Here is a 72089-nt window from a genome sequence, read left to right as displayed (position 1 = left end):
AGAGGTCTTTAGACGTCGCATTATGAGCGAAGGTCTCATTATGTGAGGGTTTTAAACATCGTGTTCTGAGTGAGGGCCTCGTTATGAGAGGTTTTTAGGCATCGCATTAGCAAGTGAAGGTTGAAATAGATTATAATGTAACTGAAAGCATCTTAAGTACTAAAAATAAATTTCCTATAAAACAAAAATCATAAGCATTAAAAAATTTCCCTTTTTATGGGATCTTTCAAGGAATAACTCTGCTTGCGAAGTCCTCGCAAAATTTACTGCGTTTTGAGCAGTATAGATCGGGCTTCTTGCGCCGCGAGGGACTCCTACCGTGGCAGGGGCTTCGAGCTCTGTCTTTGCGACCTCCCTTTTGAATAAATGACCTTAAGTGGCCAGCTTGAATAAGCCTTTCAATGTCTACTTTTAGCGTCTTGCAATCCTCGGTGTTGTGGCCCCGAGCTTTAGGGTACCTGCAGTAACTATTTGGATCATTACCTATATCTCCCTTCTTCTTCACTTGTGGAGGTGTCCCAATACCAAGCCACTCAATCTCATTAAGAACAACCGCTTTTGGTGCGTTGAGAGGGTTAATTTCCCTATCCAGAATGACTGTTTTCGTCATGCGCATCTTCTTTCGAGTGATCTTTCCTTTTCTCACCTACGTGCTCTTTCTTCTTCCACACGGAGACGGACTCTTTGACAACCATTAATTTTCTTGCACGGGCAGATATATTAGCAAAGCTATTAGGAGGTGTAATGATCAGACTCTTCGTGAAGTCCTCATTTCTTGAGCCTCTTTGAAAGGCCTTCATCTCCTCACGTTGAATCAAGCCTACCACCTCAGTCAAAGCTTTGAAGAACCTGTTACCCAGTGGCGAAGGGACTCTCTTTCCCTTTGCTCTAGGGAAAATAACTCAATGACACTCCTCTTCACTTGGTGCATGCTTGCGAACCTCTCTAGAAATAGCTCATTCAACTACTTGAAACTCGTTATCGAGCTAGGTGGTAGAGAATGAAATTAGTCCACTGCATCACCAGTTAGAGTTCCAAGGAATTTGAGGCATTTTGCTTGTTTTGACACTCCTCTTTTCAAGAGAGAAGCCGCGTACCGGCGAACATGGTTCACTGGGTTTGTCTTCCCATCGTATAAGGCAATCTGAGGAAGAGTGAATTTACGGGATACTTTAACAAGAAGGATCTCCCCGTAGAAGGCGAATCAGAGTCTTCCTTGAAGGACGGGAACCCTTGTTGCTGTGGCTTTGTGGCTTGCATGACTTTAGCTACTTGCTTTGCTACCATGTGCTGGATATCTTTTAGAGAGAGAGCTGGAGCCGATCCAAGAAGGATTGTGACTAGCGAGGGCATATAACTGGGCAGCTTCTCGGAGTCCACTTCGAGGGGGGCTTTGGGCCTACGCTTAGAGGAGACAACATCCTCTTCTGCTTGTTTTAGCCTTTGGTTAGACGTTGCATGTCCTTCCAAGTTAGCCTGAGGGTCTTAAGAGGTTATGATGATTGCTTCCATCGTTGCTCGTACATCAAGTGCTAGTTGATCTAGTCGGACCACGTTTAGGTCATGTTGTGGCGGTGGTGGATCTTGATGAGTCGATTGCACTGGGTTACTTCTTGAAACCCGTCGTGAATAATTTGGAGCCCCCCGAGATCCGGCCGAGTGGTTTGTCACATCTTGCTGCGAAACCCCCCGAGCCTGTCGTTTCCGACTTGAGAATTTGCGGCACTTCTAATCAGAACCATTATTTCTTCTCAATGTAATGGAAAACAGTCGACATTATGACTTATCGTGTCGTTTCCCATGGACGACGCCAATGATAAGATCTTGATTCTTGGACTTTAATCATATGCAGACCACGAGTCTCGAGTGACCAGCAAAAATGGAAGAATGGGAGGGAATCCCGATTTTTCTCTCAAATGCTTAAATGAGAATGTATTGAAGAAATGTAAAAAAATTGAACCTAGGGTTTAGAAGTACCCGGAGAGGTATTTATAAGAGTCCTGAGATATCTGCATCGGGATATCGTAATCTGTGTAGAATATTTGATAACAAATAATAAGTAAATGTACTTATCATATATAACGTTAGAGATATGAAACAATATCTCGTAGATAAGATATATACATCAGTAGAATATTTAAGAGATAATATCAAAGATATTAGGAAATATATGAGAGATAATTATGGAAGAAATATATCCACAAGATATTATTACCGGTTCGGTGTATCAAGGTGGGCTCGTGATGGTAAGTCGAACCAGATGAGTTGGGCCAATTGTCTAGTCCATAACACTTCATATCATGATGATATTTTTGTATAGACACATATAATAAATTATGATATTATTGTATTGCGAGTAGGTATAACATGGTCAATTATATTAAAAGAAAATGGTTACTTTTAAGTTTTAATATGGAAACTCAAATAGTCGACGTTACATTTACTATACAAAGAGATTAGCATGAAAAATTAATCATATCTAGACAAGTTTTGTTTTTTTAACAAAAAATTGGCCTAAGTAATATATAAAAAACATACGCATTTCGATATGAAGAATTGCAAATTGCCAAGAGTACACCGGGGAAAAAAAAATGCCAAGTAGTGTGTGCGTAGAGGTTGTGGGCTTTGCTCAATGGGCTGACTCAATTGGACTACTGGGCCTGGTGGAAGTGTCTTTATGAGACTTAAACGAGCCGCTGCAAAGCCGAGCCAAGCCTTCACCGAGTTGGGCTCGAGCCGAATTTAGCCGGTACGGCCGAGGGACGGGAACGGAAGAAGAGAGGAGAGGTTTCAGTCAGCCCGTAGTCCATCTCTGCTGCTCTGCTTCCGCCTCACCTTCACCTTCCCCCTCATCTCCTCTCCTCTACCCAGCTGCTGTGATGTCCGATTGAAGTGAAGGTAGCGATTCTTCGTTTCCGAGTTCTGTAATTTGCAGATTTCTGCCCTTATTAGTGATTCCGCGAGAGGTGTTGAACATTGCCCTAATTTTCCATTGAGTTATTGCTGTTGGATTGGAGTGCAATTTCTGCTTTCAGCGGTAGTGAGCGCAATTGATTTGGATTTGTTGGTTGCTCCCAAGTCCTAGCTGAGGAAAACCTCTCAGGTGTCTCATCGTAGGCAGAGGAATGGCTTTCCTGTTTCAGAAATTTCAAGAGGTAATCTTCCTCTATTTGCGGTGGGAGTTCATTTGCTAAAAAATAGTCGTTCTCATGAAGATCTTGAAGAAACTAATATTTGCTGCATTTGTTCCTTCTCTGATTACTTGTGTGCTTGCAATTTGCAGGCGGTGAAGGTTCTTGCCAAAAGTCCAACTTTTGCGAGAGACCCGAGACAGTTCCAGTTCGAAGCCGACATTAACCGGCTCTTCCTGTACACCAGGTCACAATTTATTTGAAAGGCTTGCAGTTTACAATAAGCAATGCAGTTCTTTGATAAGTTTGCTTGTTGTGTTATTGAGTTGTCATTTCGTCATAGTTATGTAACCAGGGACTCATTTCCAGATATATCTTTGTGAATGTGTGCTTTGTTTTAGTTTCTGTTGACTATTAAAAAACTAGTGATAGAGCTCAGTTGCTTGTTCGTTAAAGTTTCTATCTTTCTTCAGCTACAACCGTTTGGGAAATGATGCCGAAGAGTCAGATGTGGAGCAGATCATAGAGATGGCTGGTAAAGCTTCGGTTGCTGATCAGCAGAAGCAAGTCCAGGAAAATGTTCATACTCAGATTAAAGCCTTTTGTAGGTTCATGGACGAGATTCTCCTTCCTGATGTTGATAAGAAAAACGAGGCTGCTCTGGATCCTCCTGCATCAAGTCCTGCTCAGCATCGCAGTGGCCTTAGCCTTGCTGTGGGGAAAAGTGGACCACTCAGTCGACATCCTGGTGAGCTTTGGCTGCAACATTTTTATCCCCTTTGGAAGGCTACAAACATTAAATTCTATATTCTCTGTGTATGAAAGTTCAAGAGTGATGCATGACTTGAGGTGGGACTGTTTTGATTATGATCCTGAAGTCGGCTTTAAAGTTAACAAGGAACTTTTACGTCATCTTAAGATTCTCTAATTTTGCATGAAGTAAAGCAGGGTTTTTGGTCTTTTTTGGGGACCATGCGCAAAATAAGTGCCGTTCAAATTTCTGTTCCTGCTTTCTCGGTCATCATGAAACAATTTCTATGTTTAGTTTATGATATGTCTGGTTATATATTTATTTTCAGCACAGACATACCGGAGACGAGGCCCTTGAAGCTTGCTGAAGTATCTCAGAAAATAAAGGATCTCATGGGCTACACTCTTGTGGTTAAACCATCCGAAATTCCTCATGAAGAAGCTGGTCGAGGTTTGTTTTTGGATGGCGAAGCTGAAGTTGGTTCTGTCATAGCCATGTACCCTGGCGTTGTATACTCCCCAGCCTATTACCGTTACATTCCGGGCTACCCTCGGGTTGATGCCCAGAATCCATATTTGATCACTAGGTATGACGGGACTGTAATAAATGCTCAGCCTTGGGGATTGGGCGGTGAAGGCCGAGAAGTTTGGATGGGCTCAAGTGTTAGAGATGCGGATAACAGGCCACCGATGCAGGGAAAAGAGGAAGGTTCCGATAAGTTCTGGAGACTCCTGAGCAAGCCTTTGCCAGGAGCACTCGGAGGGAACCTGGCTGATGTGCTGGAGAGGAGAAATCCATTAGCCTTGGCCCACTTTGCAAACCACCCGGCAAAGGATATGGAGCCTAATGTCATGATCTGTCCTAACGATTTCCCTTTGACTGAATCAGATATGAGGGCTTATATTCCGAATATACAGTTTGGAGGGCCGGAAGAGGTGAGAATGAAGAGGTTTGGGAACTTCTGGTTTAAGCTGGGAAGTGGTGGGTCCGATGTTCCTATTCTGAAGACTATAGTTCTGGTGGCTACTCGAGCACTCTGCAATGAGGAGCTGCTACTAAATTACAGGTTGAGCAATTCAAAGAGAAGGCCAGCATGGTATACGCCCGTGGACGAGGAGGAAGATCGAAGGAGGTGGAGCTAATTTGACAATAGAAGTAGGACATACGAAGGCATCTTCTTCTAGACCGGGAATTTTCTGGGCGTCCAGGTTTCATCCTGATGCAACTGAAACGCTATCCCTTTCAGCAATTCAAGATCATCGTAACTGCTTTAAGCAGTAGGAGTAGATTTTTTTGGTGTAGCAATTATCCCGGGGATTTAGGAAATGGCAATCTCTTGGAGTTTAATTTTTATTCTGCCTTCAGGCTAATAATAAGGCCAACTAATGGGAGAATTTTATTGTCCTTTTTTTTGCCTGGAGAGAACTGTTTTGCAGGTCTCTATATTGCTCGTTGGTGCTTATCTTTCTCATGTTTTGTTTGATTAATTCGAGGAGTCTGGTCATTAGTTTCATTTCCAGTTCGACGGGCATGCCCGGAATTCGAAACCTCTGTACTCCAGATTGAGAACGAGTGCCTTATAACTGAACTTCACGATTCTTGTGTATGCATGTATAAATGTTATAAGCCCTTCTTCTGTTGCAAATAAACAAACATATCTCCATTATCCACTGCTTGGGGCTTGATTTCGGAGGGCTCTCGTCCATTCCAAATGTCGGGGGGCTCACATGGATTCTGACACAGTCCCTGCTGGTGGGTAATGTGATGAATGGGGAAACTTCTTGCCCTGTCGTATTTGACCAGTTTCTTTGTCAGAAAATAATACTCCAACACCCCACGAGTCTTTTGATCACGGCACGCACCGTAGATAGGATATAGATAGTGGGCAACTCTTTTGCAGACAAATCACGTTCTTAGAGAATATTCTTCGGGAAATCCAATTATTAGAACCGAAAACGCACTCACTATCCAAATGCTCTCTCTCACAGACATGGTAGGATCGCTCAGAATTTCCTCATACATTATGCCTTTAGGAGAACCCATTTATTTATAGGAATCCAATGGACACGTATGAAAGACCACTATCTTTGTGGTCGTGACTAAACGATTAGAAGTGACTATTCTAAGAGTCACGCGTGCCCTTTTATGGTCGTATATATATCATCATTCTTGGATTTATTATCAGTTTGTTTGGGTCATATACTAGTTACTCTAATTTTGGTACTATCAAAATCTTTTCAACCATTAGGACCCGAGAGCCGGTGGATGCCGATTTCTCTTCTATTTTGACCTCAGTGATTATTACGTAAACACTCATATTAATATATATATCAAAATAGTAAATTTCGGAATGATAATTAAAATATTTGAAGTATCACCGAAAGCATACGAGGCAATGGAAAAAAGAGACGAAAAGAGTGGGCAAAATCCCGAGAGAAGATTGAGAAATTTTTTTACATATTTGACCCAAAGCTTCACTATTTTCACATATGAGAGAGAATGAATGAGGAAAGAAAGTAGTTTGAATTGTATCTGCAATACACTTATTTAGGTGTTTCAAGATAGTTTTCTTCTTCTTCTTCATCTTCTAGATTCGATCCTACGGTGAGTCCACTCAAAAAGACCCATTGAATATTTAGATTTGAAAGATATTAATGAAAACGGATAAAGAAAATGTTCCCTGAGAGCGGGGCCTGTTTGGTTTCAAGATTCTATTTTAGAATCACAATTCTAATTTAACTCTACCAATTACAAAACAAAATAACTCATACAAAGTCAAAGAGTGGGCCCCATTTATACCACTTTTTTTCCACAACAAAACAATATAATTCATACAAAGTCAAAGGGTGGGCCCCATTTATTTCACTCAAAATCAAAATCAAAATCTGATTTTAAAATCCTACTATGAAACTAATCGCAACTTTATTATCTATTACTTCAAATTGGAGAAAGAGATTAGTTTGTCTAACTTTCTTTTTCCAAAATACCCACAAAAGGGTAGCAGAGGTGGATTAACAACTATTAGATGAGTGGAAGTTTAATGGTAATTATGCAATTTTATCTTTTTTTTTTTTATAACTATCAACTCTTAAGTGGTCGCACAATTTTCTCTCTTCCCCTCTCTCTCCTTTCTTTCCTAAGGTATCTTCCCATTCCTTCTTATTTCTCTTTCCTCAACACAATAAACCCTTTATTTTTTTTATTAACTTTTCAAAATCAATAATTTTAACAATCTTAATATACGTAACATTTGATAATAAATTAGTATCTTTAACATATTTTGCATATACAAAAAATAATCTATAATATTTTACATGCGTGGGTTTAATTTTAAAATTAAAATTATTTTTGATTCCACCCATAGTGCGGGTCACGCTCTAGTATTAGTAAATTTAATTATAAAGATTTGAAACTAATGAATTCTTATTTTACTAATTGGCAACATCGGATAAGATTTTTATTCATCGTAAATATTGGATATTTTTACACAATTATCCCTAAACACTATGTACAGACATTATCCATTCCAGAGTCAATTAAAATATTCCAAAGTTAATTAAAATTTCATTAATATGCATATCAACACGTCCTTTCCGCCAAAATCTATATAATATATAAACTTATTGACTCCCAACCTAATAAATAGGGGGAAAATAGTAATGTCTTGCTAATTCACATGTTAATATATTATGATGAAATTAAATGATAATAATTTATTATTATGAATAATAATAATATAAGAGAAAAAATTTAAGGTTCATTAGATGAATTATTAAAACCAATGAAATTTGTTCAAATTCACAAACACTTAATATATGAAAAATGGAAAAGAGAATACACTAGTTTAAAAGTTTAAAGGTTTTATAATTACTATTCTTTTGTCGAATAAAATTAAGAATTTTACTTAACATAAATTCCTAATATTTTATTTGAAATTTCATTAATAATTAAAACGATAAATATTTACAAGAATCTTTACTTATAATTCTCGAATTAAAAATTTATCATTGTAATATAAAATTTACCATATTAAATTCGTAGGATAAAGAAGAAGAAGAAGAAGAAGAAGAAGAAGAAGAAGAAGAATTGTAATGTAACGCAATCTCTAATCCATATCAATTATTATATATATTTATATTTAATTTCTTATAATGAAATTTTCTGAAAAAAATTCGTGCAACGCAATGGTTCAACAACCTAGTGTCTCAATATTTTTACTACTCCACAACGAACTACAAGATTTCAAGTGTCGTGGTGCATGCCTGGGATGAGTTTTATTTTTCGACATTAGAAGGCATTTTATTTTTGTTTGTAAAAGGAAAAAGTCAGAAAAGACAATTTTTTTTCCATTTTACTCACACTAAATATATTCAAATTAATAAGAGTCATTCATTTTAAATTAAAATAGTAAAATGATTTAAAAAACTACCCATTTACTCTTATATTCCTACTTTTTCTCTCCGATATCTCTCTCCTCTCCCACGGGCTTATACATTACTTTTTTACAGCAAGTTACCTACTCAGTCTCATATATCTACTTTTTCTCTCCCTTATCTCTCTCCTCTTTTCCCCTCTCTCTGATGGGCTTCAACGTTACTTTTTTTTAACAAATAAATAATTGAGAAATTTATTTATTATTTACATGCAATCATAATTTCATCACTTTCATTATATGGTAATTAAAATTGTTTAATTAATTTTTTTGGTGAAAATTTATCTTCTAATTAATTAGAAGTAATGTATGACCATTTAATTTTTAAATACACAATTGAATATTAATTTCATATATGTATCATCATATAAACGAACAATAATATTTTCTTAAGTGCGGATTACCTCTAGTATACACTAAATTCTAAAACTACTTAAAATCAATCAAAGGAAATATAATACAGTAGCGCATGTCCTTGTCTGGTAGTTAAGAGATTCTAGATTTGATATCTAGTGGGACTGCTTGTACTCATTTATTAACTATTATGATTTTTATTTCATCGTACTAGCTTCAAGGGCCTCCCTCGTAATCGAAGACTACTTAAAATTGTCTCTAGAAAATATTGTAGTAAAAACCACCTAACTCATTAAAAATATTTACTATTTAATCACGAAATATTATACAGTTGACAAATTTCACTATCAGTAGATGTACTTATATATGCAGTGTAGAGATCTAAAACTCATTAAAGGCACATAATGCCTGAACGAAAATTAGTCTACGTTAATAGGCCATGACACCTTATATTAAAAAAACTTATTTTGCTTTCAAAAGCATATATATTAGTTGGAATGATTACTTGGAATGAGAGTGCAAAAGGGTAGGAGCGCTCATTGGCTGCTAGCCTCCAACCTAGACATTGAATCGTCGACTTTGGGCTAACTCTTTACATTTATTGTATTTTTCTTTATTGCAAAAGTTTTTTATTCACGCAAGTATTGGATATAGGCTTCTTTAGAGATCAAGGTTATCAAAAGTACCATAAGATATCGTTGAAAGCATCAGAAATTGTCGGGGAGTAACTTTTTTTAATATTCAAAAGTACATCATTCTCACAAGATCGCACATCAATAGATCAATTGCAAATTTAAACAATAAATCAACCTGGACAAACTGTATGTAATACTAAGAATCGAAATTTAACAAAAATAAGAATTAGCATGAAAGTGAAAAGCATTCAAACATTGAGATTAAAAAAGAATCTTCTTATTTTTCGATGTGAACCCTATTATCTCCAAACCCAACAGGCCCCAACTAATTCAGTTTAAACGGAGTTGGTTCTCGAAGAGAGTAAAGCTCTCCCCGCATAGATTTTCTTCATTAACATGATTGATGTTGTGAAGTGTTGATTTTTATTAAGAATAAGGTTGAGCATCATTGAGTAAAACTTCAAGGAAGAAGTGTATTTTACCTTCTTTTTTTTTGTTGGTATATTTAACTTTTTTTTTTCGGGGTAGTCCGATGGTGACGCGCAGCTCCATTACTTGCACGTCCCGGTGATTTCTGCTACATTTGGTTTCAAAGTAAGATTTTAAAATCAGATTTTGATTTTGAAAAAGAGTGTTATAAATGGGATCCACCCTTTGACTTTGTATGAGTTATTTTGTTTTGCTGTTGAAAAAGAGTGGTATAAATGGGGCCCACTCTTTGACTTTATATGAGTTATTTTGTTTTGTTGTGAGTAGAATTATGTTAGAATTGTGATTTTAAAATCACACACACAATCCAAACAAGCCTTTCTTCCTTTGTCTTCCCCTTAATTTATTCTGTCGGTGCTGTCTCCAATTTCTTCCTTCTGAATTTAGTTCCCAATTTATAATCTTTATCAGTGATTTGACAATTAATAATAATCAAACTCATGATAAGAAGATTACGGCCATCTCATATGAGTTTGAATTTCATGGAAAATTTGAAGAATTCAAAGGATTTTGGGAGAACATTTTTAGAAAGATGAATAAACCTTGGGCGCCCCCTTTCACGAGCTTCTTCCTCCAATGAAAACGAACAACAAAGTTTAAGATTGGAGTAGACATAGAAAAAAATGTGTACATGTTTTGAAAATTTAAAAGGAAGATAGTGGAAGAAAGAAAATGTGGGAAAAAAATTCTATCTTAAATTAGGAGAAGACCAAGAATAAGAATATTTAAAAGGAGTAACTATAGATTACCAAAAAAAAAGGGAGTAATTAGGACGAAAAAGAAAATAAAAGATATGCAAGCGCAAACGGGAAAGGAGATAGAAGAACCGTAGTGTTATATTTGATGCATTTGATGGAGTGAATAATTATGTGGAAGAATATGGTAGGTAATTTTTATAGTGAAAAAGTGTCAAAAGGTATCATGAAACAACAAAGTTATGAGAATGAATATACACATATAGTTAGTTTTTTATTGAAAAAGAGTGAAAAGATGGTATGATATTGAAAATGTGTGATATCTAGAAATACTTGTATTGTTGAGGAAAGGATGAATTTGAAATATTATTAATATAAGAAGAACAAAAAGGGAAAGAAAGTTAAAGAAGTACTTTGAGAAGGGTCATACGTTTATATATCTTATAGATATATGTATAGATTATCAATGTGGGTTGGTTCAAACGGTTCGACATTTGTTCCGTTTAAACAAAGTCTTAGGTTCGAGTTCTTGTGAATACATAAAATTCACGCCGTGAGAGTTTTACCCTTTAATGGGCGGACCTGACTCGACTGAATTAGTCAGGGCCTAGTTGAGCTTTCAGATATCAGGGTTCACATCGAAAAGATATATGTATATATTTTTCGTTAGGTATCGAGGAATTCGTATATGAGATTCATCGCTCTTTCGTTTTTTTTAATAGGTGTTCATCACTCTTTCAAATTGCATTGGCCACATGAATATTCCATTTTATGACATCATGCACTGACTTTCTTCGGGCATGCCAATGTACATGATCAATTCTATTATTTTGGGACTTTTACAAAATTCCACAAAGACACAGTTGGCCCCAAAAGAAAAACACAAAAGACATGTGAAGTCTCACCATATTATAGAAGGAAATTAAGAGCAGAATGACTTCTCCGAATAAATGCATACTATTCACGGCCCGACGAGCTACACTATTAGTTAGTAACTGAAGCATGGATCTCCAACTGATACTAACGGTGCAAGAGAACCGACTGAAAATGCTCGATCATAGTTGATGTTAAGTACCTTATGGTTTGTATTAAGTTGAAAATGGCATTGGTTTTATGCGACCATGCATTGGTTTTAGAGTTTACTTTAAGATAAATCCTAAGCTTGCTATTGATGTAAGCTCTTTCTACATTCAATGAAATTGTTAAGCAAGCAATTCAAAATAATAAGGTTCACTTGAACAAGGATGTCAAATGAACAAATAGTTGAGAAAATTATGAATTTCTCCTCTTTCTACCTTTTTGTAGGTCTTGTGAAACTAGCAATTGGTATTAGAGGCTAACTAGTAAGAATTTGAGTATATAGAAGCGTGAAACATGATTTTATGCTTGATACTTGTGTGATTATGCTTGGTATTTGTTGTGCATGACTGTTAGACATGGATTAGGTCCTAGTTGTGTTAGTATAATAGTTATATGTATGGATTAGTACGTAATAGTTACATAATAGTGTATGGTAACATCGATTAGATATTGATAAAATCCCTCAAAATTATTAAGTCCATAACTTTCCATCGTGTTATGTTTGTCAAGACCAAAATCAATGAGTGTGTAGGCATTGCCCTCGCAGGATGCCATTATCTATCTTGTAAGGCATGGGGTTTACTGTTGGATCATATTTAACTGAGCAAGCCTAATAGAATTAGGAGTTTAGAGGCAAGGAGTTGGGCATCGATCTACAAGGTTGATTGGAATAATGAGTTATTCACCCAACTAATAAATAATTGCCTGTGATGCAATTAGGAAATATGTTCCCTATTTAAATAGTCAGTTCTGAGCAAATCAGCCCTCGCTGACTCAATACTTGGTGAAATATGGATCTTGGACCACTATGAGAATAAGACTCTCCGAATCAATGGTGAGGGTCATTGATTGATAAAAATAGTGGGAACAATATTTAATAAAGTCCTCATAAATATGAATTGAAGCAATTATGGAACGTTATGGTACTTCCTTATGATGCTTCCACGAAACAAAATTTCATCATGAGGGCAGCTTTGATGTGGACCATAAATAATATCCCAGCTTACGGGATGCTGTCTAGTTGGGTAACCTAGGGGAAATTGGCTTGCCCTCATTACATGAGTTATGGCAAAGCCTTCTACCTCAGAATGGCTGTAAGTGCTGTTGGTGCGATTGCCACAGAATGTTCTTGCCTGAATCGCATTCATACCGAAGAAATGACAAGAACTTATGAGTTGAGCATAAGGAGAAAGACTCGCCGCCTCCAAAGCCTAGGGTGAAGAAATCTTTCACTAGCTTAATGAAAATGTGAAGATATCATTAAGCTATTTACCGAAGATGGGACACGGGTCAATCCTGATAGTTACATCAGAAATCACAATTTTGTAAAACATAGTATCTTTAGGGAGTTGTCGTACTAGAAAGATTATCAGATTCGTCACAATTTAGATGTCATGCATATTGGGAAGAATATGTTCGGCAATATCTTCAACATCGTCATGGACATCAAGGATAAGACGAAGGACAACATCATGGCCCATATGGATTTGGAGGAAATTTGTAGACGGGTAGAACTAAATTTGGTACGCTCGTTGGATGGACAGATGAAGAAGCCAAAGGCCCAATATGTGTTCTCGCAAAATCAATGAAGAACCATATGCGAATGGGTCATGAATCTTTGGATGCCGGATGGATATTCATCGAACTTGGCCAAATCAATGGACGTCGACCGTTGCACTTTCCAAGGGTGGAAGAGCCATGACTGTCATGTGTTCATCGAACATCTGCTGCCCATTAACTTTAAAGATCTTCCATATCACATATGGAAGCCTTTAGCGAAGCTCAACAAGTTCTTTTGAGATTTGTGTTCCACGACCTTAAGACATGAAGACTTGGATGTTATGGAGCGGAACATCCCTATTATCCTATGCAAACTAGAGATAATTTTCTCTCTGCCTTCTTTGGCATTATGGAATATTTGCCAGTGCATTTGATAGAGGATGCACGATATGGGGGGACTGTATAGTATCGGTGGATGTATTCTTTCGAGAGTTAACCACCTTTTAAAGGATTTCTTCAAACTCCATTTTTAATTTAGCTCTATTATAATTAGTGAGGGTCATGATCTTGCTTACAGATACCATGGGAAACTAAGCATACCATTAAGCATAAATCTCGGGTTGAACGCTCAATATGTACGGCTTATTTTGTCTGTGAAAGAAGCAATTTTTGATCATATTACTTTGAAGATGATTTTCAAACATGGAAAACACGCCTGCCACGCAATGATGATGAAGGTCCATCAAGTAGTGCGCAACCACTGTATGGTGTCTTCAACCACCCGGTTGGTCTTCGGGTTATATTAGTGTATGCGGACTGAAATACTGCATAACATACTGTGCTAAAGAAATTGCCCTAAAGTGAAGCCCTTCATTGAGTAAGAAGACCTAAAATATCAAACAAGTAGAAATTCCTTACTTTGCCCCACTGCGATCATGGCTAATCTCTTATAGTTTCATAATGAAAATGCAATTACTTCGTTAATTCTTCGAACGTTGCTCCAACTGATGGATACTTTGCGATTGATGATTATTTTGCTAAATGGTTCAAGACATTCGTAAGTCAACATACTATAATGGGATTTTAAACGCATGGTTATGTGGAAAGAAATCTTATAATAATTTTGTCATAATAGGCACATAATTCAAATAATGGGATTAAGGATCAAGTGATACAAGATCTTGTTTGGGGCCCTAGAATGCGCGTAAGAAAATATATCACGTACTTCGTAAATGGGTACAAGTTTCAGATAGATGAATATTGCCACAGAAATGCAACATGAAACAGTGGTATTTGGATTACAGGGGATTATAGTGATGGAGTTAAGATTGATTATTAAGGTCTTTTAAAGGAGATCATAGAACTTGACTATATTGGAATACCAGGCAAGACGGTTGTTCTTTTTCGAGGACAATGATTCAACCCTACATCATGTGTTGGGACTCGTAAAGATCGTGACACTGAGATTGTGGAAGTAAAGCATGGTGGTAAGATTGGGGGTGACGATCCCTTCGTTATCGCCTGGCAAGTAAGACATATTTACTATGTGCCATACCCGACTCAAGATAGAAATAGATCCCAATGGCGAATTATTATTAAAACGAAACCTAGTGGCAAAGTAGAAGTTCTCGAGACGTTGGAAGTTGCTTATTAGAACGAAGATCATCCGCACATTTGTCCAATAACTTCAGATGATATTGATCATGCATTGGTTAATATCAACAATCGTGATGAGTATGTTCACAATGATGTGGACGATGAAGTTAGGTTGGATGGTTTCGATTGGGGTAATGATGATGATAATGATGATGTTGCCCAATATGATGATGTTGATGATGACGATGATTGAACTCGTTTTCATTGAAATTGCTGAATGCTTTTTGGTTGCATAATGTATACAAATATATTCAGTAATTGAATGATTTTTTTAACATTATGCAATATAATCAGTTATACTCGTTTTTGTCGATTATGACTAATAATCTGTTTGAATTTGTTTTAATGTAGATGTCTGGACAATGTAGTTGAGGTAAGAAGGAAGGCACGGCGTGAGTTTTGAGTACGAACCGTCGGAAGGATGACCTCATAAACAGTCCAGAACGGGAGCATATTTTCCATTGACTTGAATGCAACCTTATTCATGGCACATGATGCCCTCGCTTCCATCCCGCGTTATGAAGCTCCTCAGTCTCAGTATTCATGTGATGATTCGCAGGTGATATAATGTTTTTATAAACATTACTTATAGCGACATTTGCTTGATATGAGTTTTTTTATAACGTTAATATAAGAATTTCATTTAATTTTATTTTACAGGTTCCCAAAACGATATTTCCATCACAAGGGCAGGGCCGGCCTCGAACGAACTCATCTGTACACAACTCTCCACCAGAGCAGACGCCCAAGGCATACGGTGATGGTAGCGGTACTTCGCGGCCAAATCAGTGGGTCCCTTCCTTCCTGGCAAACCAGTGGCCGAAAGAGTAAGAGGATTATAATGCCTGGTTCTATCTCATACTTGATTTCAATGATGGGTACGTAGTATTTTTCCTTTATGTGTTCACTAAATGTACATGTGGTTTATGTGTGTTGGTCATTATAAATGACATCAAGTAATTACCAATTTTATCCATGCAGGTTTATTGATAGCACAAGGGTACGGAACGGGTTGTGACCGTTTTACATAGTCACATCAACCAATTCTTAAAGCCTAGCCACCCGATCTATTCATTCGGTCAAGTCCCTAAGCCAGGTCGTTTGATGTTATTCCAAGAGTGGAAGGTCATGGTAATGACTTTATATACATATAACGTGTGTATTTCATTGACAAGTACCTATATACTAATGTACAAACTATTTCATTATGCAAAAATTGTGTTTTTGGAATCCAAGGTTCGAGAATTATATAAGGACGCCATTCATGACGAAGGCAAGCGAGCGATTATCAGATATATATTTCAAGCACTAGGTACAGGGGAAGCCACTTGATTTCCTCGAAAATGCTCATTTGGCAGAGCTCCATGCACATTGAGAAAAACAAGATTTTCATAAGATTTCTAAGGCGAATAAAGCGAATAGAAATTCGAATGCTAGAGCATCCGTCCATACCGGAGGATCTAAATGAAAGATACCCTCGTGTATAGAATGGTAAGTGACAATGCTTGTTATCATCATTGAAATGAGTTTTTTTTTTAATGAAAATTAACATTTTCAACAATTCAATATATGGCTTTACCGAGCATTGTTCATGAATTCATCGTTTTTTTGCAGTCGAAGAAAGAAGAAAGACGGGTCACTTTCCTAGAGGTCTACGAAAGAAACCATCAAAGGAGAAAGGATGGTGCTTGGGTTGGCCGATATGCACAAGAGAATGTGGTAAGTTCTAATTAAGATTAAAAGGACTTGTTGTTTGATACTTAACAAAAACTTTAGCTTGTTGGTTATTGAATGTTATTGATATGTGGATATCTTATTCTTTTTTTGTTTTTATTATCTTAACAGGAGAAGTTTACTCAGGCGTCCCAGTCTATTGGTCCCAACATTTCTAATGAAAACGCTTTCAAGCTTTGGCAGAGATGGTTAGGACGAGAAGAAGGGCCGTGCACATGGGATTAATTGGTATCGTTGCGATTCCAGTAGCTCACTACCTACTAATTGTGGACCATCTAGCACGGTGGGGATGAGTGACGAACGTTATGAGGAAGTGACCACTAAATTGAGCACTCTGAGTGCGAACTTCGAGAGCATCAAAAGCTTATGAAATTTATTGCGGGTTGCATGGCAGAACAAATGGGAAAATACGCTCTTGATACCTCTAGGGGAAACAACCTTGCGGTGATAGTGCCCATGGCAAGGGAGAGGATGAGGATGATGTAGATGATGATGATGAATATGTTGATTTGTTTTGAATATGTGTTAAGTGGAATGGCTTGTATGTTTGGTTTTTTATTGATTGGAAGACTTGGACATATATATGTGGATAATCATGTAGATAAATGTTTGTATGTGTAGGTAGTTTGTGAGTGGATATTGTGTTAATGTGGATGTTTGTATGTTTGGTTTGTAATAAGAAATGTTTTCGGTATTTCGAAAAGTAAACACAAATAATATTAATATAAATATAAATATAAAAGTATAAGTAATATAAATATAAGTAAGTGTAGAAGAATAACAAGTGAAATTCGATATAGCTCAACAGTGAAGGAGATTGCCATAAACAGGAGAGATGCGGGCATGCGGGGGCAAGCATGTGGGATCGGGAGGTCCCGGGTTCGAACCGCTCCAATAATAAGGAACAGGGAGGAATCGAAGGTGGAATGAATTAATTTTGATTTTTTGAAAGGCTTTAGTGAGGGAAATTTCCCTCACTAATCCCACGCAAGTAGCGAGGGATTAGCGAGGTCTATATCCCTCGCTAGGTAGAATTCAAATTTTTTTTTTTTACTATCTCGCCTTTAGCGAGAGATTACTGGAGGACTTAGTGAGGAATTAGCGAGGGATTTAGCGAGGGTTAGACCCCTAGTAGGTATTAGTGAGGCCATAATTATTGAGGGAACGTGATCGCTCGCTAATTAGGAATTAGTGAGGGATCTTCCCCTCGCTAAACCCGATTATTTTAATAGTGTGCCAACGCACATATTCCACTCTATTATTGTTGAAAAATATTTCAAATGACTACGAAGACATTCTAAAACTTTTCATTTTTTTTTGGAAAATAATGAAACTCGAGATGAAAGTTCAATAAAAAAAAGTGAAAAAGTTTGTCAAAGAATTAATTGTTCACTTATTGAGCAAAAAAGATTAGTTGTCCACTTAACATTTAATTGTTCTGTAACGAGCGACATGAACTTTATTAAATGATTGTTTAGGAATTCTCATCTTAATATGCACTAGAGGTGAGAGAGGAAGTGTAGGAATTGGAAAACCTTGTTGGCTTGTGACATTATCACGTGATATACCCGTTACATATAAGCCTTTCTCGTAGTTGCAGTGTTACGTGCTTTCACTTATTAATTAAGAAGTTTCATACTTGATTTATAGGAACTTCCAATTCTTTCCTATATATATTCCGGGTTACCATGGAGGGACAAGGGGTATGGCAATGGAAAACTACTTATTAGGATTCATATTCCATTGTACCGAGTCCACGTAAGAGAGAGGTGGAAATATCAACGTTGGTTGGTTCAAGAGGTTCGACGCTTTTTTTCCCTTAAACAATCTCTTGGGTTTGAGTCTTGTGAATAAAAAAAATTCATGTATGAAAGTTTTACCTATTAGTGGGCTGATTTGGCTCAACTGAATCGGTCGGGGCCCATTAAGCTACCGCATATCAGAGTTCACACCGAAAAAGAGAGAAATGAAAATACGTATTAATTAGTTGATTTCTTTTGTCATAAGAGAGGCACATGGCATAATATCAAACTAGAAAATCAAATGAAATAAAAGATTACATAAGTTCTACTAGCAAGAATTAAATCCAAACCTTTTTGATTTTGAGTCGAGGTTTTGTGTTGCTACACTAAGACCATGTATACTGTGGAAAATGGCATTGAATACTTGGGATAAAACATGATTTATTTTATTTTATTTTGAGCCTAAATCCTACATTAGATTAAGGGTTTTCCTAATAAAGGGCCCTCCAGAACTTCCTAAGAAGAAATAATTATGACTTATAAAAAAAAAAGTACCCGGCCGAAGAAAAAGATGAAATAATTATGGAAGGCGACTAACATTATTTCGATTCAATGAGGGGCCTCTTCGGCTCCCCTTGCTCACGTGGCAGCAAGGGGGAACGGCCCCGGCCCCGAACCTATTAGAGGTGGGGGCCGAAGGCCCTTCGAAGAGGGACTCGTCCCTTTGAATGGGAATGAAGCCAATTAAGGGCTGTCACATGGTGATCATTGCTGCTACATGGTAGCTTTTTATATATATATATATATATATATTATTGACTAGCAAAAGAGCCAAGTATGGGCTAGCTGCTCCCGTCACGTGGCATGCAAGCCGCGCATTAAAAGGTCAACTTCTTTTTTTTTAATTTTTTTATGAAATAAAAAGTGTGAGATCATAATGAGAACCCAAATAATAATCAATTAGTGGAGTGGAAAGTTCCTCTTTTTACCTAGTCTCTCTTCGGGTAATATAGTATGGCGTCGTGTGAGCCCTCGATGGAGATCCAAAAAGATCCTCCCATTTTAGATGCTTTTAGGCTCCAAGGGTACGATTTCTTAGGCAATTTTTCATGTAACTGCGTACCTAAGACCATGCCCTATTGACTATTGTCAATTTTCAATTGAGCAGACAGTGGAGAATTGAGATATGGTGTGGTGACATTCACCTCTGACTCAGATTAAGCTCAGTTTCCCTCTTTTTTTTTTTTGTAAAAAGAGGATTTAGTTCAATAATGCTCGACTTTATGACTTGAAATCAAGAAGTTATTCCCGTTTCATTATTAATAATTACATTTCCATACTTAGTTATTTTTACTTTCTCTTTTCCTGTATTAAATTCGTGAGACTCATATAAAAAGAAAAAATAAAAATGCTATCACTTATACTGCTAGGCTTGATGTATAATTCCCCATGATCCATAAACAGTAATTTCTTTTCTCCAATCCTCGGTGTCAAGGGCGGGTTGCCTTGTCTTCTCTACAGCACATATGATTGTACGTAATAGACAATCCCAATTAGAAAGAAGGATTTAATTCACCAAAGAAAAAAAGAAAGAAAGAAGGATTTAAATGCCCTTTTTACGAACTCATATGGATATGGATGTCACCGCCCCGAGCGTGCCTGCGGGAAGGTCAGATTTATATTTCCATGACAAGACACACTAGCCATCACATCTATACGGTGAAACATAGAAGGGGGATTAACTTTGTCCCTCCAATTTTCAAATTCTCAACACATTATTGTGTCACTTCTCAATTACCTATGGAGATAATTTGACCCTACAAAAATAAAGGACTAAATTTAATAATAATTATCTAAACTCCTATTTTCACCTTTGCCGGAGTAAAAGAAAAATGGGCTGCACACCTCTTAAGAGAAAAAAGACTTCTCTTACAATGAAAACTAAAAAGTAAATTCATTAATCTATATTAAAAACTTTCAATTCCATCACTAAGAATTGAAACTCCCCGTTTCTTTCTTTGAACCAAGAAAAGGCCAACGAAAAAAAGAAAAAACTAGAACTCCCCGTTTCTCAGTTTCACCCAAAGAAAAAAGAAAAGAAAAACAAAGCCGCATGTGTTGTAAAATAGAAAGCCCTCTCTTACTTCTCATCTCCCTTCCCATCAGTCAGTACTGAAAATGGTGTGACGGTGGAAAAACTCCCTTGGCTTGTGAGTTTTAATTTTGTTATAAAAAGATTAGCTGGAATCACTAAAAGCATGGTTGGAAATTATGGCTAATGAGTGAATGAGAAAATTGTTCACAAGCTAATGACTCATGAATTTCTTGGTGGTTACAAGAAATGAATGGATTGCATTCATGAATAATCAAATACCATTAACACATATGTTGAATATATGAGTTATTCTCCATAATGGGAGAATGGGAAGAGTCAAAGAAGCATTGAACATAGCCTATAAAATCCAATAGATCTTTCAATCTACTTTCGGGACAAAAATTGATTAATTGCTTGTTTGGGAATGATGAGCTAGTGTGGAGTTTTGTCTTCATGCACAAAGATCCGAATTTCCACTTGAAACCAATGGAATTCGGTGAATTGAGGTTCGAGGGATCCAAGTCTCCCCTTTTCTCTTATGTACCTTTTGAGATAGTGTTCACGTTTCACTTCGAGTTCGTTGGAGCGTTGCTGTTTGTGTTGCTACTTCGCTTGTTGCCGTTTTACCTTGGGAAACGATTGTCCACGTGACCTCAAGCACCCAGGAGGGGACAATTCTGTTTTAAGGGGTTTGTGTCTAACACAAGACTCGACTCTCTCGTATCTTTCGGTTTCGCCCTTGTTTCAGATTGAATTTTTAAGTTCTTACACTAGTGAAATTCATTTAATTTTATAGCATTTTATTTGTCCGAATTGCTATTTGAATCATCGTTCATTTTGTGACTTATTATGGCTAATTATATTGCTGATTACAATCTTGAAACAGAATTTGTTATTTGAATGATTCGAATGGCGTCGGGGAACGATGGAGATACGACCAACGGAAGCCAGACTACTGGCTCCGGCCCTGCTCCTATCTTGCCTAACCATTTGGTTAGCCAAAACGTGACTACTCCCTCGATGGTGCCTGTGAACCATGTCGAGAAGCCCGAGAAGTTCAATGGGTTGAACTTCAAGAGGTGGTAACAAAAGATGCTATTCTACCTCATAACTCTGAACCTTGCAAGATTCTTGACTGAAAATGCTCCAACCCTATCCGTGGGGGAGTCAGATGTGCAGGCTCTTAGTGCGGTTGACGCTTGGAAGCACTCCGATTATTTTTTTCGGAATTATATCATGAATAGTCTTCATGATTCCCTGTATAGTGTCTATCATAGGTTTAAGACGGCAAAAGAGCTATAGGAATCCTTGGACCGTAAATATAAATCAGAGGATGCCGATGCAAAGAAATTTCTCGTCGGACGGTTCCTCGATTTTAAAATGGTGGATTCAAGGACCGTAATGAGTCAAGTACAGGAATTTCAAGTGCTCTTGCATGAGACTCAGGCTGAAGGGATGGCTCTAAGTGAATCCTTCCAAGTGGCTGTTGTCATTGAGAAGCTGCCTCCTGGTTGGAAGGATGTCAAGAATTATCTGAAGCATAAGCGAAAGGAGATGACAATTGAAGATCTTGTTGTCAAGCTTCAAATTGAAGAAGACAATAAAAACTCCGGAAAGGATCTCATCCACCCTGCTGCTAAGGTAAACGTCATGGAGCAAGGGCAAAGCTCCAAGAACAAAAAAGGCAAGAAGAAGCTAGGTAGGAATGGAGGAATCTTCAAGCCCAAGTTTCAGGGGAAATGCTTCAACTGTGACAAGAAAGGTCACAGATTTGCTGACTGTAGGCTCCTATAGAGGAAAAAGGACCATGAAGCAAACGTGGTTAATGAAATGGTCTAAGATGTGGTAGACATCAACCTATCCGCTGTGGTTTCAGAGGTGAACCTCATTGGGTCCAACCCAAAGGAATGGTGGCTTGATACCGGTGTCACCAGACATGTGTGCTCAAACAGAGACCTGTTCACTATGCTCGAATCGGTCACTGGAGAGAGGATCTATATGGGAAATTCTGCCCATTCTGCTGTTGAAGGTCAAGGCAAGGTGGTCTTAAAGATTACTTTAGGAAAGGAGTTGACTTTGAACAACGTATTGTACGTACCTGAGATTCGAAAGAATTTAGTCTCCAGGTCATTGCTGAACAAACATGGGTTCAAGATGGTTTTTGAGTCAGACAAAGTTGTTTTGTCCAAGTCTGGAATGTACGTAGGAAAGGGATATATGTGTGATGGGCTTTTTAAGCTCAATATAATGACCATTATCAATAAGAATTCTTGTTCTTCTGCGTATTTGATTGAGTCTCCTAATTTGTGGCATGGAAGACTAGGTCATGTTAATTATAATACTTTGCGTAGATTAATTAACTTGAATCACATACCTACATTCCAAATTGATTCACAGCACAAATGTGAAATTTGTGTTGAGGCAAAATTGACAAGGTCACCCTTTCAAACGATTGAAAAGAACACCGAGCCACTTGATCTAATTCATAGTGATGTATGCGATTTAAAGTTCGCAACAACAAGAGGTGGTAATAATTATTTTATTACCTTTATCGATGATAGTACAAAATATTGTTATGTATATTTGTTGAAAAGCAAAGATGAGGCCATAGAGAAATTTGTTCTCTATAAAAATGAAGTTGAGAATCAACTCAACAAGAAAATCAAGAGATTGATGAGTGACAGAGGAGGCGAATATGTAACGCCTTTCGGGAAATTCTGTGCACAATACGGAATTATACACGAAATGACTGCACCATATTCACCTCAATCGAATGGTGTTGCTGAACGCAAAAATCGCACGTTGAAAGACATGATGAATGCGATGATATTAAGTTCAGGATTACCTCAAAATATGTGGGGTGAAACAATATTGTCAAGCAATTACCTATTGAAGAAAGGGGAAAAGACACCTTATGAATTATTCAGAGGTAGGAGACCATCCTATGATTACTTGTGAGTGTGGGAGTGCTTGGCAAAAGTAGTCGTTCCGACACCAAAAAAAGTAAAGATCGCTCATAAGACGGTAGACTGCATCTTTATTGGCTATGCACATAACAGTAGTGCTTATCGATTTCTTGTGTATGAATATAAGATTCTCGATATACACAAGAATACGATAATGGAATCAAGGAATGCATCGTTCTTTGAAGATGTACTTCCATGTAAATTGAATGAGGCATCGAGTTCATCGAAACGAACCTCACATACTATGAATGATGGACTTCATGATGTAGATCATGAAAGGCAGGGTTCAGATCAAGAGATTGAACCTAGACGCAGCAAAAGAGCTAGAATTGAAAAATCATTCGGGAATGATTTTCTGACATATTTGTTAGAAAAGGAACCACAAAGCTATGCTGAAGCAGTGAATTCCTCTATGGGACCTCTCTGGAAGGAGGCGATCAAAAGTGAAATTGATTCGATTCTGCGAAATCATACTTAGGAATTAGTGGATCTCCCCACTGGTTGTAAACCCTTAAGATCCAAATGGATCTTTAAGAGGAAAATGAAAGCATATGGATCTATTGATAAGTACAAGGCCAGGCTTATAATTAAGGGATACAAGCAAAAGGAAGGCTTGGACTATTTTGATACTTATTCTCCTGTGACGAGAATAAATTTCATTAGGATGATACTTGCAATTGCGGCACTACGTAATTTGGAAGTTCATCAAATGGATGTGAAAACAGCTTTCCTAAATGGAGATTTAGATGAAGAAATCTATATGGAACAACCCGAGGGGTTCGTGGCTCCAGGAAAAGAAAGGAAACTCTGTAAATTGGTCAAATCATTATATGGGTTAAACAAGTGCTAAAACAGTGGCACGAAAAATTCGATAATGCAATGATTTCCAAAGGATTTAAGATCAATGAGTGTGATAAATGTGTATACATCAAGGAGACAGAAAATGATTACATCATTTTATGTCTCTATGTGGATGACATACTCATTGTTGGTAGTGATGACATAATGATCAAATCTACGAAGAATATGCTGAATTCGAGATTTGACATGAAAGATATGGGACTCGCTGATGTGATTTTAGAAATTAAAATCATGAGAACATCAGATGGACTAATTTTGAATTAGTCACACTACATAGATAAAATTCTGGAAAAATTTATCAAAAATAATTATGGAATTTCAAAGACTCCAATAAACAATAATCTTCATCTATTAAAGAATAGAGGAGAGAGTATTTCTCAGTTAGAATACTCGTGGGTCATTGGAAGTCTAATGTATTTGATGAGTTGTACTAGGCCATATATTGCATACTCGGTTAGTAGACTCAGCAGATATACGAGTAATCCGAGTAGGGACCATTGGAAGGCAATTGTTAGGGTACTCAGATACCTTAGATACACTCGAGATTACGGGCTGCACTATACTAGATATCCAGCTGTCCTAGAGGGGTACAGTGATGCAAACTGGATATCTGATATAACGGATTTGAAATCCACTAGTGGATATGTGTTCATACTAGCAGGTGCAGCAGTTTCATGGAAGTCCGCGAAACAAACTGTTATCGCTAGGTCCACAATAGAATATGAGTTTATTACTCTGGATAAATGTGGAGAAGAAGCTGAATGGCTGCGCCATTTTCTAGATGACATTCCTAAATGGGAAAAACCTGTGCCACCAATTTGTATCCACTGTGACAGTCAAACGGCAATTGGAAGGGCCTAGAGTAATATCTATAATGGTAAGTCTAGACATATACGTCGTAGACATAATACCATTAGACAATTGACCTCAACTGGAATTATCTCTATTGACTATGTGCAGTCAAAGGATAATATAGCAGATCCGCTAATCAAAGGGTTAAGTAAAGAGCAGTTTGAGAAGTTGTCAAAGGGAATGGGTCTAAAGTCCATTAGATGAAAGGTTTTATAGCGGACACCCAACCTAGCTGACTAGAGATCCCAAGATCTAGGTTCAATGGGACAACCAAGTTATAGAATCGAATTAAATCACTGTGGGGGAGAAAATCCTTGGACCATTCCTTGATGAAACAATGATAAATGGATAAGGCTAGCAATCTAAATTGCTTTAATGATATGTGAAATCACCTATGTGAGAGATGAGTGAGGCCGCTTTATAGGAGAATTTCTATGGACTTAATTCTTCAGAAACTCTCGCAGAATCAGGACGGTATTCCATGGCAAAAATGGACACAACTATGAGAACTGAAGGAAGTCAGTTGACTCATGTGTGAGGTGTGTGATATCTTTACACAAAATAGCGAAACAATTCAAGGACTCCGTGTCTATTGGACTGCTAGTAAAGTACATGTATTTTCATAAGGGAAGGTTCAAGGGTGGTGACACCTACCTATCCTATACAGGTTCAACTGGTGAACACTATCTACGAGTCGAAACAAAACAATTTCCATTCATGTGGGGATTGTTGGAAATTATGGCTAATGGGTGAATGAGGAACTTGTTCACAAGCTAATGACTCTTGAATTTCTTGGTGGTTACAAGAAATGAATGGATTGCATTCATGAATAATCAAATACCATTAACACATATATTGAATATATGTGAGTTATTCTCCATAACGGGAGAATGGGAAGAGTCAAAGAAGCATTGAACCTAGCTTATAAAATCCAATAGATCTTTCAATCTACTTTCGGGACAAAAATTGATTAATTGCTTGTTTGGGAATGATGAGCTAGTGTGGAGTTTTGTCTTCATGCACAAAGATCTGAATTTCCACCTGAAACCAACGGAATTCGGTGAATTGAGGTTCGAGTGATCTAAGTCTCCCTTTTCTTTTATGTACCTTTTGAGATAATGCTCACGCTTCACTTTTGAGATAGTACCTTTTGAATCATCGTTCATTTTGTGACTTATTAGGACTAATTATATTGCTGATTACAGGCATATATAATCTCTCAGCACTGACCCAAAGCCTCGTTTTTATATGGATGAAGAGTTAGGGTACTATTCGATAAATATGTCATTCTTTGACCATAAAAATGTGGTATTATAACCTTAGGTCCAAATATTACACAAGCATGTGGAAAGAGGAAACCAAAACAAGGAAAAAAAGAAAAGTGATTTTCCCACTATAGTTTATTATGGACCCCAATCATCATCATCATCATCAATATATATAAAGCCTGCTTTGGATTGGCAAGACCAAACCGCACAGACATATGAAGCCTAACTTCTTCTAGGCTTCTCCCTCCTTTCATCCCGCTCGCTTTCTCAACTCTCCTCCTTCTCCTTCTCCATCTAGGAAGCCAACTTCCCAAAGAGATCGATCGGGTCGGCCATGGCTGTCCCGAGGATCGAAAACACGCTCTTCGGCCTCGCCTTTATGACTCTTGTTCTGGCGGGCATGCTCGCGGGCCCATGCGAGGGTGAGCTTGAGAGGTTCGAGCACCCGACCAAAGCTGATGGGTCTCTGAGTTTCTTGGTGGTGGGTGACTGGGGAAGAAGGGGAGGCTACAATCAATCTGCAGTTGCCATCCAGGTAAAAACATTATTAAAATTAATTACTTTTATTGACTTATTTTAAATCTATCTAAAATCTCTTTTTTCTTACGATATCCTTCTACGCAAGGCAATAAACATTTGGATATTACTCTTTATATGAAGAGCACGCAAATAACTTACTATCCATCCAAAGTTTTGGTCCATTTTACTTGGTAATATATAAAGTAAAAATAAGAAAATCAAAATTTAGTTTATTTTTTCCAGTTATATAAGGAAAACTTATAAATCTAATATAATCAAATAAAAATTATAATAATTAACTAAAAGATATCAACAGAATACAGGGGAGTCCTCAGTTGGCCTGAGGGTCGCCTGACAGTGCCTTACTGTGTGGCTAAACTCCAATACTTCATGCCCAATCAAGGACGGACACGTCAGCATGAATAATAAGAAAGCTTTATTTATTCCCTGTATGAGGGTAAATATTGAATAAATATTACTTATTCACTTGAATGTGTAATACTTAATAAAAATGTCTGAGAGTGAAAATTGATTCTACAATGAATTTTTAAGATTCCGCTTATAAATATTTTAATTGATTCTTACTTATTTAATATTAATGAGAAATGCGTATTAAATTTTTTCTCATGGGATGGCATAATTCCATAGAGATTCCAATACCTCACCTTTGAAAAAGGTGAATGGTCAGAAACGTGTTGGATAGTTCATAACGCAATCAATCAATAGCAACAAGACAAGTCATTTATGTGTTTACTTTCGAGATGGGCTCTATATTATTAATCACTAAGATCTTATTATATTTACTTATATAAAGTTAAATAACACAAATATAGTTTAGAAAAGGGAGAAAAACAAATAGTGTGCTTAGTAACGGAGTATAATTATAATTTTATTTGATTTCACGGGATAAAAATAAAAATATTTTAAAAAATTTATTGTTAAATTGAAAAAATATATAAAAAGGTAATGATTGTGTTGTTGAGTTGAGAGAAAAATAGTAAATAATTGAAAGAATTTAGTATTAAAAAATTAATTGTAATAATAAATAAAAATATGAGAATTAATTATAAAATTAAAGAAAAATATAAAAAAAGTAATGATTATATTATTGAATTGAAGGAAAAATAAAGTGAATTGAAATTGAGTTAAACTTAACTCAGTTTCTAAACGGAAAAAATTTCCTTCCACTAAATAAAATAGGTGGAGAATTGATATATTGCAATGACACAAGCTTTCGTCTAATAATGTGCTCTTACTCGATAATGTAGAAATTTTAGATTCGATTTTTGTGATGAGAATATTCAAATTCGTTTATTAGGTTTTTTAGTTGCTTGTACAAGGTATATGGTTCTTTGTAATAAAAAAGAAATGAAATAGATAAAAGAAAAAACGGAAGTGAAAGGCCAGAAATTTTAATAGTTTTTTGTCCATTGTCAATATATATCCAGATCTCTCAATAGTAATACTTTTTTTTCGTATCTATTAAAAAGAGGCATTCTTTTAGGTTAATAATTGATAATATGCATAGAGAAGAAAGGGAAAAAAAGTAGCAGTTAAAAACGCATGCAAAAGCAAAATAATTCTTTCAATATACCATTAAAATTATTTATTTCTTTCAAATTCAACTAATGATCGAGGCCCACTCAAACTTAATAGAAGATAAGAAATGAAAAACAAGAACGTGGTGGATCTCACTAATGATAATTGAATCTCCAACCTTTTTAATTAGACGTGCATTGCGATACAAATGTCCCTTTTCTGTACTTTTAATTTCTTTTTTATCTACACCAATAAATTAATGCATCCTGCAACTTCATTTAGACAGGTGGTCCGGTCAATGTTAAAAACCTAAAAGGATGTTTTATCTTTGGTCGTTTTTATTAAAAAATGTCTCTCTCGCATGATTTTGCTTGCACGAGAAAGCTGCTTCCTTCCCCCACAAAATAATTTAAAAAGGGTTCCTTGTCCCATCTTCTTTCCTTGCATATATCATATTCAAGATATAAAGAATCCAATTCGACATTGATATAAATACAAACGTTAATCCTCGAAATAATTAGTGGCCTCGATCGCTTTGTTTAATTAGCTAGTGTCCTGCGAAAATAAGCAATTGATCCCACCAAAGGCACGAGAATAAGTTCCCTTTTTTTTCCCGCTAAATGGTATTAATTCAGTTGCAACTTTTAATCAATATATAGATGGGAGTTGTCGGAGAGAAGCTAGACATCGATTTCATAGTCTCGACTGGGGATAACTTCTATGATGATGGGCTGACGGGCATAGATGATCCTGCGTTCGATGAGTCCTTCAGCAAAATCTACACTGCAGATAGCTTGCAGAAGCAGTGGTACAGCGGTATAATAACTTCACTCAACCCTTGCGATGAATATATAATTTAATCTCTCGGCAGACTTTTTAATTTTAATATTATTTTTAATTCTAATCGATATATATATCCTCTATTTGACCAATTTTTTTTAACTGCTGCCAGTGTTAGGAAATCATGACTACCGGGGAGATGTGTTGGCACAGCTGAACCCAATCCTCGTAAAATTGGACAGCAGATGGCTTTGTTTGAGATCTTTCATTCTCAATGCCGGTATAAAAGCCAAAAACTTTTTCTCTAAAAAAAGTTTTTTTTTGTTAAAATAAAACTCCTAATTTTATTATAGGTATTAATAAAATAACATGAAATTTATATGCGTCTCTTGTATCGACAGATATCGTGGAATTTTTCTTTGTGGATACGACTCCTTTTGCCGAGAAGTACTTCACAGAGCCGGAGGACCACGTCTATGACTGGAGAGGGGTCCTCCCTAGGAAAAATTACCTTTCGAATCTCCTCAAGGTATATCTAATACCCCCTAGTTAAGATAATTATCTTACCTACTTACAAAGTTACGGTCCAAGCTCTTTCGTTGGTTTATTAGAGAATGGATCATGTGGTTAATTATATCAATCGGTCTATGTATAGGATGTGGATTTGGCTCTGAGGGAGTCGAGGGCAAAGTGGAAGATTGTGGTGGGCCACCACACCATCAAAAGTGCAGGACATCATGGGAACACCGATGAGGTTGTGACCCAGCTCCTTCCCATCCTTGAGGTATTCTATTTTTTACTTAATTAATTATATTAATTACAATTGTCTTTCCATAATTAATTGATAATCGAATTAAATTCAATAAACAAGTGTTACCATGTGGATGATGATGATTGTGCTGGTGTTTTCCTTAGGCAAATGGCGTTGATCTCTACATAAACGGGCACGATCATTGCTTGCAACAGATTAGTACTTCTGACAGGTTATATATTTTCCTTAGGCAAATCGCGATTTGTCTCGATACCCTGATTTGAAATGAACACTGGCCTTGTGAGTGCAGCTCGATCCAGTTCCTGACTAGTGGAGGAGGGTCCAAGGCATGGAGGGGAGATATCAGCTGGTTGAACCCAGAGGAGCTGAAGTTTTACTACGACGGGCAAGGGTTCATGTCCGTCCAGATGACTGAGACTCGAGTCGACATTGCATTCTACGACATCTTAGGGAACATCTTGCACAAGTGGGGCGCCTCCAAGGCCCTCTACTCTATCATCAACGAGAATTCTCATGTCTATTGAATTAGAGGAGAGAGGGACAGGGCAACCAATGGTGCTGCGAACTAATGAAATGGGAAAAGGAAACGGGGAAGAAATAAGTGTTGGCCTCTGAAGCTTAACTGGAAAGCTGTATGGTGGAGGGATGAGGCTGAAATTTGTATATGTGGCATGCTCTGCAATTCTTATGTCAAATCGTCCAGAATTATCATATTGAAGAATCGATGCTCATGCCTATTATCTTAGTTACATGGATCAGGGTAAAAAAAACATAAAAATGGTACCATATGATGAGAGCGTCCGAGCAAAAATTTGTTTCAACAAAAAATGATAAGAGAGTGTCGTGATCTCATTAAAAAGAAAATATTGATAATGTAAACATCATGCGCTGGACTTTTGTGGTCAAACATTGAAGAAATTATTGATTGGACACGTCACCTTTGTTGCTGGTGTTGTCTAAAATCGATGGACAGGACAAATAATCAATTTTAAAAGGATATTCATCAGAAGTGGGCCCGGACATTCTATGGTAATTTGATCACGAATGGTCAATTATTTTCCTAGGTGGTATATACCACAAAATTAACTTATTATTAAGTAATGGATGGCATGTTCGAGTTGGTGCTTCTCTTCTTGAAAAAAGTAGATCTGCATACACAAAAATGCGACTGTACAAAAATTAGGCTATTGAAATACTTGGAGGAAAGACGCAAGAAGTTTAAAGATGCAGAGGAGGTATTTTATAAATCTATGCGAAGATCTCCCTAAGTGATGCCGTTTAGGTTTAGAGGCCGAAACACATATCGGTGTTACTAACCATTAGTAAGGCTTTGGTTAAAAAAAGTGACACGTCTGGCCGTGGTCCAAATGGTCTACTAGCGCTAGGTTATAAATGCTTTTTACCAAATTAGGTTCTTTTATGCAGGACGCTCATTTTCCCTCGTTGGTCTCTATCAGTTGATATACCCACCATAGAAAATACTAACGGAGTCTTTGGTTGGGAGCAGAAGACGGACGCAGAATTTAGAGTATAGATATGGGTTTCAGCAAACAGGTTTTAAAATCCTGCTCGAATTCTAATGAATAATAAAATGATTTCTTGTTGATTTTTGAAAAGGGTTTAGAAATTTTTTGTCAAAATCCTGTAGGGTTTGAGAAGGGTTTGATTTTTGGCATAAAAACTCGTCCCCAACCAATTAAGTTTAAAATTACTAAAATATTCCCGTCGAGGAGCTTGTAGAGGATTAAGTTTATGGAGATTTATGTGTTTAAATGAGTTTAGTTCTTTTAATGGAGTGAATTGCTCGGATTTATTTTGGATTGTTTTGGAGAAATTTGATTTCTTGAAACTCCTTTAATTTAATCGATATTTTTATTCAATAAATTCGTATGTTTCGTTTGTTGTGGCCGCTGTTTAGATTATGTTCAGGTTCTTTTACGGTGGATATGAGTGCCTTAATAATAAGAGAGTTTTCGGTAGAAATTTGTTAAATTATTAGGAAGGGTTTGAGATATTTCTCATAAATTTTTAGCGGATTTGAGACGGGTTTGAGGGTAGACCCTCTCTAAAAGGTTTGGATTTGGGAAGAATTAAGGGAGATGGAATCCTTAAAAGGATTAAGTATTCGAATTAATGGGTTAATATATATAATTTACTCTCATAGCCATGCGTCCCTCCTGATTGGTGGTTAAGTTCGCGAGGCAAAGTATGAGATCCGTCGACGCATCACCAGAAGTCCTCTCCTAATCAGTCTGTAGTGCCATAGACACGAAGCATTGCAGGACTAATGGACAACTGGATTTGGATTGGATCATGCGCACTTGACGATTGATGAGCCCCGAGGAAAATAGCCTCTAAGTTTCATTCCACTATTTTTTGCCTTAACTCGAGGAAGCCAAAGACTTCAATTTTAGTGTAAAGGATCGGTAGGCGGGGAGCACTTCCAAAAGGGGATCAATACTAGTAGGCAGGAATATCTTTCGAAAATATAAAAGGGTCAATAGGCAAGAAGCACTTTCGAAAAGATTAATGCGCGATAAAGTAAAAAGCGATAAGGCAAAGGATAAGTAAAATAGTTCTGAGAAAAAAAAAAAAGAATAAGTAAAATAGAGTCGGTTGATGAGTTGTGTATGTAGGTAAAACGATTACAAGCTAGAACAAATAGAATAAACTATCATAAGGAAAGAACCAACTATTCGGACTGTTTCCCAAAAATAAACAAAATATCATGACAGGAAATAAATGTCATTTACCAATAATTATTAGTTTAAGCGATTCGACACTTATTTTCTTTAAATAAGGTCTTAGATTTGAGTATTATGAATGGAAAAAATCCTTGACTGTGAGAGTTTTACTTTTTAGTGGGTCGATTTAGTTCGAACTGAATTAGTTAGTACTTTTTGAATACTTAGGTACGTTGAAAAAAAAGAAAAAAAAGAAACTCGTTTGACTTGAGATGATACCTTTGGCTATGATCAAGGATCCCATATCAAATTACTTGGTCTCAGGTCCTTCGGCCCGAAGATTAGTCTACATTTATGCCTGGCCCAATCTCCCTTCCCTTGCAACTTGCAAGCAATAATGATTCTCGCCCCAACTAGCACCGGCCCGGCAAAATTATGGGCTCGCGCCCTTCAGCATGCTTGGGCCTGATCCTCACGGCCCAACGTGCAAATTTTAAGTGTAAACACATGTTTATCTGTTGTGGTTTTCATCTTCTTAGGTTTATTGTAATGATATATTTTCCATTTATTGGAAATAAATTAGTATATAACGATGTTAATCTTCTCAATCCATGAACAGTTATCACTTATCAGTACCTTGTGAATTAAATTAACAGTGTTTTTTTTATTATTTTTACATTCAATAACCATATGAAAAATAGTACGCAAATGGAATTCCCAAATGTCACATCTTTCGGATCAAAATTCACAATATTACATGTTGACTCAATTGGCGAGGAAATTGGACTTGAAATACTCCCACTTAAGGTCCTTTTCGATGTACTCAATTTTGGACGGCTCGAAAGGTCCCTTGATCCGGTCGATGGACTTTATCTCTGCCCTCGCCGGGAGAATGCTTCTTGTTGGGTCCGGTGATGTCCCGTAGCTCAAGCTTGATGAAAACCCCTGCTTCCATTTTCCATACACCCCACAATCAACACTCGTTACTAAATTTACCAAGTACTGAGAAACAAATTTTGCATTAGTTAATCTGAATTATCCGAATAAGATTGTTATGCTTTAGTATGCACAATACTGTAATCACATGTATGGAACGTACAATGTTAATTTTTCGATTATAAGGGAACCCATGGATCTAAAATAATGAAATAAAAATCTTAATGACTTAATAAATGGACACAGGAGTCCTATCACGAGCATCGAGATTGAAACTTTTTAATTATCAAGCGAGAACGTGTGTCACTGTTTCTCTTTTTGAGCTTAGAATCTTTTAGTTTGTAGATACAATGATATTTTGAATTTATTGCAAAATATGCCATATTATGGAAAAAGGAATATTCAATTATATACACGAACTTTTCTATGTCATTGATCAATTGGTGACGCATTTGCAAAAATAAATAAATAAATAAATAATCGTTGAATTAAAATTTAAGGGGAAAAAATTGAAAAAATTGATCTCACCTTGAAGATTAGAACTTCGACATCCTCTCCATCCACGGAAGCATGTACAATAAGTGCTTCCCCTCTAGCGGACTGACTGTACAGTTCCAACATGGCAATCTCCTCGTTGTGCCTGTACTCTTCTTCTTCACCGTCTTCATAATCATCGGTCCCATATCTCACCGATCTCCGCCTCGCAGAACACTGACCAGAGCTCAAAGCTCCTCGTCGAGTTGGAGCCCGTATTTTCAGAGCTTCATAAAGTGTCGTAAAAATTGGCTGCAGTGTCCTCGAAGCTACAAAGGCAGAAGTCCAATAGCTTATTGAGTAATGTGGAGATGGTGGTTTCGGAAGGAAGGAGAAGAGCACATCAGTTCTACTTCCGGGGAGATGGAGATGATGCTTCAACATTGGTTCCGTTAGAGCAAAAGTGAGAAAAGACGACGACGCAACCTCTGGGTTTTGTGTCTATTGGCCACATGTGCAATTTTTAAGATAAGGTTCATCCCCATATATGAGAGCTGTGCTATAGTGACGGAATCCACGTCTCAGATATTTTTTTTTCTAACTTTTGTTTTTCCCGTCGGGACTATTGATAGTAACGGAACTGGCATCTACGACGAGTGCAGCTGGAACTCTGAACGCAGAGCATTCGTGAAATTGAAGGTTCAAAACTTAAGAGCCAAGAAATTTAAATTCATCTCGCGTTTTTGTAGGATTTCGACAACATATGAATATGAAATGACTGGTGATGGATTACAACTCTACTGTATGACAATTGGTTTGCTAGTTAATTTCATTATCACAAAGCTTGATATGCTATTTGAATTGAGTGAAGGTGATAAAAATGGGTTCCCATTGCCATCTAGTTTACACGTAAGATCTCTTTATATTGCGTTTCACTGATCGAATATATGGTGGGTAAGATTTCTCAAATTCTTATCTTATGTTTGGAGATGAGACGGATATAATATATAAAATATTTAAATATAAAAAAATTATTATTTATGTTCCTAACTCCTCTCCGATCAAAATTTGAGCCCCACACGCCGCATGTGATGGCTTCGCTGGGTCCCATGTAAAAGTATCCGTTGGAACGCATTTTTTAACGTTAGTCTGCCCGTTGGGAGGGACCATACTATTTATTTTTGTCCCCCCGAATATATATGTATATATATATATATATATAAAAGAATATTCCCACTTCTACCTTTCTTCTGCTGCAACGTCTGGATAGTTCCCTTCAATTCTTTCCTCTCTCAAGCTCATCGTATATAAGCATAAGCTCTTCCTCCTCCACCTCGTACTCAGCAACTCAGCCCGATCCTCTCTCTCATTCTCAGTTACAGTTCGTTTGTGTCCGAGCTTCGACGAAAAGAACACAAAGATGGGGATGGTGGTGGTGATCTCTCTGCCGTTGATTCTGTTCAGCCTCCTGCTCGGGTTCGGTTGCTACTTCCTCGGAAGGGCCAGGGGAAAGCAGGACGTGCGCACCAACCCTCAGGTCTACGGGGTCCCTACTCCTCCTCCGGAAGTAGCAGCCTCCTCTTATCCTCCCCCGCATACCAAAAGCCCTCCATCGACCGACTCGTTACCCGTATGAGTTGAGCAAGAAATGAAACTAGCTCGACAGACTTATCCTAGCAATGGCTATATAAATCAATTTTATGAAATTCAACCATCCATTCGTCGGTTCATTTCGGTCTTCTTCTTGGTTCGGGCCGGTTGTATCTCTCCATTGACTTGCGGGGCCTGCATAGGTGAACTTGATCTTTAGGGACCTGGAAGAATATAGGGTCTGGTTCGGGCATTCCCCATGGATCGGGGCATGTTAATAATATACAGAGGTGTGTGTTGTTGAATCTGGTTGTCCTCGATTGATGTTTCTATTCATTTGTTAATACTTATTTTGGGTATAGTGGATGCATTGGTTTGATTTTGTTAGAACATTGATGCAAGCTTTCATCAATTCAACAGTAGAAAGTACTATATAAGAATGTACTGCTTTCTCTCTCCGGCACGATAGTTGACAATCATCGATATCTACCTATATATATATATATATACATATTATGTAATTTAGACTCTTCCCACGAGAGCTCTCCATTCAATTGACGAGAAATTTTCGTTCGGTAACTCTAAGCTCCCAGGCAAAAGACTCTACTTATCCCCTTTCATATATATTCAGATTTTTTCACATTTCAATAACTATTTTTTTTCAAATTTTCAGGATGTATTTATATATTAGATATCCTCGATTAGATTATTTATTTCAAATTTTTTATCATTTTTTATTAACATAAAATAAAAACCTTAAAAAGTCCGCTCAATACATAGCTTAGATGAATAGTTCCGGTATTAATATAATATAAGGCCAGTGACACGAAACAGAGGAGTGATTGGGCAAACGAACAGCTTCCCCAAGAAGTTGTTTCGAATTGGTGGGGCCTCGGGGTTTTTTTCTCTTTTATGTCTCCTTTTCTTTTTCCTTTTAATTTCTTGTATTTTTTTTAATCCCTAAAGAGCCAATTAGAATTTAGAACGATTTGAAAAGATGATCATGATCTCACCAATGAGCGTCATGTAAACGTAATTATCAGGACGTACATAAAAAGTAATTGTAATTTGCCCCCTAAAAATGCTCTTATATCAACCTGCTCCCTAGAGTTTCATTTGTCCAAGTTTATTCCCTGAATTCTAGCACGGGCCGTTAGCACCCTAAAACCCTATTATATATCCATTATATAAATGTAAAGTAGAAGCATTTTTAAATTCCCCGCGGAGAGTATAAAGCGAAAGCATTTTGAGAATTTTGGTTGAAACTAAGATACTTTTTCATACTTTCACGACTTTATTTTATTTTTATAATATTAAATCATAAATTTTATTTTTTCTAAATTTTTGATATAAAATAATGTAAAAATGTATGCATAGCTTAATAATAATAATAACAATAATATTAGTAATATACATTTATTTAACTATGAAGTGAATAATATTAATATATATGTTAACTCTTTTTTGAATGTTGCCAAAAATAATAAACCTGCATTAATTTTGTCACATCTATATATATTATCAAAAGCCGAGACGGCACGTTGAAAAGCGCCATCTAGGTTTGAGGAGTGTTCTCCTTGCATAACCTTTCGTATGACTACCGGTATTAACGTGAAAGTGACATGATATTGTGATGGCACCTCACTTTTCAAAATCAAAATTATCTACATTGGAAGATGAAAAGACAAATTTATAATTAATCTATTATATTGCCACTTTGAATCTTCTAAGATGCAGAATGGTTCTTTACATTTTTCTTGAACGCTAACCACTTGCTTCTCATAAATTTGTTTCATTTTTTTGATATTGTCATGTTGGGAGTGAGATTCTTCCAAATATAGATCGCCCTATAATCTTAACTTGAGAGTGAGAGAAATTTTTTATGATTATGTGAAGATTCCATCCTTCACAAGTTGTGGTCATCTTAGTCCTTTCAATTAAAAAGGAATGAATAATGTTTGTTCACTGAATCAACTACTCTGTAATGCTTCTATTGTTTGTACAAAGATCAAATCACAAATCTTAATTAAGAAAAAATTGTAATACCTATATATTCATTCCAATAGTGATTGTTGGCTTTCTTGAGATGCTCGATGATTCTAGCTCGTGCATATGTACATGCCTTTCATCTAATTTACTTAGTTACAAAGTATATTTAGGTTAACAATGAAAAAAGTAACAAGATGAGTCTTATGTGAGTCCTTAATTCAATCTTATATCTTGGTTTGTAAAGTATTTAAATATGGATGTTACTTATGGATTTTGAATAAATCAACAATAATTAAAGAGAAATAGGAAAAAAATTATATGCGATTATCTATGATAGCAACCAAGTGAGATAATTCATGAGCTCTCTTCTATTATAAATATGATGCATCAATGTGACGGCACAGTAAGGGTCAGTCCAAGAGTATGAAATATATTTTTATAAGAGGAAACACAACAAGTTGAACATAATATATTTACTAAGTTTAACTAGTATAAATTGTTATGTGTATACTTAGAAATATGATTCCTCAGTTTTCAAATATGAAATGAAGTCATGTGTTTTCAATTGTTTAACATGATATTAAATTATCAAAAAATTCAGATATTTTACAATATTTGCATCAAATTGAAGTAACTTTTACTTAATTATGAAGTCTATAAGACGAGTTTAATTTCAATTTTAAAGCTAATGAGGTGATGCAAATTTTCTTTTGGTGTGAACCCCGGTATTCGGAAGCCCATTTGAGCTCAAACTATTCTAGTCGAGCCAAGTCGGCTTACTAAAGGGTAAAACTCTTCCGCCGTGAATTTTCTGTATTTACAAGGACTCGAATCAAAGACCTTACTTAAGCGAAACAAGTGCCGAACCGCTTAAATCAACCCACTTTGGTTGAGGTGATGAAAATTTGCTCCAATGGAATTCAATCTTTTATGCTAGTGACAGTACTTAAATAGGAGTATCACTGATAGATCGTAAATGAGATAATGATAGCTAAAAAATAAAGGATTAACTATAGAATGGATGAACGTGATGTCATTTTGAAAGCAAACAAAAGATTACATACATATATATATATATGTACACATACATACACATTAAAAGGGTTATTAAATTGTCAAGCTGAATATATTTTTTACATTTGTACTTGAAAAAAAAGAAGAAAATTTATGCCTTTTAAATTTCTTTACAATGACATTGAATTTTCAATGCATTTTGCTTTGTTTGGTAATAAAATTTAACTTAATTTAACTTAAATTTACTTTATTTTTTCTCAATTTAATAATACAATAATTACTTTTTATCTTTTTCTTCAAATCCTCTCATACTTTTTATTATTTATTATTTAAATTAATTTTTTAATACTAAATTCTCTTACTATTCAACATTTTTTCCTAAATTTCAATATTTATTCCGTAATTCAACAACGCAATCATTACTTTTTTATCTTCTTCTTCAAATTCTCTCATATATTTTTTCCAACTACATTTATCTTCATCTCATCAAATCGAACTAAATCAAACTTAACTCTATTACTAAACGCAACATGCATGAGATTCTTCATTAGTTACTATGCATATTTGAAAACGACAAACGTTTTCACGTGAGACCCACATAAGAACACAACACAGGAGACCGAGCTTAGCCACCATGGATGGTGGGTGGGATCCATGAATTTCTTTGAGTCTCACAAGCTTATAATCTTGCAATTATTTCATGTTAAGTTACGTTAATCCTATTTTTAATCTTCACGTGGCGGATCTCTTGTGAGATAGAATTGCTAGGCGTGCCAGGCACAATCCCTAGAATTTGCAGCAAAACCACCAGCCGACCTTATTGTGCTCGAATATAGCGCCACGGCCTAAGAGGTTCATAAGTCTAGTTGGTGGTTGGATTCTAATGAGTCAATCGATTGGAAATGAGATAGATGATGTAATTAGACAATTTTGCGTCTATGATTCTTCCCAATACAAGCAAGTGCTAAAAATCAAAGTGCAATGTTGAGATGGCCCAAGAGTTAATCTAAGACGACAATTACCTCACATCCCAAGTTGGTCTGTGAGGATATGGTTTTCGGCTATTGGTAGCCGAAAGGGTGAGTCTAACCTATTTCATAAAATGCCTCATCGTTCTTGTGAATCTAGGCAAGCAAAAACCAACGGACCGGCAGCCAAACAATCTTGGAAGGTCAAACTAGCTTGCTTCATAGAGCAGGTTAATGCGTAGTAAGGATAAATGTGCGGAAAGGTAATTGCGATAATGTAACTGTACGAATATAAAGGTTTGATAAAAATAAAGATATAAAAGATAAGTTCGTGTTTAAAATGCCCAATGGGGCTTACAAAGTATCTGATTTCGAATATTTGTAGCGTCGTCTAACAATCTCCTATACGCCATAAACATGGAGATGGAAGCAAAGTAAAAGATCTACCCTAAAAATTACTATTTGGAGTAATTCTCTCCAATGATTATCTAAACATTAAATCATAATAAAAAGGAAGAAATATCCTAGTAATCTTAGAGGACAAATCTTCAATTATTTCTGATTGCTGAAGTTAAAATCTAAAACAAGGAATAATCGAAATAAAATCTAAACCTAACAATTGTGTTCTATATAATCTTTTCCAACCAATTTGGCATCGAGGACACCTCATGAATGAGATGGAAGAAGATAGTAAATTTCTCAAAAATGTATGGGATCAAGCTGCATATTCATAACTTCCATGTAAGACGAATGTTTGATCTTGTCTTTCTCCGCAACTTGGGGATGGATCTAGGGTTTGGACTTAAGAGGGGGCGAATGATACGGTAGTTTTTCCGAATTATGAGAGGTAAATATAAGAAATTTCATCAAAAAATGTAAAATTTCTTAGTGAAAATTTTAGAGAGATGACTGCCACCTCGGCTCCCTCAATTCATCCCTAGCAACTCTGTAGATGTCTCTTGCATGGAAATCCCCCAGTTGACGAGATCTTGTCACATGTCTTGAATCATTGTCAATTGCACAATTCTTGCCATCTTCACATCCTAATCGGGTCGGGCACAATGAGCAGTGTTGTACCGATGATTCCAAGCTGAGTCAAGTCTTCCTTTGTTTCTATTCCAGATTGGACCTAAAACTAAATGGGATCTTACCACCTCCAACACTGCGTGTCATGTCCCTATCTTCGGTGGACCAATTCAGGTGTTGCCATAAACTTGATTTTAGCAGGTTTCTTTCGCCATTGTGCATCCATATGGAACTAGGCTTCGCAACTGACATTCGATCTTCCAACACGAAGCTCCTCAAGTCCTTAGATATTATCCATTGTGGCCCAAATTATGTGGAAAATAAGTGTAAACATTAATAAAACAGGTGATTCCTTTCAATCGACGTCTAGTCAGTTCTATTTATTTAGATGGTGATATGAATGGAAAATATAATTTTGAAATCACTTCTGCATTTGGTTTGTAACTAACATTTTAAAATTAGATTTTGATTTTGAAAAAGAGTGGTATAAATGGTTATGTATGGGGCCTACCTTTTGACTTTATATGAGTTATTTGATTTTGATTTTGATTTTGAAAAAGAGTGGTGTAAATGAGGCATACCCTATGTCTTTACCATAACATGCTAACAATTTGGGCATTGCGGGAAGCTCTAATTGTACAGGGATCAAATCATAATAAACTAAAGCATGAGGATCAACAGATGAGGGTCACAAACTTGGGGATCACATGGTAGAAGTGGCTGGGGCCCACCGAAGGGAATCTCAGACTTTTGTCCTTCCGAGAGGAAATATAATCAGAGGCCGCCAAGAATTCCTTAACTTGCTTGGGAAGTTGACTCGAGAGAAGCAGTGAGTGAAGCCAGAGAGTGGACTCATCCTTGACTTGGAGCTCGGCCATAACGACGACCTCACTCCGTCTCTTCCTCTCCGTCGCCGGCGTTATATTCGTCCCCTGAGCTTCTCCATCCACCGGTGAGGGCTCCCTTTCTTGCACTGATAATCCTCTGTAGCTTGGAATCCTTTCCTGTCACTGTAGATCCTACTGATAAGAGGCTTGGACGAAGAACGAAGCTTGGCTTGTGCTTTAGTCTCTGATCTTGCCACTTCTTTGACTGTGAGCCATTATCGACTGTGTATGATGATCATGATCGGCCGTAATCCGCCGATTAGCCTTTTCAAGAACTTTTGAGTCTGAGTCTGCCTCTAGTCAGAGAAGGAAAGGGTGGGTTTGGATTTAGAGATAAAGTAACTTTAATTTTGATTTTGATCGTGAAAAATGATAAATGAGATGTGATTATAAATTTGATTTGGGCAACGTGTGTTTTTGTTGTGTAGTGTGGTGAGTTTAAAGTTTTTTTTAAAATTTTTGGCTTGGAAAATGTGTGTTTTTGTTGTGCAGTGACTTAAAGTTAAAGTTAAAGTTAAAGTTAAAATTAAAGCTGCGTTTGAAAAGTTAGTGTGATTTTAGAATCATGATTTTGATTTTAACTCAACACACTGCACAATAAAAATATACGTTTTTCAAGTCAAATTTATAATACCATCTCATTTGTCTTTTTCCACAATCAAAATTAAAATTAAAATCAAAATCATGATTTTAAAATCATACTAACAAATCAAACGCAGCCAGTGTTTGGGAATCTAAACAGGGCATAAGGAAAAAGACTCAAGCCTGCTTTACATTCCCTCCTCAACTGGGTTTAGTTTCATTAAATTCCCTACCATTTCCCCTTCTTTAGTATACTTGTATCGGGGGGTCACCCTTTGTTCCTTTCGATCGCCACTGCTAGAATAAAACTGGCAACTTTTTGGCAAGAATTTGAAGCATCTATCGGCCCGAGCTCTGTTTCGGTTCATCGGACTGTGCGCTCGAGCGTTTCCGACTGATCTTGTTGGTTGCTGTTTTCCTTACAACAAGGTGATTCTTTTAGCAACTCTTTCTTCTCTTCCCCGTTTTTATTCTTATAGTTCATGTCAAGTGGTTAGTTTAAGGAACATCCAAGAATTTCTTGTCCTCCTACAGTATTGGTCGATAGTGAAAAATGTAGGCTGAAGTTACTGGCGTAACGGATCGAAGTGCCTTGGGTATTTTTGCTAATCCAAGTTTTTCGACAAATATCTATAGAATGGCCCCCATTTCGGTGAGAAATCCTTTTAGAGAAGAATTTCTGCAGAGTGTGCCCAAACTCGTGTTCTCTATATTAAATTTTGTCGGATGGTAATAATAATTGGTGACAGATTTAAACCTCACTTCTGAAATCTTAAAGGCATGCTTCAGTAGGCAGGACTATAAAGTGATTGTCAGAGTTGAACTGATAATTGCTCTTGAAGCACTGTAATAATGATTTATGAAGCTTTCTTATCGGACTAAGAGCAACAGGGTGCAAACATTCTAGTTCTTTATCGTTGAAATGTCTGCTAACCATTGTTCAGAAGGGGGATGACATTCTTGTTGACCACTAATACACCCCATTATCATTCCACTGAAGTGAAGCATCATTTTTGCAGCTGATGGCCACATGAACTAATTTGCTTGATTTTTCAGTTTGAACTTAATCTTCTTTTGATACCTTGTGATTATGAAAGTGGCGGATCTGTTTTAAAATTTGTACTTGTTTTGGATATTAGTAAGATATAAGCTGGCTCAATAATCGCTGCCTTTTTTTTTCCTTTTCAAAATATTAGTTGGGTTGAAAATGGAAATTGCATATTTGTTTAGTGGAGGTACTTATATCTTGTAGATCAAGTGGTATAATTTCCAAACAGTGCCTGTCATTTATGAATGTATAAGAGAACAAACATACCAGATCTATGCATAAGTTACCCGAGGAATGTTATGTAGTTTTGCGGACATGAAAGGAAGTTCATTCGCTGCAACTTATAACTTAAGAAAAATTTTCACTCAGAAAAAAAAAAAAAACTTGAGAAAACTCAACAAAGTTCCCCTCACCTACCATTTTCTATTGCAGAAAGGGGTAAATGTTAATACAGCTGTAACCAACCCCCCAATTAATAACTTGTCATTGTTGATCTAGAATTTATAAGATGGGTATCACCGTATCAGGAATCAATCCCCCCAATTAATAACTTGTCATTGTTGATCTAGAATTTATAAGATGGGTATCACCGTATCAGGAACCAAACACCCCCCCCCCCCCCCCCCCCCCCACCCCCAAAATAAAAAAAGAAAAATGAGAAAACCAAAAAGACAAATGAGTAGCATTTGCATGTATGTAAGTAGTATCTCTTACCTTTATGAAGCATTGCATGGAGATAAATTAGCCTCCATGTAGGGGGGGTGGCCTTGAGGGATGCTCCGCGATGCACCCCTGCTGCCCCATCGCGGAGAACTGATGTAATGGGGTTGCTGGTTTCCCATCACTACTGGTGGCCAGGCCTGTCTTCTATGTTACCAAGCCACCAGCCTTGGGTGGGCCAAGTTTATGGTTCCATTGTCTCTTCCACCCCCTCCCTTTATATTTATTTATTCTGTTTTAATTTTAAGAAGTTTTAACCTATAATCCTGCAAATAATGAAATTCTTTATTATTATTATTATTATTAATAAAACTGAATATTACTCCCCCCCACCCCCAAAAAAAAAAAAGAAAAAGAAAACGTATGTTTGAAAAATATTGTAGAATTCAACTGCGGGTTGGACTGAGTGCCTATGGCTACATCCCTAGTAGTTATTGAGTCTATGGAGCAATATACCTCTGTTAGGACTTTTGAAGGACTAACATAATTTTATTGCCATAGGTTCAAGAACCATTGATGTACTTTACTGCTCTTTTGTTGCGGGGAAGTTGGCATATGTCAGTAGCAACATTTGCCACATTTGGTAAATTTACTTTTCTAGGCCTGTCATGCTAAGTTTTCTCAATTAATGGGGGCAAATAGCCTAGGATAAATTTCAATTCTAAAAATGAAAAGAATTTAGACTTTTACTGTTTGGGTAGTGGATCATATCTATATACATATATGCATATAAACGTACTATGGGCGTGTGCATGCATATTAATATATGTGTTTTACTGTCTACATAATATCATACTTACTTTCTTATGACTTGCATTCTGGACCATTCTATTCGTTTCATCAACATATCCATACTAAATGTTATTGTAACAGGGGAGTTGACTATCATTTCTTTTTGGTTTCCTTGGTAGGGTGCAAACAAAGTGCACGTATGCCGGCACAGTAATTATGGGAAAGACAGTCAATTTACACGGCTTCCCTTCTTCTACGTCAGCACAGACAGTTCAGGGATTCTTAGAACAAATAACAGGCGAGGGAACTGTTTATGCCATTAAAGTTAGACCAGCCAAAAGCGGCAGTCGATTATACGCGATCGTGCAGTTCATGACAGCTGAAGATGCTGACAGAATAATCCGTTTGGCCAGTCCACGATTGTGGTATGGGAAATCATATCTGACTGCTCGCAAGGTCGAGCATGATATTGTACCGAAACCGAGAATCCTATCACATAGTATGGAAGGTGTAACATTGCACTTTGGGTGTCAGATTTCCGAGCAGCAGTTCTCCACCCTGTGGAAAGTGCAGAATGTTTCTGTTGATTTTGGGGTTGGATTGAGAAGATTCTACTTTGTTTTGTTTTATAATCGAGTGGAATATAAGCTTGACCTTTCATATGAGAACATCTGGCAAATTAAGCTTCAACGTCAACGAGGCCGTGGCACCATTTATCTGCTAATTCAGGTTCTTTCGTTGTTTTCAATAGTTAATGTTCTTAGTTTTCTTCATTTCCTGAGCATAAATGATGGGTTAATAATCTCTGTTACTACCATGGGTCTTGCACAAGTAGTCTCTTTTCATCCCCTATAACGTAGTGATGCATGACATGGTGAGAATCCATTACATATCTTGTACTGTTATGGTTCTAGCCAGTTCCTTTACAAATGATTCTAGCTTTTTTCTTGTTTGTAATTAGGAATGGCATTGGCCATGCAGACACAATTCTTACTTTATATCGTTTAGACGGTATTGGGCTTCTATGTTAATGGAGATCCGGAAATACTGTTGTAACCCTTATTTGTTTGATAATTTTCAGCTGTTCGGTGCTCCTCGTATTTTCAGAAAAGATGCAAACCCTGCAAGTAATATACTGGAGAGTCCCTTATACAACTATTGCAAGGTTGGTTCAGATGACCAATGGGTGAGAGCAACGGATTTTACTCCATCTGCTTGTATCGGGCAATCTTCCGTAATGTGCCTTGAGATCTTTCATGCGTCTAAGCTCCCAGATTTTCAGGAGAATTTCGCTGCTTATAGGGAAATTGAAGGCATATTTGCTATGGAGAGTGGCTCCAGTTTCTCTCGCAATCTGAACCTAGTTCCTATCGTGCAGCCCCCCATAGGTAGTGATATTCCCTACAAGATACTATTCAAGATCAATCTGTTGGTACAGAATGGGTGTCTTCCAGGACCCTGTCTTGACTCTTCCTTCTATCGACTCGTTGATCCACGCCGGGTGGACGTCAGTTTCATAGAGTATGCTCTAGAGAAACTGTATTATCTAAAAGAATGTTGTTACCATCCGAAGAGGTGGCTTGAGGAGCAGTACCTGATCTGCATGAAAAATAAGCATCTGATACGGCGGCGTAGTATGCGGTCGCCTTTGATATCTTTGGATGAGGGCCTGATGTATGTTCACAGGGTTCAGATAACTCCTTGCAAAGTGTACTTTTCTGGTCCAGAAGTTAATGTGTCAAATCGAGTTCTGCGGAGGTACTCTGAGTATACTGATAATTTCCTCCGAATCTCTTTCGTGGACGAAGATCTCGATAAAGTTCATTCCACAGTTTTATCTCCTCGTGGTTCTGTAGCCAACAGTGGTATGAGAACAGAAATTTTTACAAGAATTCTGTCTACCCTTCAGAATGGAATAACCATAGGTGATAAGAAGTTTGAATTCCTTGCTTTCTCCTCTAGTCAGCTACGTGAAAATTCTGCATGGATGTTTGCTCCGATAGATGGATGCACAGCTGATACTATTAGGGAATCCATAGGTGAGTTCCATCAAATCAGGAACGTGGCGAAATATGCTGCACGACTAGGCCAATCCTTAAGCTCATCCACTGAAACTCTTTCGGTGGAATGGTATGAAACTGAAGAAATTCCTGATATTGAGGTTATTCGTGGCGGGAAGCGCTATATTTTTTCTGATGGAATTGGGAAAGTATCTGAAGATTTCGCAAAGAAAGTTGCAAAAAAATGCAGCTTTAAAGGTTATACTCCATCAGCATTTCAGATACGGTATGGGGGATATAAAGGTGTTGTGGCCATTGACCCGACCTTGCCCGTGAAGTTATCACTGCGCAAGAGCATGAGAAAGTATGAATCCTCAGACACGAAACTGAATGTCTTGGCATGGAGCAAGTACCAACCGTGCTTTCTGAACCGACAGATCATCTCTCTCCTATCAACTCTAGGTGTTCCCGATGAAGTTTTTGAGCGAAAACAGAGAGAAGCTGTGGATCAGTTAGACTCTATTCTAAAAGATCCTTTGAAGGCGCAGGAAGCTCTAGATCTCATGGCTCCTGGTGAGAATACTCAGGTCCTCAAGCAGATGCTTGTGTGTGGGTATGAGCCGGATAAGGAACCATTCCTGTCAATGATGCTTCGTACTTTCCGTGCTTCGAAGCTGTTTGACCTGAGGACAAAGACCAGGATTTTTATACCTGGAGGGAGATCAATGATGGGTTGCCTGGACGAGACCCGGACCTTAGAGTATGGACAGGTATTCGTGCAGTTTTCGGGTCGAAAACTGGGACAGTTGCTGGATAATACCTGCATGCACACTGGTACAGCATCGGATGAATCTTTTGTTGTCCAGGGACGAGTAGTGGTTGCAAAGAACCCTTGCCTGCATCCTGGTGATGTTCGAGTTCTCAGAGCTGTGAATGTACCAGCTTTGCACCATATGGTGGATTGCGTTGTTTTCCCCCAGAAAGGAATGAGGTACTTTGGTTGCATGTCTCTTTTCTTTTTATGTTATGTATATGATGTGTTGGCACAGACTTTCTACTTGGAGCCTATAATCATTCAGCCATTGTGAAATTGTCATTCCCCCTTTGAGATCTTTATGCATCTGTTTAACATTTCTGTTTTTCCAGAAGCTAGCAGTAGTATGCTTGCTATAGTATATACTTTCTTCTGATTATGTCAGTCTCTGGATCAGCCAAAAGAAAGAATCCATTCTTTGCTCTTCAACCATGAAACAGATAACCTCGCTGGCAGTAGAGACCAAAAGTTGAGCTTTATGACAGTTTAGATTTTATGCTGAGCTGAAAGTTAGCTGGATAAGTAAGTATATGTTAAAGTTGATGAGATGGTCATATGCTTAGTTTCTTCTGCCTATAGTGTGAAATGGTTTGGTAATCAACTATGCCTTTTGAATTGGATTTTGAGTTCAGGCCTCACCCAAATGAATGCTCAGGGAGTGATCTGGATGGGGATATTTATTTTGTCTCTTGGGACTCTGGATTGATTCCGCCTGTTCAAGATCAGCCTATGGACTATACACCAGCCCCGACAGTTGAATTAGACCACGATGTTAGGATTGAGGTACCGCAGACTTTTTATATTTAGCTCCTCCATCTGACAATCTTGAAGATCTTAACATTTGATTACTTAGGTAGTTTGCCCTCGTCACATGATACAGCATATTACTTGAGACATTGCTTAATAGAATCACTCATGTAATTGGTGGAATAAGAAATTGGCAAAGTTGTGATTTGGTTCAGTTAATCAATAAATCATTGTAAATGCTCCTTGTTATGTATCCTGAAGTGTACAAGATTAGAAAATCGGGGATAATATGTGATCATTTACAGTTCGACTGTTGGGAGTTACAAAAATCAATCATCAATGTTTTACTTATTTGTAGTCTGGGTTGTTGCTTGAGCAGGAAGTGGAAGAGTACTTCGTGAACTACATTCTCAATGACAGCCTGGGAATAATAGCTAATGCCCACACTGTGTTTGCTGATCGGAGCAGTGCAAAGGCGAGATGCCCGGAGTGTATCGAACTCGCAAAGCTATTCTCTATTGCCGTTGATTTCCCAAAAACGGGCGTGCCTGCTGAGATCCCTCCCAATCTGTATGCTAAAGAATATCCTGACTTCATGGAGAAGCTCGACAAGCCCACCTATGAATCCAAGAATGTAATCGGGAAGCTTTTCCGAGAGGTGAGGGACATAGCTCCTGATTCCACTTCCCTCCGGACCTTCATGAAGGAAGATGCTAGGCGGTCCTATGACCCTGATATGGAAGTTGAGGGCTTCGAGGATTATGTGGATGATGCTTTTTATTACAAGGGCAACTACGACTTCAAATTGGGCAACATCATGGACTACTATGGGATCAGGACTGAGGCGGAGATACTTAGTGGCAATATCATGAAGTTGTCGAAGTCATTCAGTAAGAGGAGGGACTCGGACTCTATCACTATGGCTGTCAAGGCCCTGAGGAAGGAAGCAAGGACATGGTTCAATGAGAAGGCGACAGGGTCAGACAGTTTGGAACCTGAGAATCTGGACGCGAAGGCATCAGCTTGGTACTATGTCACATATCACCCGAGCTACTGGGGGGTCTATAACGAGGGCCTGAAGCGGGACCATTACCTGAGCTTCCCTTGGTGTGTCTATGATAGGCTGCTCGAAATCAAGAAGGAGAAGAGCAACACAAGGAGGTATGCTCGGTCTCTTGAAGACATCTTCACTCGTGGACTGCGCTTGTCTTGATGTTTCCTCATCTTGGGTTTGATTTGTAGTATATTTATCGTAGTTACTGATGTGTGAGGTTTGCCGCCAGTAATTCTCTTTCAAGATGAGCTTTCCCTATGGAAGTACTGATTTGTGGCCCTTTTTGGGCAAAACTATATATTAAGGCTTGTATATATCTACATGGATTGACTGCTTATTAGAATTTTATCATTATATTCGAGTTTCCTATTTTATAATTTAAGAAAGAAAAATATAAGCAGTAAAAGTTAAAGGAATTATGATGTTTGTTGGATAAATGAAATCCAGCTGGTATTAGAAACTTCATTATGCATTGATCTACAGCTGGCTGAGACTTAAATGTCTTGGCCACTTACCGGTACCTTGTGCATGGTTATTATTTATGAGGAAATCTCTATGAATTATCACTTACTTAATAGGAAAAAAAATCAAATCTTATTTTGTAAATATGTATTTTATGAATTTTTTGTAAGATAATTTGCGGATATCTCCAAAGTTATAAATATTTAGAATGATGCATTTAATTGGTGAATTGGATAAAATAACGAATCAAAATTTGTCTTCATAAATCGTAAATCTAAATTTAATCATTGCATTATCTTGTGATACTTGAAATTATGATTTTTAAAATATTACATAATAGATTTCATTTCTTAAGTCTAGCACAACTTTTCACTCATCTTTTTTTTTTGTAAGTTATTTACATAAAATACCAAATTAACATATTATCAGTAGAGTAGGAAATTTAAATGTGAATAATTGTGAATATGAAACATAAAACAATCACTAACATTTCTATAAAATTATGAGAGATTTTTAAACTTAAACATTATCAAATAATTACTTTTATCCCAATTAATTATTTCATTATTATTATTATTATTATTTTGTCCCCAACAATTATTTCATTTGGTGAAAGCTATGAAAATATTTGACTCCAGCAATTGTTATTATTATTTTTCACTCCAGCAATTGTTTCTGTCTACAACATTTGATAATAATAATAATAATAATAATAATAATAATAATAATAATAATAATAATAATTGTTATTATTAGTTTTCACTACAGCAATTGTTTCCACAACATTTGATATAATAGTAATAATAATATGATATTGAATATTTGATTATGAAATCAAATATTTATGCCATTAAAATTATGTCATTCACAATAGGTACTTAATGCATATCACTAATGAATGTGGATGGTGGCTACAAATGCATGAGAATGCTCAATTTTGCCAAATGTGCATGGTGGTAGCCTCTGGTGATTACCCAAGGCTTTATATATTATATATTTGATTGATTGTTAAATAAAAAGAGTGGAATATGAGAGATATAAGGACATGAAATTTTGTATATTTTTATTATGCTTTACCAATCAATATTATGATATAATTTCGTCATTTGTGCTAAATAACAAGCACCAGACAATATTTCCTCGCACAAACCGATTTTTTTAGATATATATTAAAATCAATGACTATTTTGGAGATTATAGAGTGGTTGGCTAGCTATTTTCTGCCGTTAGATCTCGTTAGATAAGATCTAGGTTGTTCACGCATCCAAGATCTTTTTCCTTTAATAATCACCCCTCATAACTTGATTATCAATATTTTCGAGTACGTATCTTCTTGACCATGCTTGATCACTTCTGTGAACTTGAGACACACGGAAAACTTGACAATCCGCTAACTCCACAAATCCTCAGCTTCTTCAATCGAAAACCACACCACCAGAAAGAGCTCAAACACGCGCTGAACAGTCAAGCTCATCCCCGAGTTGACTTCCAACCTAAAGAGAGAATTAGCAATTCGATACAACATTGAAAAAATCCAGCAGAACTGGAACGGAACAACTGACCTGCGTCGAATTAGAGTTTGTGAGGACTTCTCCTACCGTCCCATGGCACGAGCCGATAAAATTTTGCCGGACCACACAGAAATTCATGTTTTCGGGGAAATCGCGAGAAGAAAGCACGAGGCCTAAGATTTGAGGCTTCAAGGGGGATTATTTAGCCGCGGGAATAAAACTCGTGGTGGCTCGTTTTATTTTTTGGTGTTTAAGTGTACACACACACACACACATATATATCTGTTTGTTGCATTTGTATCGAATTGTTTATTTTATTGTTTTATTATTCCTTTTTCTTTTATTCCTTGTTTTTAAAGTTTTAAATAAATTTTTTATTTATTTGATTGAATCGGTATATTTCAGTTCGGTTTCATATCGAATTGGATCAGATTGAATCGTTCATGGGCCTGATCGAGCGTTGTCCAGAAGATGCGTGGTCGAAAATATTGATAGTCAAATTATGAGAGGATTAATCTTAAAGTAAAAAGATCTTGGACATGTGTGCGGCCCGGATCTTACATAATGGGATTAACGACTAAGGAAAGAACAACCATGGTTGTTTTTGCTAGCCAATCGCAGTAGCATTACCCTGAATGTTTATTTTATTTTCAAATAAAATCCTAATTAATCCTTCACTAGATTAGTAGATTATGTTTTCGGTTCTTTTGGTTGGTTTTTGGGTGTTCACCCATCCAATACTAGACTGGTAGCCCTTCCTTGTTATCGAAATATTAGAACATAGAGTGCCTGGCAATGAAAGATTTGGGATTGACATCATCGTCCGGACTAATCTTGCATAGACACTATAAATCTGACCCTTCCATCGATTGATAATCATTTTACGATCCTAGTACGCTTCTTAACTCATAAATCTCGATATTCAATGATGAAGTGCATTATCATAGTTTTACAAGAAAGATGAAAATTTATATTCAGAGAATAATCAAAATTTAGATGGCGGGTTCCACTGATCACAAAGATTATACGTCCCAGTTTCAGGATTGGGCAAGCACGGGCCCGCTGATTTCATGCCCCATAAGCAGACATCACATCGGTATTGGTCCCTGTCTTGAACATATATGTCGTAATAGTATAATTGATCAGTCCATGCAAGGCTGCAGAAGAACAATGTCGTCCTCCAAATATTCGGATGGAAACTAAACTAGTAACAATCACCTTGATGAAGTGGGCGCGAGCCGAGATCGTCATCCTTGTACTTGCAGTGGACCGTGAGGTCTAGCCTCCACACAAGAAGTTTTTAATCGTAACGTATGTTCTAGGATACGGCGAGGCTCCCTCCTTCATCCCAATTATAAACAAGATAATGAATAGGATGAAATGTCCTTTGGAGAAACCATTATCATGATATAATTTGCTTTGATGATTTTCCTTGGTCTAATGTAAGAGCTGCAAAATATTGTACAATTTGGTGATATGTATATCTGAATGGAGAGAGGTACTATTACTATATCAGTGATGCTACCACGGTTAGTTGAAAAAACAACCACCGCGGTTGTTTTCTTTTCAGCCGTTAGATTTTACTAGTTACAATTTAGACCGTACACGTATCAATTATTATTTTTATTTAAAGATTCACCATTCATACTATGACTTTTGATATTTTCGACTACTTATCTTCTTGACAACGCTTAATCATGCCTGAGAACGAATTAAATCCGATTTCTGATTCGACATTAAACCAAAATGAATTGAACAGACTAATAAATTACGTAATAATTTGATACTTTATAGAAAGAAAAGAAAAGAAAAGAAAAAATCAATTAAACTCCGTCATCTTCCTTTGCCCTGCAAATCACGATCCCGAGAAAACAACACCGAAGCAATCAGTGAAGAGATTCGATCCCGTTAATGATATCCACACACAACACCAAGCAACCAGTGAAGAGATCATCACCGAAGATCAAAATTTTTTATCACCACTCAAGATTTCAATAGAATTAATCAAAACAAATTTTATCCATGAAATTGGTTGGATCCATGGCGATCTGATCTGAAATTTACATGACGGAAAATTTACGAAATCATAGAATTCCGTCCGGATCTGCTTATAGTATTATGATCTAGAGCATCGGAGTAAGATCGAATATGATCTATCATGCCAGGCAGGGAGACAAACAACTCGACCGACGTCACCGGGAGAGAATGGGGAGGAGTTGGATCGGAGTGGGCGGTCGAGAGGCCGTGCAAGCATAGACAAGATTGAATTTTTCTTTCAATTTGATGGATTTAATGAGAATGAATTTTTGGTTCAATTTGGGAGATTCGATCCTTGTCCAATTGAGAGTCTACGAACATGAGATTTTTTTTAAAGTAATTAAATTTTTTTTATTTGATTGAATCGATACATTTCGGTTAAGTTTAATATCGAAGCAGATTCGGCTTATTAACGGATGAGACCGAGCGTCAATCAGAAGTTGCGTGGTCACAAATGTTGATAGTCAAACTATGAGGGGGTGAATCTTAAAGTAAAAAATCTTGAACATGTGTACGGTCAATATCTTACGTAAGGAAATCTAACGGTTAAGGAAAAAAAACAACCATAGTAGTTGTTTTTGCTATCAATCGTGGTAGAATCTCCAATTACTATATAGGAAAGGATTAATTGCCAGAATAAATATTTTACGTGCCATTTTAATTGTGATTATGTTTGTCATTAGAATATGTTGATCTTTGATTGGGTATTGACGAAAGGAGTCAAATGAGAAAACATAAAAAAATGCACAATAAACTTCCCACCAATGGCATTTCAGTTATGACCTGCCGCGCCTGCATAGTAAATTCATTTCCCTTAAAATAAGAAAAAAAGAATACGGGATAAGATTTTACTAGATAAGGGTAACGTAAATTTTTTTAAGTTACTACTGATTACGACCATCATTTTTGCATTTCCCAATTGATACATATATCCATGATAATTCTTATTGCAATTCATCTATGCCTTTATGACACTAGTACTAGTTAGAGGGCAAAGTTACATGAAAATTTATCACGTTTGATTATATCTTCAATTCTATCACTCCCTTCTGTCCTCAATATAGAAAATAATACACGTCTTTTTTTTGTTCCTCGTCTCGATTCTACTTTGCCCTTGGACGTCTGTGACTGTGACGATTTCCAATCTAATTGCTAATGTGAAAGCTAATGGAGTGCACATGGACTCATAGTGGTTCGAAAACATTATCTATTGCAAGGCATCAAATAAAACTCAAAGATAAAATGTTAAATGGAATCAAAAGAAAATTATAAAAAATTAAAAATTTCCAGAAAATGATAATTGAATTAATCATAATTAGGGGATATTAACTGAATGATTTTTCACGTACATTTTGGAAGGTTAGGATAGTGATTATGATAATGAGCACGCTTTTTCTAAAAAGTAAAATCCATATCTATTACATATATAAAAGTGTGGAATTCACTTTTCTCCACATTTATTTTCATAAAATACCTTTTATACTTTTTAAAGTGTGCAGCTACATCCTTATGAGTGTCTTTTCAATTTATTTCTTAAAAACAAATTTAACCACTTGCACCTTCTCACCATTTTTTTCACACCTTTTCGTTATATAAATTTCTCTCTTGAATACATCCTAAGTCTCTCTCTCGAAATACAAAACTAAACAAAACAATTTCACATATATTTACATACTAAATTCAATTTCATATTCTCACTGGAAAAAAAAGGTCTTTCTATAGGCTATTTTATATTTCGTATGGTATACAACTATATCCTTACATGCGTCTTTTCAATATAATTTTTTTAAAAATAACCGCTGGTACCTTCTTTTTCATGTAAATTAACCCATGCACCAATTGCTAGTTTTTAAGATGTACATTTTCTTCAAATAATCTTGCTCTTGAAAATTCCAATAATTTTAAAATTATTGGAATCCATATTTTGTTTCTCCACATTTTTATTCCCACAATACCCTCACAATAATTTTAAAATTCCAAAAATGCCCTTATAATTTAGGTTTCCTATCCAAGGTACACTTTTTCCGCTGATTTTTGTTCCTTTAGAGCTTGCTGTTTAAAAGAACAATTAAAAACTAAAACGAAAAATAACATAAAAAAAGAGCCTTCAAAATATCAATCCTACCGTTTGGTTTGTCCGCTTTCACAAGCCACAAACCGAAACTTCCCATATATTTGTGGCTTGTTTGGTTTCATTATCAGATTTTAGAATCATGATTTTGATTTTAACTTTACCCATTACACAACAAAAACACACGTTTCCCAAGTCAAATTTATAATACCATCTCATTTGTCTTTTTCCACAATCAAAATCAAAATCAAAATCAAAATCAAAGTTACTTTAACTCTGACACCAAACGCTCCCTTCAGTTTTGGGTAGCATGTGCACCATGAGAAAATTTTATATGATTTTACCTCAAATGACTTGGTGAGAAAGAACTAATAAGAATTCTTTAATAAAGTATAATTATGGTAATTATACGAGTGATTAGCATTAAGTCCCTAGTTTCATACGTTTTGATTGGTGCTTTCTCAGGTCACGTGGTGAGGTAGGATCACTCAATATCTTTTCACACCATCCATGAGGGAGTCCACCATTCACCAATCGAAATGCTGTGATTCCGGTATGTCATCTTGCCGTTTTCTCTGATTTTATTGCCAGTAATAAATTATTTCGGGCATCTTTCAGAAACTTCCGCGTTTTCTTTCATCTTTTTCCTATTGAGAATCACTATTTCAACCGAAGAATCTTCCGACAAAATTGCCGAAAGAAGAGATCGTGGCAGGTCATGTGATTTTTGTATGAAGCATGGGCAGTTAATTATTTGTCCCTCACATTCGGCAGGTCTGCTGGTGGAAATTTTTTTTCTTGTTCCCCCCTTCCCGGGTGGTGAACCGGGCCTGAGGGTGGAAATCATTTCACGTGATAGACTGGTGCCTAAACAAGGCAGTCAATCCTTCCAAAGTTTTGACATTTTCAAACATTTACACCTTGTTCTTTAATTTTTTTTAATGGAATTACTCACGTTAGTTCGCTCACTAACTCGAAAAAGTTACCTTTTTATACACCAAAAAAACTCTCCACTCTCTCGAATCAAATCATGGGTCATTTCCTAGTATTCGAATATTAAAAAGTCAATCCTTCCAAAATTATCCGAGAATCTGTTTCATATAAAACTTTAAAACCTCCCTGGGATAGCATGGACGTTGGCCACCTATGACGTTTTTTTCCCCGAAGTAAAGACATCCATACATTGTTTCAAATTCTTATTCCATCGGTTATGGTCCGCAATCTTTACACTATTGCTTACTTTATTTTTCCGAACAACTGTCTATACAATATATGAAAATATGCAACTTCTTGCGTTATTTTTTAAAGTTCCAAAAGTGCCTTCTATTTTATATTAAATTTCAAAATTACTCTTATCTCTTATGTGTGAGAAAATACACGTATACATTCTCTTACAATTTTTTTTAAATTTTGTGCCTCTTCGATTTATGCCCATGTATTTATTCACTATAATTTAACACACCTCAGCTCACGAAGATGAGTCTTAATATTCACCAAGATTTATTTATTCCCTTCTCATTTTATTTTTGGTACCCTACTGTAATTCTACCGCATAATTATTTATATGCATCATAAAAATATAAATTGCGACAAAAACAATCTAAACGTTACTTACAAAAGAATCGCATAAGTAAATTGGTCTTTCAGGAAATTTTGATATAATTGAAATTTTATGGGTCACACAGACATGATTTTGTCATAGAAAAACCATTATTTCATTTTTTTTGAAGGGACACGATTTCCTTTAAAAAAATATATGATTTTTGCTTAGAGGAACGTAATTGTTCGAAGAGTTGTGTCCACACAAATCATATAAATCTTTTAGTTTCCAAAAGACATGAAACATTTCAATACCCTTTGTCTGGAGTTCATCCCAAATATATATTTTGTAATTTAGACTCTTCCTTTGAGAGCTCACAAGAGCACTTCATCCGATTAATGATGAGCTTCTGTTTGTAATTAACCCTTAGTTCCTGGACGATCGATCATTCGCATCAACTATACATTAATATATATTTTGATTTTTTTTCACATTTTCATAATTTATTTTTTCGAATTTTCACAATTTATTTATATATTAGATATTTTTAAGGAGATTATTTATTTTAAAATTTATATTATTATAAAATTCGTAAATACAATAATATCAACATATAATAAAAATCACAAAAAAGTCTGCGCAACGCACGGATTAGATGACTAGTACACTAAAAGAGCTAAATAAGGAATAATGAAGTATGTCCAAATATATTATAATATATAAAAGCCAAAAAGCACTTATGAGATGTCATCTTGTACAAAATTTCATGTCGTGGTTAATCGTCTCTTAACTTGCTCGAAAAATTAAATATCTAATAAAAAGATCCTTGTATTTGTCCATTTCTTAAACTAATTCATTGCATTTGATGCTTTAAATTCTGAGGTCCGTGGATACTTTGAATACATGCTTCTATTCATTTATTGTCCATATTCAATTCATATTTGCATAATAGAAAATTCATTATATTTTATAGATGCTTCATTTTTCTAACATACAATACCTATAAAAATCTATATCCGGATAGCGTAACATTACTCATGACCTCTTGATATTTTCTCGTTTTAAAATGAAATAACTTGTCTTTTCTTCAACCTATATAATTTTTAATGTAATCTTGTGCATATATTTGGAGTTTTATGGATGGTGTAAACTGGGTTACTTAGTTATCGTGGTGAGACTATTTCTACTTATGGTAATATTTTATGTAGTATTATACATATATTGGAAGCATGTGTATGATATGAACTGGGTTGCTCAATACATATCATCGTGAGATTATACGACATATTGCGAAGAATACTAAAATTGAGTAGGATATATTCGTGCATGCTATTACGATCGTCAGGCTAACAATATATGTATTAGGCAACTTACGTATTGACTAGTTGTCGGAAATAACTCATACTTTAGTTTCAAGTATCCCGCATAAAATGTGGGTCCCACCTAGTCTATATATAATATATAATTGCGAAATGGAGAATGAACATTTACGATATACATCTAATCTCTAAACCTAGCTCTATATTGCGTGACTTCTCATTTTCCTATGAACATAACTTGCCTCACAAGGAAGCTTCACGTACCCCAGGTGTGCGGACCTAGTTTCATCAGGGCCTGCATGCGCGGGATGACAAATCGCGCGGATTGGGAGTATCCACCTTCCTGGGAAACGCGAATGAATGTGCGTGAGAAGGAGTTGCTAATACTCGTTTACAACCCGGAGGTCGAGGGCCGGCGAGTTGTTGGGTTTAGATGTAAGGAATATACCTAGTTTACTAAGGCCTATGCTCTTGTGAAACCAAGAGTTTTGATTTCGGGGGGTTCTATTACGTGCGGACCTACATTCCACACGCCCTGTCAGTAGTCTAGTTTGTTTGAGGTTTGCCATTTTTAATTTGTTTACAGCGTTGATTAGGTTTCGCTCGTCTTGCTAGGTTTGACACCGTGAATTCATTGAGAAGTGATCTATTCGAACTAATGGTCTGAGAGATGGGTAACCCTTGAGTCGAGGGTTCGGCCCACTTTCTTAATGTCACTGTTCACCGAGCCATGATGACTGGTTCCCCGCGTGGGTCGAAACCCAGAGACGTAAAGCTTACTCATCCCCAGAGGACGTAGGTCGACTCGACCGATTCAACACAATGATTGCTCGCTCGTCGACCAGGATCATTACATGAATAAATATACAAATAAATTTCTCGCACTGTACTCTCAAATAAATACACATACATTGGACCAATATTCTGCCAATACTTCACTCGTGCTCATTGGGAGTTTGAAAGACTGAAATGGAAATTAATGCAACGCGGGCTCATGAGAGCTGGTGGTCGGGTCTGACCAAACCAGCTAGTCCAAGAGGATCGAATGGTCCTCGAGATTTTCACGAGATTGGTTTAGCTTTTGGGTGGTCGTCGAACCTTGTTTCGCGGGCCCCGATCCGAGTCATCCCCTGCTTGGATGCTACTTTGGTTGAAATGGTGACTCAAGGTTAGACCCCATACTGCGCTTGGGTCGCGCGCACTCGGTGTGTGGGGGGCGATGCACATCGTGATCGATGATTGGAGGCGTTGGATCCCGCGATCAATGATTGGAGCCGTTGGACCTCGTGTTGATCGTATCTTATGAGTTCAGACTCGACCCGAATAAAAACAAAATAGAACAGACAATTGATGAGTTATTTGTCAAGTTTACGTGATTATAAGGTTATGATTTCTAATTGCTTGGCATACAAGTCTCTATCCTAAACATGGGAACCATGTTTGGGCACATATAATTAAGAACATGCCATGGGTCATCCCGGAGGGAATGTTGCATTCGATTTTTTGTTTAAAGACAGCTCGAGGGACACTAAGTCCCTTCCTTGAGTATGATAATGTGTGAATTCTTTTTAAGTTTATCCGATAAACGACATTGAGAGATTAACTGATTATAATAGTATGGTCTGGCCCGCCCGTTCTCGTGTATTTAATTATGTCTGATACGCGATTAGTCCATTTTTTAGCGTTTTATGACAGATAAATCCGATCTAATGCACTGACTTTGGAGGTGGGGGAAAGCGAAATACCATGGAGGTGCCAAGCTCTATGCTCATGACCTATGAAAGATCGGACAACATTTCACGGGTTTCCCCGCTCGCGTCTCTAATCCACACTCCTAAGTGCACGGTCTATGTTATTATGATCGAAACACTTTAGTCGAAGAGAGAAGCCTATTCATATGAGAGCTGAGCCCACACGGGCTGTCCATCTCTCCTCATGGCTTGGAGTGTTTCGATTACTCTAACTCTAAGGTTGTCGGTAAACCAAGAAACGATCATCGTACTCTTGTGCAGGAAAATTATTTTCTGAAAAGAGATCGAGACTGTGTGATTCGAACCGTCAATGTCGGTAGCCGGTGTCAACCAATTCCTTAGATCCCCCAAGGTCATGGAGACCTTGAGGGAGCCAAGAGACCGATCAATCCGCCGAGAAGTGGTCCAAGGAGAACTCCCACATTCTGACTAGAGCTGTCCCAAATTGGCCCTAGACTTGAGTTAGGACGTGTGAGTCCTTCCTAGATGTTCATGCTATGCGGATCACATGTCTCGATGGTTTGTTAAAAATTATGATTTTTGAAAAGGGCACGATTATCAGTTAATGAGTTATTGACTCGATTACAGATTACTAGCCAGTTTGTGCGATTTATTTAAAAGTTGAGTGAGTTAATTATATGTGTTTGGTTTTTGAGTATAGTTGAGTAGATTTTTTGTTTTACTTGGTTTGTAATAATTGTATTGTTGAATTATGAGAAAAAGTGTGAAAAAGTAATTAATAGTTAAGAGAAAGTAATGATTAAATAATGATTGTATTGTTAAATTGTGAAAAAAGTAATGAATAGTTAAGAGAATTTAATATTAAAAATTGAATTGAATGATTAAAAAAATTTAAAACAATGGAAAAAGTAATAATTATATTATTGAATTGAAGATAAGTGGAGTTGAGTTGAGTAAAGTTGAATTTTTTTAAAAACTAAGCACACCCTTAATTGGCCAAGTGATTCGTCCCATTTACTACGCGTGTGGAATTAATTAATTTAAGTGAATTGTTGAATACTTTTGGATTTATGAGTTTCGAATCATTGAGTGGGTTATTGGTGAATCGTCCGATTTGAATCCTAATCCTCGTCCATTTTAATTATTGAAAATGAATCGCGTGCAAATATCTCTATCAAAGCAAGTTTGGTGTTTTAAACTTTTTTAAAAAGAATCTATTTAAACTTTGGGGATGATTTGCGAAAATCTAGAAAAATATATTGGAATGACCCAAAACCTGTAGCTATCGGCCCTGGTAACATTCGTGGAGACATCCCATGTGTGATGGGGCCGAATCCTTGCTCCGGAAATATTGGGGACCGATTCGTAATTTTCAAGAATTCAGGGCCTAATCTATAATTTTCGAAAAATAAGTTAGGAAATCACGAAAATGAGTTTTTTGACTTGAAAAACACGTTTTAAGACCATTGGAGTTGTTTTTAATTGGTTTTGAGGCTTGGAAGCACTTGAAAATCGCGTTTGGTTTGATTTGTTAAATATATAAAACTTGATAAATATTTTTATCCGGAATCGCAGCCCCCAAAAAAATTTGTAATTGTGTGTTGGGCCTTAAAATAACATCAAGGACAGGTGGTAAAGATTTCAGCTCGTTTTGATGACGGATGGTTCATGAAAACTATCAAAATCAGATTGAAAACACTGAAAAGACAGGTAAACATTTTTTATCTGAAGATCCAGTGCTCAGAAAAATCTAAAATTTTGGGTCAGACCCTAAAATAACATTAGAAATGTGTGGTAAAACTTTAGCGTGTTTTGAAGTCAGATTGTTCACAAAAACTATCAAAATCATGCCGACACACCGAAAAGACGGGTAAACATTTTTAATCTGAAGATATAGAGCCCAAAAAATCTGAAATTTTGTGTAGGAACCTAAAATAATATAAAAAATGTGTTGTAAAAATTTCAACTCATTTTGAAATCGGGTGATATTCAAAATTTATTAAGTCCAAACCCGGGATCTAATGAAAAGCGTGTGAAGTGAGTCCAAAACAACCATTCAGTAGTTCAGCAGTACACACACACATTATATCGATATTTACATGTAAACAGACAAAAACTTAGAACATAAAAGTTAAGTCGGATCGCGTCCGCTTTATCGCCCCACAAGTACTTGTAAATAAAAAGTTATAACTTCTCTAAGTCGGGGGTGTTATACCCTTTCCTGGTGAGGTGGTTGAGCGCTCAGAGCAAGCAGGAGGTACAAGAATTGCTCAGCACAAAACTGAATAGAACAGTGGAATCGAGAGGGCTTTCAAGTGGCCATCGTGTTCGCTGAGCCTTATGGGTGCAAGGGCTGGTTCGGGGGGCTTGTGACCTGCAAGGAAAGGTAATGGAGAGAGGGAGAGAGGCCATCGAAGTGGCCATTCGATGGTCAGAACAGCCATTGCACACAGGAAGCCAAGGAGGCTCATCAGGCGTCAAGGAGAGAGTCGACTAACTTCGGACCTCCAAGAAGGTTGCAATGGCCCTCGGCTTGCAACCTCCTTGTCCTAGGGGAGAGTGAGAGCCGCGAGAGGCCTTTCCACGGTGGTAGGCACGACTCGCCTAGTCGTGGAAGGAGGATGATCGGGTTGTCGTGGCATGGTGGATCTCGGCCTTGAGGAGAGGCAGTCGAATGCTTAGATGCTTAAGGGATGGAGGGAGCTTGAAGCTTGAGAATAAATGAAGAAATTGAGAGTTTAGAGAGAGAGTGGATTGTTGAGAGTCCTTGATTGCTTCCTTCCTTCCTCATCTTGTATTGTGATTTTGAAAATAAAAATGACAAGAATGAAGGGAACTAGATCCACATATTATGGAGAGGAGGAGATGGGACATATGTAAGATGGGATAGATGTGAGATGATCCTTTGGTGGCCACGATATGGAACAAGAGTCCATGAATTGAGGAAAAGAAGAAGAAGAGAGGAGGAGAGAGGGGCCGGCCATTGGCTTGAGCTGTGTGCTCCACGAGTGAGCTTAGGTCGGCTGCGCGTTCGATTTTTGTGATTCGAATGGACGGTACATTGTTGACGTCGTCGACGAGAGGATTCTGTTGAACCCAATGTCGATGTGTTTTGCTTATCCTGATAAACCGAAGGTTCGAAGGCTTGGGAGTCGCTCTTGATTATTCAAATGATCTGAGTGAAGTTAACTATATCTGTGAACTTCCTGCGTGTCAGCGTTTCGTGCCGGTTGTTTTGATATGCTTTGTTGTCGGGGAGGAGCAGTTGACTCCGCTACTACAAATGGCAATTAGAAGATGACCAGAGGCCCTCCAGTCAGACCTTTATGGCAGTTTCCTGAATGTCCTAAGGTATTCGGAATTCATTGTGTTCTCCGTATGTTGAAGTCAGACCCCGAAGATTTGTCGGGCGACATTTGGGACCCTTCTAGAGCTAGTTGGGGAGCCTAAATGATCTATGCAGTTTCGATCTGAAACATCATCCCTAGTCCTTGGGGTCACTGAGACCTGCTGGACCCGTTGTTCGGAAACCCTATGTTACCGATTAGGCGTGTGGCTTGGACGTCGCGCCGGAAGGTCCTTTGTGCGTCTGAAAGGTGGAGATGACTTACGAAGGTTGACATGAGAGGCTCATCCTTTGTTTGGCGTCATGAGAGATTTTTAGAACCCCATATTGGATACTTTCCAAATGCTCGGTGAGCTGGTAGTGAATAGTGCTATTGGAAGCCGTCTGTGATTACTTGGAGTAATTAGGCTCAAGCAGATGATTTACGGAATGTGCTCGGAGGCGCTCTTCATTAATTTGGCACTATGAGGGATTTTAAAGCCCCATATTGGATACTTTCTGATAACTCAGTGAGTCGGTCATGAATAATGTTGCTGGAATTGACTTATGCTAGTTCTGAGATCACGCACCATTCGGACTCTCCGGTCGCCCTCTGGGATCTGTGGGGGATTCGTGAGACCTTCTGCATGGTTGTTCTCTAGGATCATCTGGTTGACCTTGTCGACCCGACTATGAAAAGTGACTCGGGATTTACCAGGCCGATTTATGTCAGTTCTGGGGGGTCATAGTTGGGAACCCTTTGATGGCTCTCAAGAGTCGGAGGACCAAAATGGAATGCTGATACCGGGATATTAATTATATAGCTGAAATTTATTAAACAATTACATTAATCTATACTCTATATAAAAAATGCAAAGCTCTTTCGTCTGTTTTCATATCGTGTGTTTTCGCAGTGGTGCCTTTTGGACTTAACATTCCGCTTCTCCAAGATTTTTTTCAGTGTTCGTATGACCCTTTCCCAATAACCGTCTCTTTTCATGGGCACAAATGCCTCCCATTTTTCAGCCATGATCGGCCAATCCTTACCTTTTTGCTCGGAGGCGGAGAGTGCAACCGCTTGTGGCCCTCTGCTTAGCCTTCACAGTGCAGAGCTCACGGCCTCCTTGGTCCGGTTGCACAGCCCTCTCCCCCGAACATCGTATTATCTCCTCGCCCTGGCGGATCCTTCCGCGCATGGTCTGACTATCTCAATCTAATCGTCGAATTGCCCCCTCCTCACTCGTGCTCTTTCAGATGACTGCTGCCTCCCGGTTGTACGCCCCCCTTTCACTCTGTAGTGCGTCGCTCTCTCTCTGAATCGGATATTGAATCATTCAAGCATCTTCTTCCCCACTGTTTCAAATTTTCTTATTCTCCTCTTCAGAATCTCCTTTTGCTCGGGGGCTTCCAGTTCCAAGCCAGAACATTGGTAGAATGCTTGATTTCATGCGCTGTAAGTCACAAGCAACACCTCCTACAAATCTTCAAGCCGCTGATGATGCACTCATCCTTTGGTTTACCGTAGGTCCACCGCAATTTAATGCCCGATGGTTTAATATTCTTTGGATCAATGTCCGTTTCGCTTCTACTAATCAGCCCATAATCAAGTTCGCCAATGCTTGGTCCTGCTTTAATCACACCTGTGTTCGGCTTAGTTAATTGGACGCACGAGGAGTTTAATTAAGTTTCTCTTATTTGAACTATTGGCTGCAGTTGTTGTTCCTTTACCTGATTGCTATCACGCTAGAAAATTTGAATATTTGCAGATATTAGTTTGGCCTTGCAGTCGTTAAGCACATATAATCAGCCTCTCTTGTTCTTATGCCCGCCGCATGCTCGATTGAATGTCCTTTCCAATTCCAAGGATACTCAGGTGACCTCGTTCACTGTTGAATCGGGCGCGTGTATGATGCTTCTGGAAAACTATGGGTACCCTTTTAGTGAAAATTCTCTCCCACAATTATCTTAGAAAAGATAAAAATGATTCTGTCATGTACATCATTCATGTTTGAACTTTTGCTTGTGATATCGCTTGCCTGGTGCATTTCGCTCATTTGAACTTCCCGTTGTATGGCATAAAGAGAAGGATGACTGGGACTTTGATTGTCCTTCAGCTTATTGTGCTGGTCTTTTTGTTTAACATCATATTCTTAAATTTACTTTCAAGCTGTTTACATCCTATTTTTTGGGATTTTGAGCTGCTTTTTAAGTTCATTAACACACACACATATATATACACACACACACATAGAAGCAGAAAATGGTCTCCATTTCTTGGGGGGGATCCCCACTAGCAGCCGCCACCACCATAGCGTGCCCTCACTCTGGAGGTGGGTGAGGGCGGGACTGAGATTCATTTGGTGACGGTATTATCTGAGGCCGTGAAGGGCACCATGAACTATGGTTTGTCGACGACGCCGTCAAAAGAAAATGGGGTTTTTGTACTATCTAACTAGATTTTTCCATAAACTCTGCTCCCATAATCTCAAGTCTCTATATATTTCTACTGAATTATATTGGCTGAATAGAACCCAATGCTATTAAGGTTTAACATTGCTCCTTTTACTTCTATGTTGTTCTATGTTGTGATTGCACTATGGTTATATATATATATATCTATATTTTCTGCCGAGTAGTTATACGTTTCTATATATTATATATTACATAATTTTTCCTTATATGGGTCGGTATTTCAAACAACTACATACTATGAATTAAATAGCGGAAATTAGCTAAAAAGGATTAAGTAGGGAAGATCTACCATTGTACATGGCTATAATATATGAAGACTCCATTATGAATAAGTTGTTTTATTTTTTCTTGACAAAATGTTCTGCTCCTCAATTTTATATTCATATATATATATATATATGATAATATTGTAATTGCACTCGATCGTTTCATTCTCATTGATCTATTTTATTATCAATATTTTTTGCCAATATTTTATTATATGTTGGATATATATATGTGTGTGTGATAAATTTGCTGTGTCTACATTGAGGAGCTGTCAGAAAATTAATATGCCTTGGATGTATTTATATTATTAGTAGTTAAATAGGATATGCTCTTTTGTTACGTTGTCCTTCCGCTTGCATAACTGTGTAATTCATAAAAAAATTAGAGATATGCTCCACGTGCAAAGCATGTGGCCTTCTAGTTAAACCATAAAAATTAACAAAAGTTAATATAATACTAATTAATATTTAATATAACTGTAGTTCACTAAAATTATTATCTAATAATCTATATATGATTTAATATAAAATAGTTTAAAGCACTTTTCAGAATTGATCGATTCTTTAAAAATTGTACCTTTGCTCTTTGGAAAAAAATTTAACTAAAAATTGAAACTTAAGAATGCAAATTATTAAAATGAATTTTGGTTTACATGTCGATAAATAAGTATATTTAAAATTAAAATATTTATCATAAAATAATTAATTGTGTAACATACGTAACAATTATCCTAACAATATTAAAAATAGAAGAAAGAAAATCTATTTATTAAATCTTTAATCTATTTTTATGTATTTTAACAGCCTTGAACAGTAAGCATTGATTTAACGAAAATATTTTTTCTTACTTAAAATCATTAAATAAGAATATTAAGAAATGATATGAAAGACAAAATGTTATAGAGAAATTTAGAAATAAAATGCAGGTGTTCTAAATCAACACACTTTGATGATACGGACCATACAATGTATGCATGCAATAATAGACTATGTTAAATCTAATAAAAATAATAAGCAAATTTTTATCAGTTAGAACTGAGACCTTAAACTCTAGAAATGCTTTATTATATCTAGAAGATGTAAAATGAATTTATAATAACGAAACGAGATGAACTCTTCAGAAACCACAAAGAGTAAAAATTATTTTATTAATTTTGGTTAAAATCACTTTAATATTCTATTAAGAGAACATAAAAAGTATCTAAGAGTTCTATAATGATAAATAATAACTTAGTTTCAAAAAAAAAAGAAGAAGAAATTTTTCGTCCTCTGAACATATAACTAGACCCCAAGGAAGCTTTAACGACAAGGAATAAAGGAATAATAAATTTGGTCGCAAAGAATTCAACCAAAACTCTCCGCATCCTTCAAACAGATCAAGATTAAAAATTCCAAGTATTAGCTCTGAACCATGGTGACCAATTTCCAAATCTTGTAAAATATAGCCTCAAGTTCCAAGAAATATCTAATTTTACGTAATTAATTATGACATTAGTCATGTAAAGTAACAATTTAAACATAAGTATAATAAATACAATTATAGTTTAGAATGAACATTCAGAGATAAAATATAATTACTATTTGAAACATATAAACAAATTTTAAAAGTTAATTCCAGCAACATAAACTAATTTTTTCGAAAATTAAGTTAACAAAAAATTAAAAGATAAATGTACTCATATAACAAAATTTAAAGTTGATAAATTTATGGAATGTATAAAATTACTATTTGAAGGATGGATGATGAATATACAAAATTACATTATCAATCAATAATAATACCGTGCAAAGCTTGAGCAAAACCGCTAGTATATTGAAGGTCGAAACATAATGGTGAGCTCACCATTCAAATATCCATTTTTCTCGTAGTAGATATATATGTGTCTATTTTGTAATAAAAGAGACTTGTGGACTTAGAAAGAAATGGATAATTAAGGGAATATATTGGGCACATTAGTTCCACTAATGAGCATCAAACTCATTATCTTTTGGTCTTGGATAGAGAGTGATGTCCCTGCACCAAATACCCCGTCTCAAATACACATGTATTTAACTTGAGTGTTATCGAGCAACGATTATCACATACATGCACCCATTCACTGATACATGAATAGTGTAACAAAAATGACACATACATACCAACATGAATTTGATGAATCATGTTCTAAGAGAAACTAATAACATTATTAATTTTGTTTTTTTGTTATTAAATAAATAGTAATAATATTAACTGGATAATAACAACGGGGACAAAAAAATTAATAATATCTTTCTTTGCATTCACTAAATTTACCAATGCACCAAATGAGATAATTGATAGGGATAAAATCTATAATAAACTAAGCGGGACTTAGCAATACACTGTATTCACTAAAATTTTCCAATTCACCAAATCTATATATTTATATATAATGTATAAAGTCTGGGGCAATCATCGGAGCCCATCACGTATGCATGTTTGCCAAAATAAAGCCTTCTTATGCACTTGTAACCGTTCATATTAATTAATTATATGCATGTAGTAACTATTATGAATAACATAATTTTAATGGCATAAATATTCATATTATTATTATTATTATTATTATTATTATCATTGTCATTATTATAATATCAAATGTTGTGGACATAAATAATTGCTGCAGAGAAAAAAAAAATAATAATTATTAAATATTTTCATAGCTTTTACCATATTGGATAATTGGTAGGGACAAAATAATAATAATAATAATAATAATAATATCATTGTTATCATTATTATGATTATTGCTGTCATTAAAAGTTTCACAACTTCCATCAAATGGGATGATGGTTAGGAACAAAAGTAATTATTTAATAATTTTTGAGTTTTAAAAACTCTTAATCATTGTTTTTCATACACAAAACTATTCACATTTAAATTTTCTACTCTATTGATAATGTTAATTTGATATTCTATGTAAATAGCTTACACAAAAAGATAAATGAAAAGTTGTGTCTAGACTTGAAATTGAAACTTATTATGTAATATTTTTGAAAAATTGTTATTGCAAGTATCACAAGATATTGTAATGTCTAAATTTAGATTTGGGATTTATGAAGACAAACGAGTATTCGTTGTTTGATCTCCTATTCATCAATTAGATGAGTCATTCTTAATTTTAACATCTTGAAAGATATCGCAGATTATCTTACGAAAAAGTCATAAAATATTTGTTAACAAAATAAGCAGTTATCTTTTTCCTATCAAGTATGGGATGATTCGTAGAGATTTTCTCATAGATAATGACCTTGTGCAATGCATGGGTAAGTGACTAGTTAGAATGATTGGGAAGGATCTCACCAATGAGCGTCATGTAAATGTAATTAACAGAACATAGGTAAAAGAGAAATTGTAATTTGTCCCCTAAAAATGATAATATATCGACCTGCTCTCTTCAACTTCATTTGCTCGAGTTCACTCCCTGAAATCTAGCTCGGGCTGTTGACACTACTATTTATATTTGACATGGACAGAAGCTTTCTCTTGAGCCCCACATAGGAACACAACACAAGGTACCTGAAATTAGCCTCCATGATGGGATCTATGATTCTCTGTTTGAGTTTCAAGAGCTTATGTTCTTGTTGTAAACTACAAGGAGATAGCAATCTAAACCAGTTTTCAGCTAAATTGAACATCTAGTCGGTCCTGTTTGGAATCACTATCTGGACAGTGCGAACATCTGTATAGTTTAGCAGTAACAAGATAAAAGTCTGGTCCGAGCTTATAGCTTGAAATCTAGCTCAGGCTGTCTACACTATTATGTGTATTTGTAATTATAGAAGTTTTACATGAGACCCACAAGGAACACAAAACAAGAGACCTAGGATTAGCCTCTATGGATTTGGGGATCCATAAATCTCAGTTTAAGTCCCACGAGCTAATTATCTTGAGATAAACAACAAGGTGCGTATTGATAATGGAAATTGATCTAAGCATGCTTTTAGTCAAATTGTGCATCTAGTCTGTTCTATTTATGTAGATGGTGAAATAATGGATCACTTAATTACATAGATATTGAGAACATTTGTATAATTTCAGTATAAACATGGTACAAGACTGACTTGATAAAGCATTCTCTACTTTTCGAGATTCTTGATCCTAATTGCCATATGGAATGTTTGCTCATGTTATCTATTTTTAAGGAAATTCTCTTGACATAACACGTTAACGACTTGGGGGCACCGCGGGATGTTCTCAATATTCAGGGATCAAATCATAATAAATTGGAGTACGAGGATCAATAGAGAGGATTTAAAACTTGGGATCTCACATGGTAGAAGTGCATGGGGCCCAACGGAGGGAATCTTGACTTTTGTCCTTCCCACAAAGAATACTAATCAAAGAGGCTGCTGAGAAGCTCATTAACTTGCTTGGGAAGTTGACCCAGAGAGAAGCAGAAGCTGCGAGTCAAGCGAGAGAGTGGACTCAGCCTTGACTCGGAGCTTGGCGATCACGACGTCCTCGCTCTGCCTCTTTACCAGAAGCTATAATGAGAACGTAAATCTGCTTTCTCTGTTTGGTAGAGTCATCATTAGCTCGCAATTTTGGTTTTTTTCCGATATAAATATAAGGTCTGCGAAACGAGACTGAGAGAGACTTTTTTTCCCCCTCTTTTTTATGATTGAACATAATAGTTTTAAGAAGTTCTTTCGAATGGGTGGGCTCCCGGGGCTTTTTCTTTTTAATCTCAATTATTTTTGATGTGAACTTTGGTATTAATTTGACCCCTACTAATCTAGTCCAGCCGGATCGGCCTACTAAAAGTTAAAACTTTTCAAACGTAGATTTTCTCTATTCACAAAACTCGAATTCGAGATCTTGCTTAAGGCGAACAAGCACTAAACTGCTTAAACCAACTCATTTGGTAATCTCAAATTTTTTTAATTGAGAGACAATTAGAATGATTGGGAAAGATGATCTCACCAATACGCGTAATACTAACATAAAGGTAATCAATAGAACATTTATAAAAGGGTAATTGTAATTTGCTCCGTAAAGATGCTATTATATCGACCTGCTCCCTACAATTTCATTTATTCGAGTTTACTCCCTGAAATCTAGCTCGCATCGTCGACACTACTATATATATTTGAAATGGCAGAAGTTTTCATGTGAGCCCAACATAAGAACACAACAGAAGAGACTTGAGTTTAGCAGCTATGATGGGATTCATGAATGCTTCGTTTCAGTTGCAAGAATTTATATATTCCTGCCGTAAACTACAAGTTGATAGCTATAGAAATTGATCTAAACATGCTTTCGGCCAAATTGGATATCTACTCGGTCCTGCCAATCTTGATGGTGAAATAATGGAAAATACAAGTTTGCAACCACTTAGTTAGATGGATAGAGAGAATATTTGTATAATTTCAGTATAAACATGATAAAGTCCTGTCCGAATTCATACCTTAAAATCTAATTCGGGCCGTTGACACTACTATGTATAATTGATAAGACATAAGTTTTACATGAGACCCAAAAAGAACCCAACACAAGAGACCTAGCTAGGTTTAGCCTCTCCAAATGGTTGGACCTATAAATCTCTATTTCTGTCTGTCGAGCTTATATTCTTGCGATAAATCACGGGGCGATAGCAACAGAAATTGTATTGGACATGCTTTTAGACAAGTTGTACATCTAGTTAGTTCTATTTATGTAGATGGTGAAATAAAATGGATAATATAAGTTCGGAATCACTAAATTACATAAATAGGGAGAACATTTGTATCATTTCGGTGTAAATATGGTAAAATAAAACATCCTCGAACTTCAAGGATTCTCAATCCTAATTGCCACATGGTGTGATGCTCATGTTATCTATTTTTCCGGACATTCTCTCACACAATACGCTATAACGATTTGGGGGGCATTGCGGGGAGTTCTCAATATTCAGTAATCAAATCATAATATTTAAAAGTATGAGGATCAATAGATGAGGATCACAAACTTGTGGATAATCAATAGCCGCTGCTGAGAAGCTAAGCTCATTAACTTGCTTGGGAAGTTGACTCGGAGAGAAGCATTTGTTATGGGGCACAAACGGTTTAAGATGCTCTCTTCCCTAAGAAGGCTGGAAGAAGCAGCGAGTCAAGCGAGAGAGTAGACACACCCTTGACTCGGAGTCCGCCTCTTCCTCTCTGTCACCGGCATTATCCTCCCATCCTGAGCTTAACCGTACACCTGTGAGGGCTCCCTTTCTTGAGCTGGTAATCTTTTTTAACTTGGAATCCTAGCCT

The 72089-nt window shown here is 36.6% G+C and overlaps 6 protein-coding genes and 1 long non-coding RNA gene across 12 annotated transcripts in view; 6 read left to right on the top strand and 1 right to left on the bottom strand.

The window, feature by feature from the left end:
• Nucleotides 1-2742: 2742 nt before the first annotated feature.
• On the top strand, nt 2743-5488 carry LOC116197146. Of its 2 annotated transcripts, none has more exons than XM_031527193.1 (5): nt 2743-2898; nt 3080-3155; nt 3284-3378; nt 3605-3879; nt 4216-5488. In XM_031527193.1, exons 2-5 carry the CDS (start codon nt 3126-3128, stop codon nt 5022-5024), a joined length of 1209 nt encoding a protein of 402 aa, XP_031383053.1. In that variant the 5' UTR covers nt 2743-2898; nt 3080-3125; the 3' UTR covers nt 5025-5488. The 2 variants fall into 2 exon arrangements, with proteins under 2 accessions (XP_031383053.1, XP_031383052.1); XM_031527192.1 differs by having other exon boundaries at nt 2750-2898; nt 3036-3155.
• A 20941-nt stretch (nt 5489-26429) lies between these two features.
• On the top strand, nt 26430-30596 carry LOC116193489 (purple acid phosphatase 3-like). The gene is made up of 7 exons (XM_031522209.1): nt 26430-26776; nt 28959-29115; nt 29252-29359; nt 29481-29608; nt 29735-29863; nt 29995-30062; nt 30141-30596. Exons 1-7 carry the CDS (start codon nt 26576-26578, stop codon nt 30373-30375), a joined length of 1026 nt encoding a protein of 341 aa, XP_031378069.1. The 5' UTR covers nt 26430-26575; the 3' UTR covers nt 30376-30596.
• Nucleotides 30597-33226: 2630 nt separating this feature from the next.
• Nucleotides 33227-34502, bottom strand: LOC116195082. 2 transcript variants are annotated; one of them, XM_031524057.1, is made up of 2 exons: nt 34000-34502; nt 33227-33537 (listed from the first exon to the last, which is right to left on the bottom strand). In XM_031524057.1, exons 1-2 carry the CDS (start codon nt 34387-34389, stop codon nt 33301-33303), a joined length of 627 nt encoding a protein of 208 aa, XP_031379917.1. In that variant the 5' UTR covers nt 34390-34502; the 3' UTR covers nt 33227-33300. The 2 variants fall into 2 exon arrangements, with proteins under 2 accessions (XP_031379917.1, XP_031379918.1); XM_031524058.1 differs by having other exon boundaries at nt 33227-33480; nt 34000-34481.
• Nucleotides 34503-35183: 681 nt separating this feature from the next.
• LOC116194550 lies at nt 35184-35998 on the top strand. The gene has a single exon (XM_031523397.1). The coding sequence runs from the start codon at nt 35366-35368 to the stop codon at nt 35579-35581; it is 216 nt and encodes a 71-aa protein (XP_031379257.1). The 5' UTR covers nt 35184-35365; the 3' UTR covers nt 35582-35998.
• Nucleotides 35999-41321: 5323 nt separating this feature from the next.
• On the top strand, nt 41322-49472 carry LOC116195513 (RNA-dependent RNA polymerase 1-like). 4 transcript variants are annotated; one of them, XM_031524758.1, is made up of 7 exons: nt 41322-41484; nt 42303-42430; nt 44271-44352; nt 44681-45230; nt 45583-47492; nt 47948-48098; nt 48442-49472. In XM_031524758.1, exons 4-7 carry the CDS (start codon nt 44718-44720, stop codon nt 49273-49275), a joined length of 3408 nt encoding a protein of 1135 aa, XP_031380618.1. In that variant the 5' UTR covers nt 41322-41484; nt 42303-42430; nt 44271-44352; nt 44681-44717; the 3' UTR covers nt 49276-49472. The 4 variants fall into 4 exon arrangements, with proteins under 4 accessions (XP_031380618.1, XP_031380617.1, XP_031380619.1 ...); XM_031524757.1 differs by lacking the exon at nt 42303-42430; XM_031524759.1 differs by lacking the exon at nt 44271-44352.
• A 14522-nt stretch (nt 49473-63994) lies between these two features.
• Nucleotides 63995-65233, top strand: LOC116194650. The gene is made up of 2 exons (XR_004154489.1): nt 63995-64390; nt 64478-65233. It is a non-coding gene; the product is annotated as an uncharacterized LOC116194650 (long non-coding RNA).
• A 6649-nt stretch (nt 65234-71882) lies between these two features.
• Nucleotides 71883-72089, top strand: part of LOC116196973 (RNA-dependent RNA polymerase 1-like) — a 6563-nt gene continuing 6356 nt past the window's right edge. The window contains exon 1 of the mRNA XM_031526948.1: nt 71883-72059. The gene's annotated coding sequence lies outside the window, so the exon portion shown is untranslated. The remainder of the gene's footprint in view (nt 72060-72089) is intronic.

The sequence above is a fragment of the Punica granatum genome, chromosome 2 (assembly GCF_007655135.1).
Source record: "Punica granatum isolate Tunisia-2019 chromosome 2, ASM765513v2, whole genome shotgun sequence".
Taxonomy (NCBI): domain Eukaryota; kingdom Viridiplantae; phylum Streptophyta; class Magnoliopsida; order Myrtales; family Lythraceae; genus Punica; species Punica granatum.
Note: the sequence above shows the minus strand (reverse complement) of the source record. Positions and strands in the feature narration are given on the sequence as shown.

Bases quoted from the DNA above. Each gene is read 5' to 3' on its own strand.
- LOC116193489 (XM_031522209.1), top strand. From the start codon at position 26,576: ATGGCTGTCCCGAGGATCGAAAACACGCTCTTCGGCCTCGCCTTTATG. The intron at 29,116-29,251 runs GTATAATAACTT...AACTGCTGCCAG, and splicing joins GCAGAAGCAGTGGTACAGCG to TGTTAGGAAATCATGACTAC. The intron at 29,864-29,994 runs GTATTCTATTTT...TGTTTTCCTTAG, and splicing joins AGCTCCTTCCCATCCTTGAG to GCAAATGGCGTTGATCTCTA.
- LOC116197146 (XM_031527193.1), top strand. From the start codon at position 3,126: ATGGCTTTCCTGTTTCAGAAATTTCAAGAG. The intron at 3,156-3,283 runs GTAATCTTCCTC...TGCAATTTGCAG, and splicing joins TGTTTCAGAAATTTCAAGAG to GCGGTGAAGGTTCTTGCCAA. The intron at 3,379-3,604 runs GTCACAATTTAT...ATCTTTCTTCAG, and splicing joins CGGCTCTTCCTGTACACCAG to CTACAACCGTTTGGGAAATG.
- LOC116195082 (XM_031524057.1), bottom strand. From the start codon at position 34,389: ATGTTGAAGCATCATCTCCATCTCCCCGGAAGTAGAACTGATGTGCTC. The intron at 33,538-33,999 runs GTGAGATCAATT...TTTGTTTCTCAG, and splicing joins TCGAAGTTCTAATCTTCAAG to TACTTGGTAAATTTAGTAAC.
- LOC116195513 (XM_031524756.1), top strand. From the start codon at position 44,718: ATGGGAAAGACAGTCAATTTACACGGCTTCCCTTCTTCTACGTCAGCA. The intron at 45,231-45,582 runs GTTCTTTCGTTG...GATAATTTTCAG, and splicing joins CCATTTATCTGCTAATTCAG to CTGTTCGGTGCTCCTCGTAT. The intron at 48,099-48,441 runs GTACCGCAGACT...TTGCTTGAGCAG, and splicing joins ACCACGATGTTAGGATTGAG to GAAGTGGAAGAGTACTTCGT.
- LOC116194550 (XM_031523397.1), top strand. From the start codon at position 35,366: ATGGGGATGGTGGTGGTGATCTCTCTGCCGTTGATTCTGTTCAGCCTC.